Raw genomic sequence first — 70,422 nt, forward strand, 5'->3', positions numbered from 1 at the left:
TGTCACAGCTGACTCCTTGGTTCTCTGAGGCCCCACTGTCACCAAATCTCTGAAATATCAGAATAAGGCTCCTTAACACTCACTTGGTGTCTATGAGGGTATCATTTATTCAGGCCTGTGGTCCAACATGGGAAAACTCCCAATGTTATGTGGACATGTAATTCTACCAGTGTGTTGCTTATACACAGTCGCTAAATATGAATTACAATTTACCCATTTCCATAAAATCCACCCCAAGTTCCCAGATTCACTCCTTGTTTTCTCCATCCCTGCACCCTTGAGCCAGATGTCTTCTCTTCCAACCTTCCTTGCTGGGAAAGCAGCCCCTGCATGCCTTGTTCCTGTGCTGAAAGTTCACAGGCAGGGGAAAAATGGAATGAACCCTTTTGGTATCAGCTCCAGGCTTTGTGAGGGCAGACAGAGGCAGGCAGGAGGCAGAGCTGTCAGCAAAGGAAGGGCCCAGCCAAGTGGTGCAGCCGGGGGATGCCAACAGCCTGCAGGGACAGAGGTACAGGGCAGGGACACCATAGCACAGCCTGGGCTGCACAGGGCACAGGGATGGGCAGCAGCTGCAAGACAGCCCTGCCAGAGCCAACTTGGGCAGCACTTTGGCCATGGCTGCTGGGCCTGAGGCAGGAGCAGGAGACAAGTGACCCTTGCAGGCCTGGGGCCTCATTGCCTCCTTGTCCCTGCTCAGCAGCCTGGCAGGGGCCGCCCCATGCTCCTGCCCTTGCCATTGCACATCCCCACATGCCAGTGCCCATCCTGGGAAGAGCCCTGAGCAAGGAGGGAGGGACAGGATCTGCCTGGCCAGGGGCTGGGGCTCAGGCCTTGGCCCTTGGCATTCCTCAAACACATCCAGCTTTGCTCAGCACCAGAGACACCTTTGCCTTGTTTGTCCCCAGCTGTCCTCACTGCCTCCAGTGTTCTGCTCTAACTACCTGGGAACACATTCCCAGTCGTGTCCCTCAGTGGGACCCATTAAAACTTCAAGAAACTTCAGAGTTTCAAATTAATTTTGAGTTCTTGAGAAGCTTTCTGAAGTCAATCTCAGGGACTGAGTCTGATATAAACAACACCAAAGCCCTGAGAGGTTCATTAAAATTTTCCTAGTCCAGTTATGGAGAAATATTTCAAAGACTTGAAAGAAATATATATTCCTATTTTAAGAATGTATTTTATTTTATCTCTTTTTAGAGCAGAGTTGATTGCAGCATTCTGTGATTGATATTGACCCAGGGTCTCTCCTCAGCAGCTCTGGTCTGCTCACAGAAGCTGTGCCTTGAGCTCTGACCCAGTGTGGACAACCTTGCTCCACATTGCCCAGCCCCATCCTGTCTGTCCTCACTCCCCTGGGACCTGCTGTGCTTTCAGAGCTGGCTGCACTCAGCCTAAGAGGGGTTTTCCCTTTCTGGGGTTTTTTGAAGCAATCTGAAACTAGTGAGTTTCCCCACTGCAAACAGACACACTGCTTGTTATGAACAAAAAATTCTGCCTATTTTTTCTGAGAGAAAAAGGTTACCACTGTTGCTGCTGGGCTGCTGCTTGTGTTATGGTAATTACAGGTCATTGTTTTTAATAGTTGTTTTTGTATCCGTAAAAGCCCTGGCTTGGGCGAGTTAATGGCCCGTCTCTGAGACAGTGAAGGGTGGGGCACCTCCCGAACAGTGAGGAGAAGAGACTTTGGAGGGGAAGGATATGCAAATAACTCTAAAGACCAGCATACTGTGTGGGATGCCTGCTCCGAATGTACTGAGAAAACCCCAAAAACAATGAGCCACCTGAGAGCTGAGAGATTGGAGTGATGTTTGGACGTGAGGAGCCGAGTGCTGAGCCTGCAGAGATGAGGAATACCTTCAGAGTGCCTCTTGCCCTGACCAGTGGAGTCGTCCCTGGCATTGAGAGCGGACGGGAAGGAACAGGGGAAAAGTAACATTGGAGGGGATCACCACGCCCTAAAGGCTCCCATGAGGACTTGATCCCCAGCTCTGCCCCTAGAGGGCAAAGCTGCATATGTCCTCCTCCTCTGAGTCGCCCTGGGGGAGACGACAGGAAGCTGCAGCCCTGTCGAGCTGCCTAATCCTGAGCTGATCACTTATAACAAAGGCATTAAAAAGGAGAAGAAGTCTCATTGCCCTGTTTATTTCACTGCTCAAGTTGTCCTAGCCCCAGGTGCCACCAAAGCCACTGCAGAGCTGCCCTGGGCCAGCTGTGAGGGTGGATCATGAGCCCAAGCTGCACTGGGCCCCTGCAAGGGGCTGTGGCCATGGGTACTGCACTGACCCCACTGCTGGGTTTGGCTGCCACGGCCACCGTGAGAAATGAAACTGTCCTTGGAAACACTGTGGAGGACTGGGACATACTGGGGAACACTGGGAACGCTGTGGGAGACACTGGTACATACTGGGAGTGACACTGGGGTGCTACTGGTGCAAACTGGGGACATTGTGGAGAAGACTGGGGGACACTGGGGCATCCTGTAGACTACAATGGTAGGAATTGGAAGGGACTGGGAATGAAGCCAGGTGTATTGGGATGGACTGGGCTGTACTGGGAGGGATTGGAGGGGCACTGGGGTTGAACTGGGTTCTAATTGGGATGAACTGGGCTGTACTAGGGTTGTACTGGGAGGGACTTAAGGAGGGTGAATGGGCTGTTCCCACCTCCACGGCATTCCATTTGCTGACGCTCCCTCCCATCACCGCCAGCAGCCAATCAACACCAGGGAGCTGGGCCTGAGGGCAGTGCCTAGAGCAGCGCCATCTTTCCTTTTTGCCTACAACTCCCATCATGCCCCGCGGCCTGTTTGAGCCTCATTGGAGACAGGACTACAACATCTGTCATACCTTGCGCTCCACAGAACTCTGGGATCCACCCACATCTGTCCCATAAGTGTCCCCCATACCCTCCAGGATCTCTCAGTGCCTCCTCAGCGCCCATTCGGGACCCACCAAAAGCGTCCCCGGACCCCCTGAGTGCTCCCAACACCACACATGCCCAGTACAGCCACTTCTGGGAATTCATCTCCTCTCATCCCCCGCGGTACCAGACCCCCTCAGAACACAGTCCTGCGCCTAAAACTCCTGCCGTGCTCCCGCCCAAAAGAGCCCAGTTAGAGCTCCCCGAGCTCCCTCTAAGGGGTCTGGAAGTATTTAAGTTCCCTCGAGGATCTCAAGTCGTGGCTCAGACACAAAAGTGTCCTCCAAGAACCTTCCTGGACCCCCAAACATTGTGTTCAAACCACTTCCGGGACTACAGCTCCCATCATGCTCCGCGGACGCACGTCCAGCACTATTCCAGCCGGGACTTCATCTCCCGTCATGCCCCGCGCCCCACCGAGAGCCATTGCAGCTGCACCCAGAACTCCCGTGATGCTCTGCGGCCCCATTAAACTGTATGATACCCACGCCTACAACTCCCATCACCCTGAGCGCCCCAGAGAGCCCCATTCGAGCCCCCCAATGGCCCGCCCAGACCCCAAAGGGCCCCAAATTCCCCTCCCTAAACCTCCAAGGGCTCCCCTGGACCCCCAAGTGCTGCCCCAGACCCTGAACTGTTCCTCAGAATCTCTGAGTGCCCCTCCAAGTGCCCACCCGGCTCACCCAAGTGACCTCCAGACCCTCAAGTTCTCTCTGAATTCCCTCCCCAGACCCAAAACTGCCCCAAATGTGCCCCAGAAGTGTCTCCAGGGATCCCAAAGTGCCTCCCCTTGACCCTGTGTGAGAAATTAAGAAAAGAGATGACAAAAGTACTAAATTATTTGCATAAAGGAGAAATTAATACCTGATAGTTGTCAATTAAGTAAGGGAATTATGTTGTTTAGAACCAATGATGAAGAATGTTTTTCGTTGCTAAAATGTATTTATTTTTCATATCAATTTAGAAATTCAATAATACAAGTATTGAATAATATTATAAATTAGAATAATACAACTTTAATTTTAGGAATTATCTTTTAATTTTCAAGTAAAATGCATATATTTTTCTATGTTTTCGGATGTCAGTCCCAGGTGGGCGATGCCAGACATGGTGAGGCTGGGGGTGAGGAGCAGCTTGTCCTTGCAGGCTCAGCCTGCAAGGGGCACATCCTTCTCCCTGCCCAGACCTCCTAAGGAGACATTCAGCATCAAGATCACCTGTGGAATGCTTCCCCTTCTCTGAAATGAAAAGAGAAATATATTTCCTTGACTAAAACCAAAAATCATGAGGTGTGCTTTGAAACCTTCCTCCTGAAGCGAACTCCAAACTGACTCCAATGAGCCGCACATGCCCTGAAGACTGGCAGACAATGGTAGGAGGACAAAGAGGTCCTGAGGCCTTTCTGTATTTTATTTAGCCCCATGGTGGATTTGGGGCTGGGTCCAGGAGCCTCTGGCACGCAGAGAAGGATGAAGAAGCTGCTCAAGGAGTCAGCAGAAAAACTCCAAGTGCCTTGGAGCATGGCTGGGCCCCAGTGAGGGCAGGGAGTGTATCCTGGGTTGACTATATGATGCGTTTATCCCAAATCGCCCCATTCTGTTTATGTTCAATAATAACTTTTGCACCTTTAAGAGTGTTCCAGAGAGTGAAGGGGGGGAGAGAAGAAACGCGCAGTTTGTTTTCAGACACTGTACTCCACTTCCCCACATTCCTCCTCCTGGACTGCTGTTGTCTGCGGACAGACAGCGGGACAGAGCTCTTTTTTGCCTTTAAGTTAGTGTTAGATAGCTGAGGCAAAGAAGTTCCCTAGACTGTGTTTATTTCCTTTTCTTTGGACCTCTTGTAACCTGCTCTGGACTGAACACCAAGGGGAGCACCCGCAGCTGCAGCTGTGGCCCACCGGGCCAGGCCTGGCCTGCGACAATTGCAGGACCAGAGGGACTGATCAGAGACTGAGTGAGCTGCAACCCGGGGACAGGATTTTCTCAGTTTGTCATCTCTTTTAGAGTGGCAAGGGGTCTCACTGTTTGATATTGTTTTTGTTTTATTGTTTAATAAACAGTTTTTTTCCACCTATCTCCAAGGAGGTATTTTTTTCCTCACGGACCAGTTTGAGGGAGGGGCCGATTGGATCTGCTTTTCCCACTGGAGCTCCTTTGGGGGATTCTTCCCCAAATTTGCTCTAAACCTAGACACAGGGCCCAGAGGCCAAAGGCCTGTCCCAAAGCACTCAAGCAGCTGAACTGGGAGGAAGGAGAGCTGAGAGCAGCTGCCCCAGCAACAAAAGCCCTGCCAAGCCCAAGCGACTGCATTGCCCAGCTCAGCCTCAGCTGCTGCCCCCTTCTCACCATGGAGGGCTCCTCAATGAGCTCAAGAAGGGCTCTGAGCGCCAGACAACGCCTCTCCCTGCACTCGCTCTGCAGCTGCCTTGACAAGATTTGCAGGACTATGTTAGCACTGCGTTCACCAAAGTCCAGGAACTCGAGGACCTGAAAGGCACAGGTGTTATGAACAAAAATTTGGTTAATGTTTTTTTCTGGGAGAACAAGTTACCACTACTGCTGGGCTGCTGCCTTTGTTCTTGTAATCATGGGTCGTTGTCGTTAATGGTTGTTTTTGTATTAGTAAAAGCCCTGGCTGGGGCGAGGTAATAGCCCTTCTCCTGGGTGGGGACCTTGCCCAAAGCTAAGTTTTACCTTTCTCAGAATAGGGAAGACACCTGAGAAGGTGGGGGGGGTTATGCAAAGTGACTCGCAAGACCAGAATGCTTTGTGGGACCCCCATCTCCAAACTCATGGAGAAACCCCAAAAACAACGAGCCACCTAAGAGTTGAGAGACTGGAGTGATGTCTGGACGTGAGGAACCGAGTGCTGAGCCTGCAGAGACGCGGAACACCTTCGGACCCTCTCGCCCTGACCGTGGGAGTTGACCCCGGCGGTGAGACCAAGCTGACAGAGTGGGAGGGACCACCATCTGACAGGCATCAGGAGGCCCTAATGGCTCCCAAGAGGATCTGATCCCCAGCTCTGCCCCTGGTGGACAGAGCTGTGCATATCCTCCTCCTCTGAGTCGCCCTGGGAGAGACGACGGATGCTGCAGACCCATCGAGCCGCCCAATCCTGAGCTGATCACTTTAAATAAAGGCATTAAAAAGGAGAAGAAGTCACCTGGCCCTTGTTTATTTCAGCTGGGGACTCGTCCGGAATAGCCACGCCGCAAGAGGACTCAGGACTGGCCATCTTGGATCTTCAGAGGACAGCTGGCTACCAGGACCAAGAGGGACCGGCTCAGGACAGCAATGCAGAGGAGCACCGGAGCACCGGACTGGTGAGAAATCCGGTGGCGGGAGTGGGAGACGTGCGCATGTGTGTGTGAGTGAGACGAGGGCCGGCAGCCGGACCTTCGAAGCGAGAGTGGATCCCTCAGTACTGCGGTTCCGGCTTTTTTGCAAGAAAACCGGCCAGGAACAGGGGGACGCGAGTGGAATTAGCGTGAGTGAAGTCGTCTCCCAAGGGGGAATAAAGGGCCCCCCCACTCCGGGCGTGTGGAGTGAATTACTGTGTGTGAGTGGCACGCACCCCAAAGTCCTGACAAAGGGAGGTCAGGCACTTTTGTAAGTCTCGAGAAGGATTTGAGTAAGATTTGTCAGTCCCGAGAAGGATTCGGGTGTTTCACAAGCCCTGCAGGCCAAGTAAGTCCTGACAAAGGGAGTCAGGCACAAACCCCAGCGAAGGAGACTGTGGTTTGCTTTTAAGTCCTGATATGGTGAAGCCTAAAAATTGGCAGGTTAGGCAAACTAAAAAATCAGGCAGTTGTTTTTCCTGACTGAGGGTGTCAGGCATGACCCGGATTCTTGGCCGAGGCTTCGTGTGTTCAAGTCCCGATAGATGTAAGACCTGACGCTGGGAAGTTGGGCAATCAAGAGATTGGGCAGTTGTTTCAGTATAAAGTCCTGAGCATCAGGCAGAAATTTGAAGTTCAGTGGAGGAGGCTGGAGCTCCTCAAAGAAGGTTTTTTTTGAAATTCCCGGTCAGTAGAGGCACCTTTGGGACTTTTTTATTGAAACCTGAAAAATGGGATGTTGTAGTAGTAAAAAGACCGGCAAGAGACTGAGGTATATACATCCCAATAGTCCCTTAGGAGAACTGTTAGTAAAATGGGATTCTATAGAGGCCACAGAGGGATTAGATAAAGTGAAAATGATCCATTATTGTATGGAAGTCTGGCCAGAATTAGAGGTGCAAGGAGGATGGCCTTGGTGTGGGACAAAGGATAAGTGGATGTGCCAACAATTAAATAATTATCTGACAGCTCGAGGGGATACTGATCCTGAGCAATTATTGTATGTGGCTTGCTGGTTAAAGAGTGCTGTTGGGGATGAAGGGTGCGAATTTGTAAGGTACAGAGGATGAAAGAGGGGAATGAAGGAGGGGATGATAGAACTAGTAAAAGATGGGACCCCCTGGATTATTTGCCTCCTTCTGCCCCTCCACCTTATAATCCTCTTCTTCAAGAACCTCAAATGGCAGGTCCGGTTCCTCCCCCAGCTGCCATCTCATTACCACCTGCTCAAATTCCTCCTTCTACCTCTTCAGCTTCCGCTATGATAAACCCAGTATCTCCTCCAGTTCCTTCTGCACCACCACGAGTGCCTACTCCACCTGCTGCATTCTCCACCCCTTCTCCAGCTCCGCTTAATATCTACTCAGGTCCCTCTCCCCCTCCTATTGCTGTCCCTTTACCTCCTCCTAGTTGGGACACAAATGCCTCCCCGCCCAGTAAACAGCTATCAGCAAATACACCTGCTGATGGGCAGAACATTCAGGGTAACCCAGAGAACCCACAAAGTAGTTTGGCATCTCAAGATGGGCCGTACTGTAGCACCAGATCCAAGACCTCCAAGGCAGAGAGACTCTTTCCCCTCAGAGAGGTTCCTATGGGAGGAGTAGCAGGAGGTGTTTGCTTTGTGAATGCTCCCCTAACTGCTTCTGAGGTGAGAGGATTCAAGAAAGAGTTGGGGCATTTAGTTGAGGACCCAGTGGGCATAGCCAACCAAGTGGATCAATTTCTAGGTCCAAATATCTACACCTGGGGGGAGATGAATTCCATCCTGAGTATATTATTTTCCCCAGAAGAGGTCCAGATGATAAGGGCAGCTGGCATAAAAATTTGGGAGAAAGATAACAGTCCAGGACCCCAGGTGCCAACAGGTGAACAGAAATTGCCACTAACAGAGCCCAACTGGAACCCTAATCAGGAGGAGGGGAGGAAGGCCATGAGGGAATATAGGTCTTTGATAATACGGGGGATCAAAGAGTCAGTTCCCAAAGGAACTAATACCCAATTGGCATTTGAGGGTACACAGGAGAAAGATGAAGCTCCTGCTGCCTGGCTTAATCGCCTAAGGCGGAATTTCCAGTTGTACTCTAGAATAGACCCAGACACCGTAGAAGGTCAAATGCTACTAAAAGTCCAATTTGTTACCAAATCTTGGCCTGATATATGGAGAAAACTGGAAAAGATGGAAGATTGGCAAGAGAAGGAAATTAATGAGTTATTAAAAGAGGCATTGAAGGTGTATTTAAGGAGGGAGGAAGAAAAAGTAAAGGCCAAGGCTAAGATCATGGTTGCAGTAGCTAGAGAAAGTGCAGGGGGGGCAGGTCCACCATCAGGGGGAGGCAGAGGAAGGCCAGTACTGACCGGTGCACGAAGGGTGGAGAGACCTCAAGAAGTCCCTTTGAGAGGACGACAGTGTTATTACTGTGGGGAGACAGGACACATCAGGAGGTTTTGTAAGAAGCTAAGTCTCGATGAGGCAATAGCCAAGGAACAGGACAGTTTAGGAAGGATTTTTAAGGGGAAGGACTAGGGGTGTCAAGGGCTTTTTACTATAGGGGACCCGATGAAACATCTAGAAGAGCCCTTGGTAAATTTTGAAGTGGGACCCCTATATGAGGAATTTGAATTTTTGGTTGATACAGGGGCAGATAAGTCCTGTCTCAACAAAATACCACAAGGTATGGAAATTGGGAGACAATTTTGTGAAGTATTGGGTGCAGAGGGGAGACCATTTAGAGCATCGGTGATTGAAGAAGTGAAAATAATTGGAAACTCAAGGCAATGTAAAGCTAATTTTCTTTATCTGCCTAACTTAGAAAAAAGTTTGTTAGGAAGGGATCTGCAAGTCCATTTGGGGGTTGGGATTGTTCCAAGGGAAGTGAGGATGGTAGTACAAGTGATGAAGGTGTCTCAAGGAAATGTTGCAGAAATAAATCCTGAGGTATGGGCTCTGAGGGGGGAAAGAGAGGCTTATTAGACATTCCACCAATAACAATAAAAATGCAGGATGATACCTCACCCATACGGGTTAAACAGTATCCAATTTCCCTAGAAGGAAAGAAGGGGCTTGCTATCGTCATCAAGCAACTGTTGCAGGAGGGAATTTTAGAACCCTGCATGTCACCACATAATACCCCTATACTGGCAGTTAAAAAGGCTGAAGGGAAATATAGGCTGGTACAAGATTTGAGGGAAGTCAACAAGAGAACCATTGCCAGACATCCAGTTGTGCCCAACCCATATAGTCTCCTAAGCAGAATTCCAAGAGAACATGCTTGGTTCACTGTCATAGATTTGAAGGATGCTTTCTGGGCGTGTCCTCTGGCAACAGAATGTAGGGATTGGTTTGCCTTTGAATGGGAGGACCCAAGTACGAAAAGGAGACAACAGCTAAGGTGGACCCGATTACCACAGGGGTTCACTGAATCCCCCAATCTCTTTGGACAAGCTTTAGAGAGTTTGTTGGAACAATTTGTCCCTGAACAAGAAGTGCAGATCTTGCAGTATGTTGATGACCTGATGATATCAGGAAAGGAAAAAGATCAGGTCAGACAAACTAGTATTAAACTTTTGAATTTTCTGGGGGAGAAAGGACTAAAAGTTTCCCAAGGGAAACTACAATTTGTGCAATCAGAAGTAACATACTTGGGGCACATAATAGGGGGAGGGTATAAGAAACTAAGGTTTGCAGGGTCAGGCTGCACATTTTCACCCAAATCCATTTTTGTTTTTGCAAGACTGCTATAGCTGCCACTGGGTTTCAACCAGTGTTACCAGCAATACAGGTCTGTTGGTGTGAGTGAAACACCCACACAAGCTCTTTACAACTTCAGCACAAATTGCAATACAGAAAAGAGGCCTTCTCCTCACAGCCCCAACAGATAAGGCTGAGTAAGGATCTCAAGCCAGGACAAACTTCTCTCTGCCATCCCTAACCCATGCCACACATAGATTGAGGGATAGGAGTTTGCAACAACTGGAAACTGCCCTTGACCCACTGCTTTACCTGGAGAGGATGTAGCTGTTTCAGCTGAGGGTTCCCACACGGCCACAATGGCTGGTCATGGCTCAGAGACGTTTCTGCTGCTCAATGTCCCATAGCTGGAGAGGCAAAGCAAAATGTTCTTCGGAAGAAACCAAATCCTGTGTCTATGCCCTAGGAACCTCACTGCACAGGCTCTCTCAGCTTTCTCAGTAAGGGAACAGAGAAAATGTGTATCTCATGACTATAGCACAGAAGGTTACACTACTTATCAGAAAACCCCCAAACGAAACGCTGCCTTACACACTGGGCAGTTCCACCCCACAGCAGGGAAGACAAGTCAGGTGCATGGCATCCTTCCTCTGCCAGCCAAGGTTCTGTCCCCAGGCCTCTCAGTTCTGTCAATCCCTTGAAAACACCTCTAGTTTTACTCCTGCATTCACCTGAACCTCAGCACTACTTGTGCCAACAGCAAGGTAGTCTCCTTCTTTAATCCATGACGCAGAGGAAATGTAAATATCTGCATGCTCCGTCTGCAGCAGGGGGATAATCTCCCTAGTACCGTAATTCCACAGATAAACAGTGTTGTCCAGAGCCACTGCCAGGAATTTCTGGGAGCTCCAGTCTACAAGATTCAGATCTACAATTTGAAAGAGCAATGCAATGCAATTCAGATCTACAATTTGAAAGGTCACACCATGCTTGGCTAGAGAGCATGCCCTTCACCCGTGCTGCTGCAGCAGGTGCGGGTGCACATGTGCACACACACACGTACAGGTGAGGGGCAGCCTTCTGAGTGTCACTATGCCCAGCTGCTGGGGCCAGGTACCCTGCTCCAAGGCATCTACACAGTGCCTAGACCACTGTCCCTGTAAGGCCACACAGGGACACTCCAGAAGTGGTCTGTGCTAGCCTGGGTACACAAAATAATACAGACAGCCCAGTTACACTGTCCTAGGAACAGCAATCCAGTGCAGAATGTTCTGGATGCCCAGCACTCAGCCCTGTACCCTACTTACAGTAGTCGTTGAACATCTCTGATGCATCCAAGACCCGTTCTGGCTTTGAGGGAATATATCTGCTCTTCTTCCTGCTGAATCGAGATGCCATTTTCTGACTGTAGAGCACTTTCAGGTTATTCTGATAGCCTGTGTGCAGGGGAACAGGTTTGTTAACCTGAGTTAGTTTCCTCCCAGCTGAGTGCTGCTCACCCAACTAGGAATCCCTTGGAGTGAAAATGAAGTTGTAAGAGAAAAACTCACAAGCCTGCAGTGCACTAAAATCACTGGCAGTACGAACTGCTGAACAGGAGTGAGCTACAATTTCCTCAGTCATGGAAACAAATTTAACAAACACTTGGGTTTTTGAATCCCATTATATTTAGTTGCAGTTTAAGCTAGAAAGTGCACAGCAGAGAGTTTGGTGCTCTTACAGACTTCATGAAGGTTTGGAACCTGCAGTACAGGTGAAATGTCACCGACATCTTGTCATAAAAATCCTTTCTTTAGGATTTTTCCCCCTTCTGAGAAGCTGTGGCCTCAGCAACAAAATGTAAACAATGGTTATCTGCTGTAGATTTTCTGGTGTTTTTCTTAGCTGATTTAGGTTGATTTATATTTGATTTATGCTTGTTGGTTTTCTGTTTCTCCCGGCTGGCTGATTTATGTCCGGAGATAGCTCAGGGATGCCACTTGCTCGGTTTCTCGGCTGTTTAGGTGGCCTGGAAAGGCCCAGAGCGGCCTTGGGCAGCCCGGCGCTTCAAAGGACGAGGAGAGACTTCTGATCTTGTTTTGGTCTCGGTGTTTATTAATTGTTTATCTAAAAGATTTTCTTTCAGCCCAACAGAGGTCTGCACAGCAAGTCAGCCATGGGCACACTCCCCAGCCTCCGGGGCGGTCACTTATCTTTATATCCAAAGTTACGTGTACAATATTTATGATTTTTCTCCAATACCTTCTACTCTTATTAACCGGTGTACTTTTAGTAAAGACCAATCCCAAAGTGCCACCATCACCACAGAAGATGGAGGCCAAGAAGAAGAAGAAGAAGGACAGGACACGCCCCAATTCCTCCATCTTACTTCTTTAGACCCCCCTGTACAGAAATCCTAAACCCTGTGTTCTACACCTTAATTAACTTATCCCTTCACCATTCACCCAGTAAAATCCTCCCAGTCCTCATACAGGTGTCATCTCCTGTGTAGGATCAAAGTCCTGTCACCAGACACTTCTGGCAACATTCCAGGACTCCCGAGCCCCCCAAGGGTGGTCTCGGTCTCTGCACCTCAGTCCTGAGGTGCTGAGATCCCACAATCTGCTGCTGGGGAATGCAACAGGTGGATGTGTGATTGGTCTGGGTGAATGTTTGGATTTACTGACCACTCGCGGCAGAGCTGGGTCTCACTCTCTGCTGAGACACAGCCCTTTGTTATTCATTCCTTTTCTGTTCTTAGCTTAGCTAGCTTCTGAGAACTTTCCTTCTATTTCTTTTAGCATAGTAATAATGTAATATATAGCATAAAATAATAAATCCAGCCTTCTGAACATGAGGTCAAGATTCTCGTCTCTCTCTCCACCCTGAAGACCCTTGCAAGCCCTGTAACAGGTGACCAACTGGCAGTCATAGCACCTCTCCTAAATAAATTCACTGTAACTGTTATGCCCTCCCTCGACCTCAGGAACCGTACGAAATGAGACTCCAACCTGTACAGCTCTCAGAAACCAGTTGATTTCTCCTGTGACCACACACAGAGCCTCTGTGTTGCTGTTCCCCTGACCCGATCTCTCCTGCTGATTCAGCTCACACAGAGCCTGTATCACACCTTCTGGAGCATTCTGTTGTTTTCCTCTGAGGTGGAGGATCTTTGCCTCTTCTACTTCAAAACCATTCAGATTCACTGCCCAGGCTTTCTGTTGCTCCTGCAGAGACAAATCACCCTCAGTGCAATGCATTTAAAGCAATTCCCACACTGCAATTTAAACAGACACCTAAGTCCCCTTATCTTAGAATCTGAAGATGTTTGACTGTGCTGCAAGGGTCAGTCACACAGAGGCAGGTCAAAGCAGTTTTTCCTCAGACTTTCATACATTGTCCTGCTCACATTTTCACACAATGGCAAATTCAGTGTCATTGCCAGTGGGAAAAGCCACAGCCAGAAAGCGACCAAATGCTTCATAAACAGATTTCAGAAGACAGTGTAAAACATTCCAGAAGTGTTCCCTGTGGAGATATTGTCCTAGAACAGCTACCACCAGCAGTTTCACTTTGCATAGGCTTACAGCTTTGTGGTTTTGTTGCCTGCTACATTTTAAAGCCTCATTAGTCAAAAGCTAAATTTTGCTACCAGAAGCAGCATGGGCTTAGAGTGCATGGCAGTCTCTACAGCTTCAGTCTCATCCTAGGCTCCTGAAGCCCAGAGCTGCAAGTAGTGATGGCTGGGACTCATCAGTCCAGCATGCCAACTTGATAGAACCTATAGTTTACTGCTCTGTAAAGGGGCAGGAAGGAGTAGTGGTTGTTGAAGTAATTGTAACTTAGCAACATGCTCACCTTCTTGGTAGGGGAATCTTCAGCAGGGTCATTCTCTTTGGTTAGGAGGAAATTTGCCATCTCCATCTGCATAGTGTTGCGGTTGGGAATGTAGCGATCCCCCCCAGCCTTTGTGGGGGTGCTTTGAATTTTGGATCAAGATTTACCTGCATTCACATATGAAAATATTGTCTTACAGCTATTATACAGCCTGTATTAGAGCTTTCACGGGAGCAAACCCAACACTCATCCACATCACACCCACCAGACAAGTAGGACTCTGAGGTCTCATGCCACCCAGTCACAACTAACTTATATTTTCCTCCCTGCCACCAAGTTGGTTAGGGACAGTGTGGTGCAACTCCTTGAGTCTAGTGCAACAATTCCAGAGTCCAGAGATAAGGGGAAGATACAAAAATGCTCACAGGATGTAAAACTGTCAGCTGACAGTCCTGCCCACACTCATCCTAGCATACAGCTGTGCCAGCAAGGCTCAGCTGGGCGAACAGCAGCTTGCCAGCCCCAGTGCTCAGAGCTCTGCCCCTCATGCTGGCAAGGAGGTGGGTGGCTGTCAGGAGCACAGCCCACCTCCTCCTGCCCAAGCAGCAGTCGGTAGGGCAGCGTGGCAGGGAGCCCAGAGCCCCGTGGCTACAGACGTGCAGCCTGGGCGAGGCTCCCAGCCGCTCATGAGCGGGTAGGACTGGTTGGCGATGTCGGTGCTGGACAGGCAGCCCCCAGCGTGCTCTGGCGGCGGGCCCGCCTCACGCCGCGGGCCGGGCAGCACCTCCAGCAGTCAGGGCAGGACGGCCTCCTGCGGCTGCTCGTCGAAGGCGCTGACCTGGGGGGACACGGAGTGGACGGGGTAGGGGCTGCCCTTTCAGCTGCCCCCGGGAACAGCTGAGCCGCCCTGCCCACCCACTCACCTGCCCGTGCTTGCTGCTTTCCTGGAGGAAGCTGCCCAGAGCACGGTGCAGGTCAGGAACGGGCAGCCAGAGTTTATGCTTCACGTTGCTGGATACGGAGGAAGGGGCATCGAATTTACCCTCAGACTTGAGGTGCCCTAATGCCCCGTGCAAGGTGCCCAGGCTTGGTGCTGGACCCCCCCGCCTGCCCCCGGCACAGCCCTTTACCTGTAGAGGGAGGGGAAGGTGCAGCGCAGCCCCAGGAGCGCTGCTGAGAAGAGCAACGGCACCACCGTAACACTGGGGATGAGCCAGCCTGCATCGGAGGAGGAATGCCGGAACTGTAGCCTTTCCCAGAGCCACCATCTCTGAGCCCCTCGCAGCCCCCTGCCCCGTGCCCCCCTCCCCATTTCCAGCACTGTCCGCCTCTTGCCGTCAGCCGTGTGGCTCCTGAGGCCACAGCCTCCAGCCCTGCCCCTTACCCGCATCGGCCACGGCATCATCCACAACGGGTTTGGGCCCGGCGCTCCAGCTGCCCCGGTACCACGGCCCGCTGGGCTGGGCCCGCACCTGCGCGGGGTAGCGGGAGCCTGGCCGCAGCTCCAGGACCTCTTTCCTCGCTGCTCGCGGAACCTGCAGGACCTGCGGGGCAGAGCCGAGCTGGAGGCATGGCTGCTGTGGGCTGGCACCAAGGGGCGGGTCCCGCTTGGCCCGACCCCGCGCCTGCCGTGTGTCAGCAGCGGAGGGGGGCAGCGCTGCTCAGGGTCTCCTGGGCAGGCCTTGCCTTCCAGTCATGGCTGTTCTCCATGGCATAGCGTGTTGCCTTCTAGATCAAGGCAGGCGACCTGGTTCTGAGGTACAGCTCGACAGCCCACTCTCCAGGGCCGTTCGGGCCAATGACATACGCAGACACCAATGTGGTGGACGGTCAAAAGGCGTTTATTACTTCTTCTCATGGGGTCTTATAGTCTAAGGGGTCTCTACATCAAAAAGGGGTTTGTCCTTCTTATCTATGGTTAGTAGGGAATGGAAAAGTACTGGGTAAGGAGTGGAAAGTTGCTGACTTTACTGTTAGTGGGGCCACATTCCTATGTTAGTTTCTTATCTATGAGTAACAGAGGGTCTTATCTACGGGAAACAGAGGGTCCTGGCTTTCCGTAACATCGCGACAACTTCCGCAGCGCCTCTTCCCTAACTACCACAATAGCGGACCTGGTAGTCCAGCTGCTCTGCAGGCAGCTCCAGGGGTGGCAGCCACTGCAGGCTCAGCCGGCCCTGCGACACTGTTGCCTGCACAAGCTGTGGGGCATCTGTGAGCACTGCTGGTGTTGGGGATAGGCATTTGTCGCTCCTGTGAAACGGGACATGGGACACTGTGTCCCCTGTGAGCCAGGCAGGGGCTGTGGTGGCACTGGGACTCACCAGCCTGGTGCAGCCAAAAGGGCTCCCTAAAGTAGCTGAGTGTGGGCAGCATGTGGGTCCTGGTGACATTCACCAGGACAGAGATGGCACTGCCAGCCTTGGGCTGGAAGGTGCAGGCACAGGTGCCCTGTGCCCCCCTGCTCACCTCCTCGCACTGTTGCCATGCATCTTCCCTGTGAGAGGAGTGGGGAGCCAGTCAGTCTCACCAAAGCATACCCACAGCCAGCATTCCTCCTGCTCTTCCCCAGGAAAGCTACTGCTGCTTGTAGTTGGAGGTGCAATGTGGTGAGGGGGTATGAGGTAGGTGGTGGAAGGGCAGGACAGAGCAGGGCATGGGCAAGGGGCCCAGTGTGGGATATTGGGACACAGCAGGACCAGTGGTCCCTGAGATGTGCCTGCATGGGTGCCACCTGCCTGCCATGCCCCTTACCTTGTGCCAGCCCCGCTCGGAGGTGGTCGGTAGAGGAGCTGGTGGGAGCTGTGGGGCTCTGCAGGGTCCCAGCTCCACTCGCAGCGCACGTGCCGCAGGTAAGGGGTTCTGCAGCACAGCCCGATGTCTCCTGGGCAGGGAGAGCCAGGACAGGGAGGGGGCTGCTTCCCCTTGGCCCCCCAAAACTTGGGAGTCACACCTTGCCTACAAGAGGACCCCCACCCCCTGCAGCCCCAGGTGTGGGTGCCTCCCTGCTGTTGCTGCCAGCACCCCTGCAGAGGGGATGGCTGCTCACCGGAGGAGTGGGGGGTCTCTGCAGCCAGAGCCTGTGCCCAGGGCCCCCAGACGCCGTCCATGGAGGTACCATCAGGCTTGCTGCGCACCTGGATGTGGTGCCTCACCCCTGGCTCCAGGCCCCGGAGCACCACCCAAGTGTTGGCCTGGACCAGCCTCTGCAGGAGAGGGGCCAAGCTGAGGAGCAACTGCAGGCTCCAAACCCCCCTGCCCATCCCTGACACCCCTATGTACCTGTCCCAGTGCTGCTCATTTCAGAGGGTGCTGCCTTGGTGGAGAGAAAAATCAATCTTCTGCCTTTCAGGGAGCTTCACCATCCAACACCTGGCTGGGTCCCATTCAGAGGTCCTGTTTTGCAGACTTGGTGAGGTTTGCTTGGCAGTTACCAGCGGGGTGAGAACATTGTTCTGAATTGTCCCCCATACTTCATGCACGGTGTGTAGGGTAGGTATGTGCTTGTTCATCTCCATGTGTGCTCAGGGTCTGCCTTCATTTCTGGTTTAGACCTGAGATTTCCAATGTCTCAGCTGTCTGTAGGATCTATGGGTACATGCAGCTGTATTTACTGGCAGGTCGGGTATCTGAAAATCATCTTTGAGTGTGGAGCCTTTATAATGCAATGTGCAAATGCAGAAACTGAGACACTAATGATGTTATTTTCCAGTCCCAGTCTCTGCCCAAGCTGTAATTCAACACTGCAAATTATTCTGTAGACCTGAGCTTGTGTTTTCTGTTTCCTGGCTGAGTGCTTCAACTGCTGGTGTTGCTTTTTTGAACAGGAGCACCTGACTCTTTTATCTTTATCACTTGTGCCTTTATGATTTGAAAGCATTCTTTGCTTTAATTTTCTAGTCAAATGGCCTAAAATCAAAGCTGTGGGCATTTTAGAAGGGTTAAGTAGAACACTTAATGAAATTTTTATTTTAGGCCTGCAGTAAGCAGGTCTGAAGCCAGAAATTGGTGCCAGAGTAAGTGCCTTTCTATGCTTGTACTCTCCTGCTCTTCCTGTACTTCTATGTTCCTCTGGACACAGTGGGATGTGTTGTCATTTCCTGGGACTTCTGTTGAAGGCAACTGGTTTTCTTTTCAAGGTGATTCTTACGTTTCCCCTCATGGCTTCCTCAGGTGACCAACCTGCATTCCAAGGTGTCCTGCTCTGCCATTGTCACTCTGGGAGAGCTCTCTTTGACCTTGAAGGACATGGACTCTGAGGTGGATGAGGTTGCTCGGGCCCTTCTCCAGATGGTGTCCAGCTCCCCAGAATTTGTTCAGAAAGCAGCCAGTCAGACCCTGGGGATCATGGTGGAGAATGTGACTCCTGCACAAGCAATGACTGCTCTCATGGACATGGGAGTCAAGTAGGTTCTTCTTTTAGTGATGTTCTTCACCATCGTGTGTGTGGGAGGGAGAAGGGATGAGACAGAGAATGGGAATGGTGGGAGGGAAGGGTCCTGTATCCTGCATCTTCTGTGGACTCAGTGACTTGATTCTCCAACCAACCTCACTTCTGTCCTCTCGTCACCTATTTCTGCCCTCCTGCAGCCCATCAGTTCTCAGAATCACAGAACTGTAGAATATGGGGAGTTGGAAGGGGCCCATCAGGACCATCGAGTCCTGCTCCTGCCCTTGCCCAGAACAGCCCAAGGGTCACACCAAGTGCCTGAGATTTTTATCCAAATGCTCCTTCAACCCTGTCAGGCTTGGTGCTGTGATCACTGCCCTGGAGAGCCTGTTCCAGTGCCCAGCCACCCTCTGGGTGAAAAACCCTTTTTCCTGATATCCAAACTAAAGCTCCTCTGACTCAGCTTCCTGCTGCTTCCTGCAGTTCTCCCAGTCTGTCAGATTTTCCTAGATGTGGTGACTGATGGGGAAGGGAAAGTGCCTGCAAAGGCCAAGGATAGAGCCTTGTGCTTTTGTGGGCAGAGGGACAATTGCAATTGCAGCTGTGAGCAGTGTTTGGTATTTCACAGCTCTAACCACAGAGGCCCTGGGAAAACCATGTCTCCTTGTGATGCCATTAACTTGAGAAATGAGGAGGGTCCTTGCCCCCATGGAGCACATGGGGGACAATCTGCTGGGTGTGGCACAGCCTGCACAGCAGGTGCAGCTCCTGCCAAAGGAGTCTGGTATGACTGTCCTGGCCTTGGAGCTCTGCTTTCTATTAAAACTGATGTTTCATGTTAGCCTTGAGATGATGGATCACTTTACAGGCACCTCCACAGGCTGACAGCCATGGCACAGTTGAAGCAAATGCTGCCTTAAATGTTGGTGCTGGGCCTGATAGTTCCCAAGAGACACTCTCTAGAACAGGACAGCCTGGCTAAACTGCCTGCCACCCTTTCCTCAGATTTGCAATAGAGTAAAACATTCAGATGGATCCATTGCCAAGCCCCACAGAAGAAACAGGCTGCATTGCTGGATATTCTGCAACTTCACAGCCTACAATGTGTTTTCCCTGCATTTGTTGTTTTCCAAAGTTCTGCAGATTTAGGGATAAATGGGTGGAAAGAGCCTCAGTCCTGCTGCAGCTCTGTGTAGTGGGTGCCCTCTGATGGGTCAGCATCAATTGTCCTTAATTTTTAAATTATTCATATGTCATCTATTTCTTTAATCTTTCTCAGAGTAAATACTGTGAAAGAAACTGAGTATCAGACAGTGCAGGGAGACTGAATTCCTCCCTCTTCCGTGCAGGCAGGCCTAGTGTGCAATGCTACCTTTGTGTTTAGCTGAGGACAGAGCCTTGTGCAGGTGTCTGAAGGTGCAGGGAGAGCCCAGGCTCCTTCCCCCAGCAAGGGCAGGGAGCGGCTCTGGCCAAGGCCGGCGCTGCCGCTGCTCCTTGTCCCTGTGACCAGGGTTTGCTCTCTCCTCCCCAGCAGCCGCCCCGCCCCGGTGCGCGAGTGTGCGGCCCAACTCCTCCTGTGCCTGGTGGAGAGAATCGGAGTCACCCAGCTCGCAGGCACCCCCAGGGCTGAGAGGCTGCCACACGTGGCAGGGAAGCTTGCTCAGGACTGTCACAAGGACACAAGTAATGATCTTCATTTCACCTCCCAAAACAGGAAAACTGTTTTGTGTCTGGATATAAAGGTGAAACCATACAAGAGTGGAAACTAAAGGGAATATGAAGTTACCTCACGGTGTGAATAAGGGTCATAGAATCATGGAATATGCTGAGTTGGAAGGGCCCATCAGGGTCATCGAGTCCATCTCCTGGCCATGTGCAGTGACCCCAAGAGTCACTCCATGTGCTTGAGAGCATTGTCCAAACTCTTCTTGAGCTCTGTCAGCCTTGGCACTGTGACCACTGCTCTGGGCTGCCTGGGCAAATGGCTGTACTGGGAAACCTGAGGCTGGCCAGCAAAAAGGAGCATTGCCACCTTTTTCCTGTGGCTTGAAGGATTCTTTACTGAGATCCAAAGATCTCAGATCAGCCAGTCCAACAGTTTTGTTGGGTCTTAGGTGCACAACACAAAGCCAAAGTGTTGGCTAATGTTCATCGCTGAAGGATCCCAAACATCCATTTCTCATTAATTTCAGACTTTGCTAGAAATATTTCAGGGGTCTTTAGCCAACATATTCAGTCTTTCTAAACTTGTTCTGAAGATTTCTAGAACGCTGTTATCTGTGGCTCAGTGAGCTCCACATTTTTTTTTGAAGACAGCTGTGGTTTCCTAGTGGCAAAATCAACCCAAACCACCAAAATTCCTTTCCTTTGGTGATGAAATTCCCATGAATAGCTGCCAAGAACACCAGAGCCACTAGCTGTCCCTGTGCATACCCATAGTATAGAACAATCAATAGGATGCATGAGGTGTTTTGTCCTGGCTTCCCTGCCAGTTAAAGAAAGGTAAATTATTGTGCAATGGCAGCAAGACACTGCTAATAGGCTCTGACAACAAAGCAGATGTGTTTTCCTTGTTCCCTGGGATGCTTTGATGCCACAGAAGCACACCCCCAGTTTCAGAGTGAAATGGTATTTTTCTGTTGCCCCACATTCTCCTCTTGCCTCTTGTGTTCAGCTGACAGCACTGTGCAGTGTCAAGTGAGGTAAATCTCTCTCTTTGCTGAGTAGGTAATGCCTTCTCGTGCAAGATTGCACCTGATGAGTTTAAGGTATCAGCCTCTTCTGTTAACACACTTCCTTTGTTTGCTCACTTTTCTTTTGTTTCCTTCCTTCCTGCCTTCCTTCCTTCCTTAGGCATTATGGACAGGAGATGGTGAAGATGTTGCTGAATCATCAACAATTTAAAATGCTTTTGGAACAATCTCTTTCCCCCCATGACCTGGAAGATATTCTGACAAGAATTAAGATGAAACTAAGTGCTTGGCAGGAGAAATGTCTCCTTTGCGCAAGTATTGCCACTGCTAATATGAGATCAAACATACCCAATCTATCTTTAGCCCATTCCTCTTCTGCTGAATCATTTTGCTCCTGGGAATGAGCTGTTAATCCTCAGCCTGTTCATCAGCAGACCACAAAGGAACTGATATTATTAGGGGAAAAGTGGGGTTTTGAATATTTTCAATATCAATCACAAAGAGGAAAGGGAAAGAGGAGAAAATGGGTTTACATTTAAGCATAAGCCCCCACCATGCTCTCCCTACCCTGCCCCCTGTAAAGCAATTAAGTGAGAATTGTGCTTCTGAAGATAACAGAGTCTTTGCAAAGGACACTGGAAGTAGTAGTGCCAAGAAAATTCCCAAATTTACAAAAGATGTCCAGGTCAATCCTAGTTACTACAATTACTGTCTGTCTTTTGGGAATACTGCCCTGCTGTCCAGCCATGTGGGGCTGGAAGAAGCTTGGTGAATTCAGCAGCTTGGTGAATTCAGCAGCATCCAGTGGAAAATCCTTTGTTTGTTTGGGAGGGGATTTTATATTTTTACTTGACATTACAGAAGGGAGCCTGCCTTTGTGCAGGCACAGGGAGAGTGAGTGTTGAACCAAATCAACTTCCAACACAATGGGCCAAAGAGACCAGTTTGTTCTGCTGCTTCCTTCACAAACACTCATTGCCTGCCAGTTTGCATTATTTCCATTTATGCTCAAGACTAAGGAATTTGGGATTTTAGACTGCTGCTCAGTGTGGCAGCACCCATAACCTGCCTTGGGCTATTGAAAACAAAGAGTTGGCTTCACTGAAGCTCTGGTCTGTTTCCATCTGTAAGTTAGGAAATGTTTCCCTAAGCCTTGGTAGCAGTGATCCTGGTTCTAACTTGTGTTTTAAACAGGGAATTTCCTGGTTTATACTCTAAAGATTGATGGGGTTTCTCTGTGTCTTTGTAGGGGATGGAAAACCAGAAGGCTGAAGGCCCCTCTGTCAAGGAGCCGGTGAAGGAGAGGAACAATGGCTCAAAGGAGCCCCAGGCCACATTGTCTGCTAGCAAACGGTACTGAGCACTTTTCTTAGATGTGACAAAGCACATGACAAGCTTTACATGCCTCTTCCTCAGGAAAAACTTTCTGGCAGAGATGACCAATGCCACAGATTGTTTCCTTTCCCTACAAATGCTCTAGGATAAAAAAATGTCTACTTGTGCATTGTGCTGAACACAACTTCTCTGGAGGGGTTTCCACAGAAATGGAGAGACAGACACCCATTGGTTGCAGCTCAGACGATCCGGTGCATGGCAAGGGCAGTGTTGTGGAGGCTGGGAGAGGGGGCCAAGTTTCTGCTGCCTGACTTGGGACAAGTAAATTCAAACAGGGCTTTTTTTTCATCTGAGTGTAGACTTTTTTAGATGGGTGTTTTGATGAGGAATCTCAGTCTGGAAGCAAGATGCCATTCCACAAAGATGCAGTTCTCATCCGTGTGCTTTGGCCTGGCTGAATCATGGTTTTCTTACCCTCAAACAGTACCAAGTTTGAGTAGTAAGTAGCAAAGCAATTCCTGAACAACTTCAGTCAACAGGTGTCTCAATGTGTACTTTTTGTCTTGATATTCCTGTCCTTATGTAGTTTGCTTGGTGGACAGCATGTTTGGTTTATTTCCCCCTGTGCTGCAATCAGCATTTAAGACAGGAGTTGCTCCTTGCTGTCTCTTCATGGCAGTTGCAGAGCTGCTTGTACCTGTTCTCCTCTGATAGCAGAGGGGGTTTATTTAGCTCTGTCCTGCTCAGCAGTGGCAGGGAAGTGACCACATGCCTCAGTAGCACAGCTGGCATCTTCCTGTGCTCATGGAAGAGACAGGTTGATCAGGAGAATTGTTCCCAGTGGGGTTGTTAAGCTGTGCATCTGGTCTCTAGGGAAGCAAATGAAATGTGAGTGTAGTTCTGAGATGTCTGGCTTTTGTTTTTATCTCTGTTACTGATTTTCTGAATCCTTCAAATATGGCCCTGTTCATCTCTTCAGATGCATCTGAGCTACTTTTCTGGATTGTCATGCCTGGTTGCAGAGACACTTCTCCAGAGTGATGAGTTTCCTTATTCTATGACACACACATCCCATATGAGGAGGCATTTAAACTTGGCAGTAGTGTCTCTCTTTCTCCACAAAGCAATGTGACCTGTGTGCCCTGGCAGCCATCTGAAGATAGATCAGATGCATCTCATCCTTGGTTTTCCTGAGTGAGCAGTGGTGAGAATGTCACTGGCAGATTGTCTCCTGTGATGACTGTCATGAGGTCCATGTTGTTCTTCAGACCCTCATGACTTTCCAGCTTGAAATGACATAATTAGGAAAGCTGCTCAAGATGTTTTGCTCACATTTAAGTGAAGATATTGTCTGTGGCTGCAGCTCTCTCCACAGAGAGCAGTAGGCACAACTTTCCCAGGCATTGTCCTGGGGAAGGCTGTGAGAAGATCAGAGAGATCAGAGAAAAGAATGAGAAACAATTCTTATCTTCACTTGCTGCACCTGTTATTGTGAACACGTGGAATGTGTTATGGAGATTTGTTTACCAAAGGGTGATTTCTTAATTGGCCACTGGTGATGGTGTTTTGGATTCAGTTGACCAATCTGGTCTGTCTGTATCAGACTGTCTGTAAGGGCGATGAGTTTCAGTATAGTATAGTATAGTATAGTATAGTATAGTATAGTATAGTATAGTATAGTATAGTATAGTAAAGTGATGGATCAGCCTTCTGGAATCATGGAGTCAATGCTAATTATTTCCACCATGGGTATGCCATGCTATGATAATTATCACCACCAGGTCCTCATTTGGTTTTATTTTCCAGGGTGAAATCTCCCTCTGAGGGACACCTCCTACCCTGTGCACAAGCCCAGGTCACGTCACCTCCAGCTGTGGAAGAAACAGAGCTGCTCCAGAAGCTTTACCATCTCCTGGAAGCCAAGGGGTTTCAGACAAGGATGGAAAGAGTGGAACTCCTCCAAGACGTGTGCAAAACCAGCCCCCAGCTCATCTCCACTAACATTGCCCAAGTATGTAGGGTATCTTTACTGCTCCTTTCCTTTAGCTCCTTTCCTAAGCCTGTAGCAGCAAAGTTAAATCAGTGTGTCTTGGCAATCTGTCCTGGCTGTTTGGGACACGCTGGTCCTTCTTACCCAGACAAATGTAATTCAGGTCCAGGCTTCAGGACAAGTTATTTCAGTCCAGCTGTATTTGTCTGGCAGGTGCCTATTGATGCTGTTCATCAGACGATGGCAGAATTTTCTGCTGGTGTAACTGCTGCTCTCTCCTACTCCCAGCTGGGCGAAGTGAAGGGAATCCAGCCCCTGAAAACATGGCAATTGTTCTCTAGACCAAAAATGGGTTTGCATAGGGAAGAGAAGTATCAGACTGGGATGGTTTAGACCGCATTGGTTTTTTTAAAGATTACTTCTATATACTCCATCTTGTCTTACACAGGCACAGCTCTGGCTACTCATTTCCACCCTTGTTCCTATTCCTCTTGGCAAAGACAGTGCTCACACTTCTTGGTGGATCTTTTTTTCTCTTTGGAAAAGGAGGAAAACAGCTAAGGACCCATCTCTGCCTTCTCCTCCCAGTCACTGCTTTTTCCATTTTTCCAGGGAAAGGTGCCTGATAATGAGGCTGTCAAGGGACTGAACTTGCTCTAATGAGAGCTGTACAGCACATTACCTTTCAGAAGTCTACCTCTTACTTAGAGAAATGGTCTGGATCCTGGAAGAGTTGATCAGAGCTCTGCACTTCTCCAGACACTGGCCCTGAGATAAACAAAAGAAAACTTAGATCTCCTCCAGCCATGGCAAAATCATAATTGCCCTCAGTACTTGAGGCAACTGTATAGAAAACCGGGCATTGTAAACATCTGCTTCCATTCAAAGCAAAGGTAGTCTTTAGCATTAATAAATGGAATTGATTTAAAGATTTTTAGATGGAGAGAAATACCATAGGAACTATTCTGTCCCCAGCCAAACCTCCTAAAACAGAAGAAAATCTTTCAACCAGCATGAGGCTGCGCCACCATTCCAGTGAGTGGTCCACAGGAAAACAGTGAAATTGTGCAAGCGAGTGCTGACCTGACAGAAAGGATCACTTTCATCTGTGACATTGCTGACTGCTACAGCTACTCTTCAAACAAGGACATTTGAATCTAGCTTTCACGTTGCTTGTTCTCTTCACAGATTTTTGATTATTTTGTCCTGAGAATATCTGACAGCCACAAGGAAGTGAAGCAGAGGGTGCTGGACGTGCTGGCTGAAATCACAGGAGCCCTGAAAGATGCCTTGAACACGGTGATCATTGGTTTGGTGGAAGGAATAACAAAGAGCCTGAACTCAAAGGATCCCAGGGTTTGTGGGGCATCTGTGAAAGCACTGGAAGAATCCATTGCTCATTTGGGTAAGGCTGAGCCCTGGCAGGGACTCTCCTCACCTTCGTCTCTGTCTCTCCTGCACAAGAGAGCGCTGAGTGCCTCGACAGCTGCTCTTGTCTGTGGAACACTGCAGCTGACACCCACCAGAGGCTGTGCAGGTGCAGTCCTTATGCACCATCCCCAACAGGCTGGAATGGGATCAGCATTTCCCAACAGTCCCAGGAGCCCTTGGCTCTGTGCTGCTTGTCTGAAGAGCAAGTCCTGGACTACAGCTCTGCTACAGTTCAGGGGCAAAGGGGGTTTGGAGTTTGCTTGGGCCCCGTCTGACTTCCCAAGTGAACAGCTTTGATGTTGGCATGAAGGGACACTGACCCATCAGAGCTTCTGCCGAGCAGCCACCTGCAAGGCTCTACATTAGAGGCATTAGCTGCCTATTTTCCACTTTTCTTCTTTGTCTTCTATGTTCAAAGGGGAAATTGTAATTCACCAAAGTCCATTTCTTTATATCAAACAGGTATAAACCCAGCTGTCAATGATGCCTTGCTCCACATGTGCTTTTGCATGGGGCAAAATGGCCACAGCAATTAACTACATAGGCAAGGGCTGCTCTAAATTCCTTTGCCACACAAATTTCTGTCAGCTCTGAGAATGCTGCACTGGGGAAATATGCCTGAAAAAAGGAGTGTTGAAGAGGCAGGTCTTCAAGGGAAGTTTCCACTTTCTCCTCCCCAGCTGCTCTGTGATCTCAGGAACTGCCTGACTCAGTGCCTTTCTGTGACCCAAGTATGGGGCCCTTCTTTTTTGCTCTGGGTTGCAAAACCTTTTCACTGCTTCCACGTTACTGAACTCTTGAGGTCCCAGATGTGAAATGTTTCAACACAGCTCCTGATACAGCAGACAAGTTTGGATTTGCAAATGTGAAAGGAGAGCTTTTCTTTTGGAATTTAAAACCCTGCCAAGTAGGCTGGAGGCAAAGAAGAAAAGGATTAAAAAATCCACAGAAATGTACTTTATTTTATAAAATGGTGTTGGCCCTGCCCTTTCCCTCCCCACTGTCCTTTCTCCTATAACCTGAGCAAAGTGAGCAGAAACGTGTGTTTCCCTTGTAGATAAAGTGTCACTGCTGAAAGGGTTCAGCTACCAATGGAATCACCTGAGTGGCCAAGCCCTGCTGGATGTCACCGAGCGTATCACAGGTATGGCCTCCCCTTCTGAGCCCAGAGCTCTTCCCAGGGAGCATTTACAGGGAATGCCTGTGAGCAGACAGCAGAGCAGCTCCTCCAAACCAGGAGGTGCTGAGCTTGTCCCTGCTGCCCCATGGCCAAGGCAGGTGGGTTTGGCAGGTTTTCCCTGGCTGCTGCAGAGCTGGGCAGCACCTGAGATGGGGGCAGCGCTCGGCCTGGGGCTGAGCTCTCACTGGGGCCTCTCAGAACCACCTCCAGCAAAGGGAGGGCTAAAACTGCCCCAGCTGGCTCCTCTCTGGGGAGCTCAGGGACATCTGTGATCTTTGAGGGGAAATGGTGGCAAATGCTGTTTCAGGGCATCAGTTTGTTTTGTCCTCACAGAATTCTTGTTTTTCTCTTGGAAAGTTTTGAGGCTGAACCTTGCAGACCCTGGGGGTCACAGCTTAGGCCAGAACTCAACAGAGGTACCAGAGGCACAGGTTTAGTGCAAGGCAGCCTCTGGGGCACAGAGACAGAAGCAGAGTGCTGAGGCTCCCTGCCTGTGCTGTCACAGGGGCCTTGGACTGAGCCTTTCAGGGTGTGCAGACAGTGTCTGCCTGTGTCAGCGCTGCCCAAAATGCTACAAATGCAGCTGATAATTGATTCCTCAGAGGAGCTTGCTGTGTCAGCAATAGACAAGGAATGGAAAAATTATAATCTCAATATATAGCAGAGAAGATGATTGACAGCCTTGCTTTAACTTGGGCTAAATCCACTGCTAATTATGCCAACATCTTTGAATGCAAGGTTTAAAACACTTTGTGTCTTCATTAGGAATCTCAAAAGGGCATGTTCAGCAATTGGGAATGTCAAAGGCCTTTTAAAGAGCATTTGAATAAAGTAGATCTTCAGCAATAGGGAATTTAGTTTAGCAGTTCTTTTGATCTCTTTTTCAAATAAAGGAATTAACCATAAATTAGGACTACTTTAGAAAAAGCAGATGTTCTCTCTGAGATTTAGTAGGAACAAAGAGCTGTTCCTCATGTTCAGTAGTCACCAATGTCTTTAATTACATTTAAACTCAAATGAATTTCCATTTTAAAATGGGTACCATAACCCTTTCCTGCTTAGCAGAATTGGTTTTGGGTACTTGCAGGAGCTGTTTCAATATTGATGCCTGCTGATGGATTAACAGCATAGAGAAAATGAAGTCTCTTCCACCACAGAATATTAAATGGCTGCTAGATAACATTTTGTCTGATCAGAAAATGAGAATGGTCTCGAGAGCATTTCAGGTTTTTTTTTTCTCTCAGCCAAATATGCCACGCAAGAGGCCTGTTGGTAGTAAATATTTGTCTGTGTTTGATATAGTTCAGTTCAGAAACTGGGCAGAGAGATTTCAGAGACAATATGAGAAAACACTCGTGTTTTGGTTACATTTCAGTCCCCTGTGTGTCATTTTTCTTTCTCTATGCCCCTATTTCAGTGGACATTATAGGAAAAAATGCCATTAACATTGAGAGGGGAAATAGCAATAAAATGTGGAGATGCCCAAATGCCAAGGCAATGGCGTCTGGGTAATTCTCTCAGATACCCTGAGGTTTGAAACAGCTCTTTGTTGGAAGCCCCAAAAGCATTCTGCCAAAGACCCCAGCTGGTCACTGATGTTTCCCATCCAGCTGTCAGGCAGCAGCCATCTCTGGTGGGCTGGAGTTTTGAGGTGTGTTCTAATCCTGCCCTTTGCTGTGTGTCACTGAGCAAAGGGAAGAGCCAGATTAGACATTTGGCACTTGACATCAAAGTTACAGAAATGGAATCATCCCTTTTACTAGAAATCTCTCCATTTCCTTTCTATGGTGTATTTCCAAATCTTCAGTGTGGGTTTAGACGACTTCTTAATGGAAATCAAAGGCAATTGGACATTTCATTCATTGTTCATGCAGAGATTGTGAAATAATTTAGTAAAGGTAGGAAGTCTGCCACAGGGCCAAGGCTCTGGTTGGAGCAATTAGTGCTGAGGGGTTGGTGGTTCTGTTCCCAGGATGCTCAGCTGCTTTGCCTGTTTCTGGACCAAGGGGCTCTGGGTGGTATTTTGCTGCTCTTGGCCAGAGAGGCTGGCAAGAAGCAGAAGCAGAGGCAGATCCCTGTTTGCAGTGAGGCTGGTGGGTAAGGAGCTGTGTCTCTGTCCCGGCAGTGCTTGTGCAGGGGGTTCATGCCAGGAGCCCTGAAGTTGCCCAGCGCGACGCCCTGCCCGTGCTCTGGCCCTGCCTGGAGAACAAGGCGCTGCCTGTGCGGAGCGCCAACGTCCGCACCGTGGCCACCAAGCTGGCCTCTGCCCTCTGCAAGGTGATGGGCACCCAGCTGAAGGAATGTGCTGCCAGCAAGCCTCCACATGTGCAGGAAAACCTCTCCAAAATGCTGGGCTGGTGAAGGCGAGATGTTCTCCAGAAGGCTGAGGAAGCACTGAGTTGGACACCTCTGGATTTGCCTTTTGAGCTGTGCCAAAAATGACGAAATCCTAAGGAAGGGTGTGCATCTGCCCCTGCTCTCTCCATTGCCCTTCCTACTCATGGCATGGGGGGCCTGAAGCAGCTCCAGATGGAGGACAAGGTGAAGGCAATCATGGCTCAGCCTCACACAGAGGTGAGGGGGGAGCTGGGCCAATCTCTGCTGGGAGGAAGGGTCTTGTGGCAGCCCAGAGAGGCTGTGCACATTGCCAGGGAACAGCTGTGCCCTGCATGTGCCCCTGCAATGAGCTGTGCTGCTGCCAGTGCCCCTGGAGCCAGGGCTGCTGAGCTGTGGGGCAGGCAGAGGAGCAGGAGGGTGCGTGTGCAGCTGAGCCATTCCTGGGGAGCACAGGGCTCTGGGCTCCCTGCTGTCCCAGGGCAGCCCAGAGGCCAGGCTGGGCCTGTGCCAGCTCTGGGCAAGTGGCTCAGGGTTTTGCCCTGGCCTGCCTCAGTGTCTGCCAGCAGGAGCATGTTTCCCTGTGCAGCTGTTTGGACATTTCCAGGAAATGTGTCCCATGAAATATGGAGCTTCAGCTGCTTTAGGTTTGCATGGTGGCCTCTGTTAAAATTTGTGTCTCCATTTTGCAGATCTGACTGGTTACAGTCTTAAGGAGAAGTTTTCTCTGGACACTTCTGATGTTCCCTCACCCACAAAGTCCTCACCTCCCAACCAGAAGAGCTCTCTTTCCTCCAAGCTCAGGAGAAGCTGCTGCCTGTATGGAGAGTGTTTGAAGAACAGGATTGATGCATTAGGCTTCATAGTTACAGCTGTACATATGTTCTGATCTTTAGATGTAGTTTTGAATTAATGTGTTTTGATTCTCTCTTTTAGTTTTGATGACATATTTTTAATTCTATATATTTTATTTTGATGATAAAAAAGAATAAATCAACAAAATTGAAAAAACCAAGAGGAGAATGTGAGACCAGGACCTGCCAGCCTAGAGATTATGGGAGTGCAGCTCTCTCAATGTGCCAGTGTCCCACCACATCCTTTCCTCATTGGGCCTCTCCTCTTCCTCTTTGGCCATCTTTTCTTTGTGTCATTTGTGCTGCTCTTTTTTACTTGGCATTACAACAGGGTCACCTGTTGACCTTTTTGAGGGACAATGGATCCAAAAGATCCTGTATAGTCAAAGGTTTTCTACCTAGGTGTGTTCTGTGCTCACCAAAGGCCTGAGCAAAGAAACCAAGAGAAGTGTGTCCAAATCCCAAAGCTTTGCTCCTTTGCAATCTCCCACAGATCTGGCTCACAGGTGTCTTCAATCACAATTCCATAGGTAAGAAGAGGTCATGGATTTCACTGGGAAATGATGCACTGCTTTGGCAAAGTCACCTGTATGTATATTTACCCGGGACAGCAGTGCAGCTGTGTTGTTTGCCCCTTGTTTGCAGAAGGATGAGTACACTGGGAGGCCAATAACAAGTGACAAGGGTTCCTCCAATCTGCACTGCAGCCTGGGTGCCATTCAGCCCAGAGCTAGGGGATCATTTGTTCCCATGGACCAGTGCTTGCCAGTGGAATGAATTCCTGCACAGCTGGAAGAAGCAATTCTGGATTCAGCTCCAGCTGTTGGTGGTCTGCATGATCATTGACAATGCCGCCCTTCCAGAAATTATTCTGCCATTTCCTTTCATAGTCATTTGAAGCTTTAAACTTCACATTTCAATTTGCTTTGCCTTAGGGTAAAACAATTCTTGGCCCAGTGCAAGCTGAAACCTTTTGACAGCAAAGTCCTCATGGTTGACAGCTTCTGATGTTACACAATGTCACCTGGCTGCATGTGTTTGCTTAGCTCTGGATCTAGTCCCAGCCTAGTAAAGCCCAGGCAGGGTGGCACGTTGCAGGGAAAACTGGTCCATGAGCTTACGGGGTTGCCATCAGCAGCGGAGTGAATGTGCCCTTTGGGGACTTCTCTGGAGACAAAATTAGGAACCTACTCCATGCCACAATATTCTCTTAGATCTTTCTGAAACATCCTAGAAAAGGCTGTGAAACTTCACATCTCCTTGCACTCCCACTGTTTGAAGAGGGGCATTTTTGTCCCTCCTCAAAGTCATTGCTCTTGCACATCAGAAACATGAACATCCACCAACAGGAATGATGCATGGTCCTGCTGCTGCTGCTGCTGCAGAGCACTGGGCAGTGCAGGCCTGGGTATTACCAATATGAGCACTTAATCAGCATTTCATGCTCCTTCAAGCTGTCCAGATCTCAGGGCTTTTTGTTTCAAAGCAGCCACTGCACCATCTCTAGGGAAGAACAGGAAATGGGAAACAGCGACTGCCAGCCTTGCAGGGGTGTAGGGGAAAACCTGAAGCGTCTGCATCAAAAGATGATTTGGAAGAGTGTAATGGCCAAAGCAAACGCTTCGTTGGGACAGCAGGACCAGTTCTTTACTGCATGCTTGCATGAGGATCATTTGGGATCTCCCTTTTCTGTCTCATGTAGAAAAGGAGCTCTTAATAATACCATGCTACTTAAACCAGATTGGGATGTAGCTCTGTAGTGGTTCACAATGAATCAGACGGCCTGGTGTGCCACTGCCAGCCCTGGTGAGCCTGCGAGGGACTGTAGTGTATCCCATGCCTGTTTTACCTCCACGCAAAGCTGGGTTTTCCTTATTAGTGTGGAGTAAATACAAGAGTAAATAAAATGGACAATTAAACTGGCCACTTTGGAGGATATGCTATGTCAGTCCTGCACCTCATGCTCCCAAGGCTTGTTACTCATCATGAAATATTTTAACAAAAAACCTCTGCTCTCATGTTACATCTGAATAAAATTGCACAAGATCATCAAGAATTCTGCTGTCAGGAACAAGACAAGAGCCTTCCGACACTCACTTGCAGCTGTCCTGGATTGCTGCAGCCCTTTGTGAAAAGCTGCTGCAGACAGAGTGTTTGGAGTTGGTTTGGGCCTTTATGAAAGATCTGTGGAGCAGTGTGCAGGGCTCTCCTGGCAGGAAACTGTTTTTCCCAGCCCAGGGACACGGTGCCGGCAGGAGCGGAGCGGCCCCGCTCCCAGCCCGAGAGTCTGTGAGCTGAGCCACGCCGGGGAGACAAGGCAGCGAGGGGCTCCAGCCCAGCTGCTTCACTGCCCTGCCCGCTCCATGGAGCTCTGCCACGGGAGAAAGCCGACGCCGGACGAGCCCCCGAGCTTCCATCAGCTGCTGGAACTGCTCCGTGACAGCTCCCGTTCTTCCGAGAGAGACCCCGGCGCCTTCTTGTGACGCCTGTCATGGGGGGGTTCTGTCTGTTAATAAACTGTTGGGGGTTTTCCACTTTCATCTATCAGTAATAATTTCCTATTGCTGGAAATGGACTGTTGGAACACTTCAGAGGAAATGATTTATTGCACAATATCCTGTTTGAAGTTGTCTGAGACTGTGTGAGACAGATGGCTTCACACAGGAGCATCCCCAAGGCTGCTGAGGGGAAGGCACAGAGGAGGACAAACCCAATATTTCTGAGGGAACTCCTTGACACAAACCCAACCTGAGTTGTCAAACAGCAGACCTGATGTTTCGAGACATGGGCCACAGGGGAAACCTTGCAGTGTGTTTGGTCCAGGCTGGGTTATGCTCGAGGCAAATGTGTTTCAGTGTGTTGGATAATACTCTTTTTTTGACCTAGAGATGGGGACACTGAGAGGTGTTTTAAAAACTTTTATGCAATTTTCAGTCTTATGAGAAGGCTGAGACAATACAGATGTTATAATTCATGCCATCACAATCAGAAGCCAACTATTTCCTAATTATAATACATTATAATTAGTTTTTTTGGTCTATCAGCCTTTTGCCATGCCACGTTGTGAATGCCTTAAAGCCAATTATTAAAACTGCCCCTTGTGGGTCCCACTACAATGCATCTTTCATAGCTCTGTTTTTCCAAAATCTTATTTGCAAGGCCATCTTTTGGAACTTTTTTTCACCTCCATTTGTCTCTCAACAATATCTGTCCTATTCCATGGCATTTTTAAATTAGCATTTCTTGTCTCAAGGTTTATATACAGATTCATACTCTGTGGGCATTCTACTAGGCCCTAAAAGATTTCTAGATATCCATTTCCCACATCAGTGCACTTGGCTCCTTCTCTCCTCATTGTGCCTGGCAAGCACAGGAGCCCAGAGCTCCTGCAGAACCCATCAGAGCACTCAGTGGGAGCAAACTTGTGTCCAGTCCTCACCTGGAGCTGCGGTGCCCAGCATTCCACCACACTGGATGAGGAACTGTTCCTGCTCTTTCAGAAGGAGCTGAGGAGCTTTGGCCTTTAGATCAATTGTCTGCAGGCTCCTGCAATGCCTGGTGCTGCTCCCTTGCCAGAGGCACCCCAGCCCAGGGGGGCACATCTGGGCTGCTGTGTCTGGCTCTGGGGCTCCCTGTTCTGGGCAGTGAGGAGGAGCTGCAGAGGCTCTGCAGGACTGACAGGATGGGCTTTGGGGCTGGCAGGAGAAGCTGAGGGACCTGGGCTGCTGGAGCTTCTGAAGAGGAGGCCCAGGGCTCCTCCTGCAACTGCTCCAAGGGTGGCTTCAGAGAATCCCAGAATCAGCAAGGGTGGAAGAGGCCATGGAGATCATCAAGTCCACCCTGTGCCCTGACACTGCCTTGTCTCCCCTGAGACTCCTCCAGGGTAAACAACCCCAGCTCCCTCAGCCACTCCTCACAGGACTTGTGTTGTTCCAGACCCCTCACCAGCCTTGTTGCCCTTCTCTGGACACGCTCCAGCCCTTCCATGACCTTCTTAAATTGGGGGCCCAGAACTGCAAACAGCACTCGAGGTGCTGCTCAAGCAGTGCTGAGCACAGGTGAACAATCACTGCCCTGCTGCTGCTGGCCACACCATTCCTGATCCAGGCCAGGAACCATTGGCCTTCTTGCCCACCTGGGCACACTGCTGGCTCATGTCCAGCCTGCTGTCCATCAGTCCCTGCAGGTCCCTTTCTGCCTGGCCGCTGTCCAGCCCCTCTGGCACCTTGTTGAGGGAGGAATGCAGGGAGGGAACGGGTCCAGATCCAATCCTTCCTGAAATGTGGGGTTCTCTGGCACTGCCAATTCCCAGATCTTGATATTTCCGTATTTTGGCACAGCCCAAGTGCTGCAATTTGCTGGCACAGAAATCCAAAACCTGTGGCAGCTTCCTGCTACTGGTTCTGGCACCACCCACATCTTGTATTTCCTGCACCAGAACCCAGATTTGGAAGTTTCTCAGTGCCAGCAGAATCTGGCAGATTTCTGTCTCTGCCAATGACACCACCCAGATCTGGTGTTTGCTGGCAGTGCCAGCACCCAGATCTGTAAACTTCCTGGTGCTGGCACAGCCCAGGTCTAGCAATTTGGTTTTAGCTAGCTTAGGAAAAGATGTTCCTTGGACTGTGACTTTCCTTTTTCTTGGAACTGTTTAAACCTGCTCTGGACTGAAAACCCAGAAAAACACCAGCAGCAGCTTACACCTGTGGCCCACCGAGCTCTGGGACGCTGCATTCCAGAACCAGAGGGACTTAGGAGAGACCGAGTGAGCCAACTACAACCCACAAAAAGGACTTTCTGAATTTGCCATCTCTTCAGCACTGTCAGAGGTTTTATTTAATATTATTCATTTTTCATGCTTGTGAATATTTTACTTTTTAAATAAACTGGGGTTTTTTCACTTTTCTCAAGGGAAGTTTTTCCTGAACTGGTAGGGGGAGGGGCTGCTTGACCTTGCTTTCTAGACAGACCCCTTTTGGAGGTTTCCTCCCAAAATTTGCCCTAAACCAGCACAAACAGTCACAATGAAAACTGCACCAGTGGCATAATTTCCTGGTAGCAAATCTTGTGACAGAAGCTTGACCTTGTTCTCCATGAGAGATTTTTGGGAAGAGCAGACAAGAGAAGATTCCTGGAAAACTCAAACAGCTTTCCAGAAGTGAAATGAAAATGAAAGAAACAATCCATTATGTTTTCCTCTATTAATTTCTGTGCTCCCCTTTTCCATGTTGCACTACTTCTCCATCCCAGTAATTCCAGATGCATAGCACCTGTAAGATCTGTGACTTAGTGATTTTTAGACACTGTAAAATATCATGAGCCACACGGAGTTTTCCTTCCTCTGTTTTTACAGGAAACTAACGCTGGAGGTGTACATGCAGTGCTGGGGTCAGGTAGGAATCCTACCCCAAGGGAAGGTGGCCCGACAGTGTTTGCCCCTCAGCAAGGACAATGCACAGCAGCGAGCGAGGGGATCGCTGTGCCAGTGTGCAGGAGTCAGGGCTCTGCATCTGGGCTCAGCACTGCAAAGTTCCCGTGTTTGGGCAGACGGAGGGGCTGTCCCCGGGGCGCGCGGGGCTCGAACGTGGGGCTCGTGGGGCGAGCGGGGAACGGACACGGGGACGAACGGCCCCGGTGCTTCAGTTGCAGCGGCGGCAGCAGCGGCGGCAGCAGTGGCAGCAGCAGCAAACAGATACTTTCGAACACTCTTTCTCTCTTTCTTTCTCTTTTTCTTTATTTTTCACTCCCTTTCCCGCTGTCGGGCACCCTTCTCTCGGGGTCCCTTGCCCGGCGTCCCTCCCCTCTCCCCGCCTCCCTCTCCCCTGCCGGGCTGGGCCATGCCCCCGGCCCGCCCCCGGCCCCGGGCGGGGCTGCCCCGTGCCCGGCCCCGGCCGTCCCGCCGCGGTCTCGCCTCCGCCCGGCTCTGGCCGTGCTGGCGGTGGCGCTGCTGGGCGGGCATCAGTGCCTGGGGCCGGGGCGGCATCGCCGCCCTTCGGCTCCGCCTGGCCCGAGCCCGGCCCCGGACCCGGACCCGACGCAGGCTCCAGTCCCGACCCCGGCCCCGGCTCCTCCCGGGGCCCGCGGAGCACACACGCGGCGCGGCCGCTCCCGCCGCTTCCGCTGCGTCTTCCCCGGCCCGAGCTCCGCCGCTCGGAATCGCGGCCTCCGGCCCCAAGCCGCCGGGGCCCGGGGCGGGTGGGGATGCCGGGCCCAGGGCGGGTGAGGGGCGCTCGGGGGCCGTTGCTGGCCCCGGGCCGAGCGCTGACAGCCGCGTCCCGCCCGCAGGGACGGCGCAGGAGGCCCTGCAGGAGCGGTACCGGCTGGGATCGCTGCTGGGACGCGGCGGCTTCGGGAGCGTCTTCGCAGCCACGCGGGTCTCGGACGGCGCCCCGGTGAGCGGCGGGGCCGGCGGCGGGCGCAGGCGGAGGGGGCGGAGGAGGAGGGAGGAGGAGGAGAAGGTCGGGGCGCGGCGGGACGGGCGGCGAGCTCAGCCCGCTGCTCTCCCTCGCTCGCAGGTGGCCATCAAACGCGTGCCGAGGGATCGCATCCGGCACTGGGGCGAGCTGGTGAGTGAGCGGGGCCAGCGGCAGCAGCCGGGCCGTGCCGGGCGGCGAGGAGCCGGGGCCCGGCAGGGTGGGAGCCGCCGTGAGCCCTGCGGGGAGAGCAGGCGTGGGCTGAGCGGGGCATGCAGAGCATCCCGGGCTGGCTGAGGGCTCCCAGAGCCCCGGCACGGCCTCGGCCCCACTGTCGGCGTCGTGCTCCTCCCGCAGCCCGATGGCACCAGCGCACCCCTGGAGATCGTGCTGCTGGCCAAGGTGTCCTGTGGCTGTGGCGGTGTCATTCATCTCCTGGAGTGGCTTGAGCTCTCCGACAGCTTCCTGCTGGTGCTGGAGCGTCCGGAGCGGTGCCAGGAGCTCTCGGGTTTCCTGGCGGAGCGGGGGTTCCTGCCGGAGGAGGAGGCGCGGGGGCTGTTCCGCCAGGTGCTGGAGGCCGTGCGGCACTGCACCAGCTGCGGGGTCCTGCACCGGGACATTAAGCCCGAGAATGTCCTGCTCGACCTGGCCAGCGGGCAGCTGAAACTGATCGACTTTGGCTGTGGCGCCTTCCTCCAAGACACAGCCTACACCCAATTTGCAGGTGAGCCCTCGCAGGGGGTGCTCCTGGGCATCTCGTGGCCCAGCCTGGGTGCAGTACCAGGGCTTCCCCCTATTGCAGCCGGGATGGGATTGATGCTGGAGCCGAGTTGATTTGGGTGGGGTGTGAGGGCGGCCAGCTCCCAGCCCTGCTGACAGCCTTCAGCACCCACTGTGCCCTGCGCTGGGGCTGGAGCTGGGGCAGCCAGCCCAACACAAACCCCCATGGGGGCAGCAGAGAGGGGGGTCTGACCGCGTGCCCCGGATGGTTTGGTGTGCAGGCGAGGAAGGACTGGACTGCTCCGCTCTCCTTGTCCGCCTTGGCTTATTAACATTTTTGGGGGCCGTGCAGGTGGGGAGGAGAGTGGGTTTTCTCCACTACTGGGTGGGTTTTTCCTTTGTGTGTCATGGTTGGGCTTTCCCAGGGTTTCTGCTGCCCTCTTCCAGCACCAGTGGCTTCTTTTCCAGCCGCGAGTTTGTGCACAAGTCCCAGGTGCTGGCGAGAGGGCAGCACTCACCCCGTGTGCCTCTGGGGCAGCCCCCACATGCCCAGGGATGCTGGAGCCAGGCTCTGGGAGCAGCAGCAGCCCCCTGCTGAGCTGTGTCTGTGTTCCACAGGAACCCTGTCCTACAGCCCACCAGAGTGGATCCAGCACCAACGCTACCACGGCGAGGCAGCCACAATCTGGTCCCTCGGCCTCCTGCTGTGCCACCTGGTCATGGGGAAGCACCCGTTCAGGAGGGGCCAGGAGATCATCCGGGGGCGGATCTTGTTCCCACGATGGCTCTCTCAAGGTGGATCCTCATCTCTGGGCACGGGGGAAATACCAGTGCTGGGAGACAGCAGCGGGCTCATGGGCATCCCGCTCTGGCAGCTGCTGAGCAGGCACATGTCCTGCCCTCCTGCTCTCCTCCAAACAGAGCATCCATGGGGAAGTTTAGGCCCAGCTCTGGTCACACCCAGCATGACCTGAGCATGGGAACAGGAGGGCAACTTCTCCAACTGACTGGTGATTTCTGGTTCCTCTCCCCAGAGTGCCAGGATATCATTAAGAGGTGTTTGTCCATGCAACCCTCGGACAGGCCATCCTTAGAAGAGCTTTTCTGTCATCCTTGGGTGAAGGGTGTTTCCCTGCCCTAGAAGACTGAAGAAATCCACATGCACAGTTGGATCCAGGGGCCTGGCAGGTACCAGCTCCACGCATCTCTTGGCAATCAGTGGCAAAGCAAACCAGGCTGGTTTTGTCCTGCCTGTAGCTCTGAGCAGGGGTCAGCAGAAGGGAGCATGCAGCTCTTGGGCTGGAGCTGAGCTGGAGACCCGGTGTGACAAGCACTGGTGGCCACCATCTCCCTGGTTTTGTTGGTATGGTTCATGGATGGCTGGGGCCCTAGGCAGAGCCCTGACAGCCTGGTCTGACCCCAGGGATGGAGAAGGAGCCCCTGGAGAAGCTGTTCCAGGTGGGGCTGCTGCTGGAGACACCAAGGACAACCTCAAGGATGATAATCTCTTCCTTGGCCTGGCCAGCTGAAGATGATGGACTTGGATTCTGGCACCTTCTTCAAAGCCAGGCTCCAGGTCCAATTTGCAGGTGAGTCCACAGGCAGGGGGTTGCTCCCAGATCTGGGCATGGCACAGCTGGGCACCAAAGGTTCCCCCTTTGCTGGGGCAGACGCAATGAATTCTTCAGTCAGCTGCCCAGCTGCTTTTTGGCTCTGGGCAGCTGCTGAGGGCTGGGTGTGCCCTGGCTGGCTGCAGGCTGGGCACGTGTCCTGCCCTCCTGCTCTGCTGCCAAAGGCAGCAGGATGAGCAGCTCTGGGCACCGCTCTGGGCACAGCCAGCATGGCCTGGGCACCGCAGGCCTTGGCACAAGGGCACAGGAGCCCTCAGCTGACGGGCGGTTTCTGCTTTCTCTCCTTGCAGCCGGGCTCTGCGGGTGCTGAGGCTGCTCTGGGCTCTGCCAGGGCTCTGCTGGGCTCAGCCCTGGGCCCAGCTGGGCTGGCTCTGCCCTCACATTGCTCTGACAGCTCTGCATCAGACGAGCCCCTTGCGAGCACAGCACCTGAGCTTTCTGCTTTGGCAGGTGAGTGAGACTCTGCTGCAGGCCCAGAGATTGCAGCTGGGGACACACATCCAATTGGCAAGGACCCAAACTCTCCACAGCCCTGGCTGAATGCCTGGATCTGTACAGGGTGTTTTCTGTGTCCCATTCTTCCTTCTTGACTGGCTGGGATTGTGCAATTGCACTTTCTTCCTCCTCTAGCAGTGCCACGAGTGGGCCAAAGCTGGCAAGTTGGCCGTGTTCCTGAGGCAGTGCAGTCTGGAGCTGGTGGATGGAGAATTGCCCATCTGCACTTCCACACCAGAGCAAAAAGTCGTCAGTGGAACTTTGTGACTAAGAAATCCCTGAAAGTTTCGATGGGAATGTTCCGCTCATTCCCAGGCTGAGAAGGAAGGTCGTCTTGTAAAGGATTTGGGGTTTGACAGAGTTTCCATTCCCAGTCCTGCTTGGAGCTGGAAGGGCACAAAGCAATTTCCTCTTGCCTCGACCACAATTTAAAATAACAATATTGGAAACAATCCCCAAAAACTTTTTAAAAAGACTGCTGAGGTCAGTAAGATGGATCCATGCCATCAGCACATTTACAAAGCAAATAACTGAGTTATCTTTCAAAAGATCAGTTGCCTCTTAATTCAAAGTTAGAGATGATTTTTCACTGCACACTTGGGGTTTTTTTTATCTTTCACATTTTATATAGTTTTTGTTTACTTTTTCCTTTATTTTCCTTTCAATAGAAAACATGTCCTACAAAAAGAATGTCCTTTGCTCCTGGTTCCTGTGTGGAGCAGCTCCCTTCCTGCTGGCTGAGCTGCTCAGGCAGAGCCCGGCAGCTCCTGGCCCTGCAGGGCTGAGGCTTTTCCCCGTTGCTGGGCACAGACTGATGGAGCAGCACTGCTGAACACGGGCACACAGAGGGACCAGCAGCAGCTGCCTTTGGCCACCTGAGGCTCCAAGGCCCAAACTCTGAGCAGCCAGGGCTGAAAGAGACTGGCAGGATCTGATCCCTGACTCTGGGCCAGGGCTGCACAAATGACCCCACAGCAGCAGCAGCAGCAGCAGCAGCAGCAGATGGTGCTGACTTTGAGCACAGCCCCTGCCCCTCTTCCCTCCCGTGTGCAGCGGTGTCACAGCAGCCTGAGGCACCTGGGAGCCCCCAGTGCCAGCAGGGACTGGAGATGGCAGCCCTGGGCTCCTGGAGGCTGTGCAAGGAACGGAGCTGGGCACTCCCTGTGCATGGGGAGCTTCCAGATGGAAAAGGCTGCTGTGCCCAGGCAGCTGCAAGGGCACAGAAAGGAGGCTCTGGAGCACTGGATCTGTGCCAGTGCCACAGTCCTGGGCAGCAGCCAGCGAGCCCTGGGGGAACAAAGGGCACAGCACAAGGGACAGAACCAGGCAAGGGCAAAGACTGGAGAGAGCCAGGCCTGGGAGCAGGAGCAGCTGCTCCATTGCACTCTTGGAGAAAACTCTTGGCTGGTTCAAAGCGCTCAACGGCGTGAAGGGCAGAGAGGAGGCCAAAGCAAACAATGCTCCTGTTTGCACAGCCTCCCCTCTCCGTGTCCCAGAAGGAATTGCATGGACTGTGTTCTTCTCTCCGAGCCGTCTCGTTCAGCATGAGCAGCTCAGCACCAGGAGCTGAAGGAGCTGAAGCCTCAGGCCACAGGAGCTGGGCAAGAGGGAACTTTTGGAGCAATGGAATGCTGCTAAAATATCCCCAGCTGAATGCAGTGGATAGAATCATGGAATCACAGAATCCTTTCTGTTGGAAAAGCCCTCTGAGCTCACCCAGTGCAGCCGCTCACCCAGCAGTGCCAAGCCCAGCACTAAACCACGTCCCTGAAGTGCCAAGGCCTGGACACCAGCCCTGAGTGAGGCCTGGACAGCAGGCCCTGAGCCAAAGGTGGCCTCTGGATGAACCTTCCAAGCAAAGGTTCTCTTTGTATCTGCTCCCTGATGAAATATGCATGGTCATTAGCACTGTAATAGATGTAGCCACTCCTTATGAAAACATGTATTGACCTTTGTGTATTTAGAAGCCAGACAAGGCCATGAAATCTGACATCTGGCCTTGTTTGGGGCTGAAGGATCAAAGTCAGCTCCCTTGGTTCCTCCTTGAGCCCTGGCCAGGCTTTGGGAGGGACCCAAGAGGAGGATGAAAGCAGATGCTGCCACACTAGCAGTGCTGTCAGTTTGTTCATTCAGCACTGTCAGAGCTGGGCCCTCTCCCAGCGGGGTTGGAGCCTCTCCTGGGGCTGGAGGCACCTGCAGGAATTCCCAGTGCCCTGGAGTGGCTCTGCAGCCCTTGGCTGTGACAGCTTCCCCAGCTGCTGTGTGGGTCTGGGGGATGGTAAAGGCTGAGGGTAAATGCTGCTGGATCTTTGTTAATCTCTGCAGGCAATCTTTGGTGGGGATGGTTGGGTGCATTGCTGAGCTGCTCCTTTTGTGATTCTTTGCTGCTCTGAACTGCAGTGAATGACACTGATTCCTTCAGCTGGTGTCTGTGTCTTTGGTGCTGACCCTGGCACAGTCTGGCCAGATGCCAACAAAATGTCACTTGTTCAGTGTAAATGTGAGGAATCAGTCCCATCAGAAATTCCCAGCTGGGAAGCCCTTCCCTGGAGTTCCCTGGCTCTGGAGTGGGCTGAGGTCGGAACCCCATGGGAGCAGTGGGGCAGTTGGGTAAAAGAAGCTGCACCCCTGGATGGCTTCAAATGCATCCAAAAATTGCATATGCAATAGGAAAAGACCTTGTGGGTTTGGGCAGACAAAGCTGAATTTGCTGAGAGCACATAGGAAACAGCACCTTCAGGAAGAGCAATTATTGTTGGAATGCTCCCACATGGAGCAACAGAAGAAGGTTTTAATCTTGAGCTCAGATGCACTTGTGCAAGTGAAATATCCATATAATAAATAAGTATATACGTATTTATAGGATAATAAGACCTTCATGTTTATATTTATAGATTTTTATAGATATATTTCTATATCTGCGTATCTGTATCTATATTTCTATATCAATATGTACATGTAAAATAAGAATAATGTAAAATATTGACAATAATAATGTGAAATGCTGACAATACTAATTTGGTATCTTTGGCTGCTCAGGGATGTAACACTAAATACCCTACAGAACAGGATTGGCCGGGACCCTAATGTCAATGGTCAACTTTGTGAGATTGTATACAACGGAAAAAGGAGAAAGAGATGAAATTGGCTATTTTTACAGGGTGTGCTGATAGTGTGATGCAGAGTGCTTTGTCTCTTCCTGTGAAAAATACAGTGATTTTGCCTGCAGGGTTTTTCATGTACCAGATTATGCACAAGCTGCAGGATTGGTTGAAAGGGTGAAGGGGTTGTTAAAAGAGCAGTTGGAAAAATGAGGAGATGGGAACTTTTGCCCATGGAGAACCCATGTCCATGATTTGCTCCATGCCCTTCACAATGGCCCACTGGGGAAATGGAACCCCCTGGCTGTGCACAGCTGCCCCCAATTTGCAAATCCAACCATGGGCAGTGAGACTTGGGCTGCCTGGGAAATTGTTCTGGCTGTGATGGCCCCTGGCAGAGCCAGCCCAGGGGCTGCAGGGCTGGGCCTTCATGCATTGGAATTCATTAGGAAAAATTCAAAGCAAATGTGAGCTATCAGTACTGAAACAGGAATTCAGATTCCTCCAGGACACTTTGCTTTGGTAACTGCTCCCTTGGAGCTTGGCCTTGCAAAGTGTTCCTGTCATGGCAGGAGGAATTGATGCAGAATATCAAGGAGAAATTACAGTAATTCTGTAAACAATAATGAACAAGATTGGATTATTCAACCCCATGACAGGGTAGCACAGTTATTGATCTTGCAATTTTAAGAACGATTGTGAAAACAGGAGATCCAGCTCCAGTCACCACCGTTTGGGGAGATAAAGGGTTTGGATGCAGCAGCCCTAATGGAGCCAGAGTGTGGGTCCGGAGGCCAAATGGCCCTCCCGAGGCAGCTGAAGGAGCAGCTCCTGGGAAAGACAACTCTGAGTCCTGAACCCTGGGCAGGAACAATGGGAATGTGTCCCTGCAGCCAAGGATTCAGTGTGAGAACAAGTAGATCTGCCAGGATATTGTTTTACACATCCTGCCAGACCAGATCTCCCTGTTTGCCCCAAGGGCCCCTTTGGAAAATGCTCTGATCCACGGGGCTCCATGTGAAGGCTGCTGTGACCCTGAGGGACTTGCACAGGAATTCCATCCAGGAGCCTGGGTGCCCCTCAGGAACTGGGACCCGGCCCCTTCCAGCCAGAGGGGAAAAGGCCCCCCAAGCCTTGTCAGCCACAGACAGCATGGAAAAGCTGAACAGCAAAGGGCCTGGGGGCATTATTCTGGAATTAAAAAGGTGCCAGCTTCATGGACAACAGAATTCTTGTTCCTAACTCGAATGAGATTGAGAAAAAAGAATGAGGAATGGTGTCACTAAAGTACTACTGATGTCTGTAAGGTGTACCTTGATAGTCAGCCAGAATCTTTGTCTGCTACAAACACCTCCAGTTTTTCACCAAGGGATTGGTCATCAAAATGTAATGATGGCTTATGATGGATTGCTGAGCTTCTTTTGTAATTCTTTGCTAATGATGATGTGCTTTTCTGAGCTTATCCTTTTGTAAATCTTTGCAGCTGTGCATGATATAAATGACACAATTCCTTCAGTTGGTGTCTGTGTCTTTGGTAGTGACCCTGCCCACTGGTGAAACAGGGCCCCCTCTTGCCTAGGTATTCCCTGGGAAGGAAAAAGCCCTCACTCCAAAATTCCCCCCTTCACACCCTGAGCATGATGTGCTCTGGTCTGGGGTATGCCCGGGGTCAGTTGGGGTCCCCTGTCCTGGCTGTGTCCCCTGCCCAGCTCCCCCGCAGCCCCAGCCCCTCCCCAGCGTGGCTGGACGAGGGGCAGGACAGGCCTTGGCTGTGCTGCAGCTCAGCAAGAACAAAACCATCTCTGCGTGCCCAGCCCTGTGCTCAGCACCCGGCCCAGCAGTGTCTCAGTGCCAGGGGCTGTGCCCTCAGTCCCTGCCAGGGGTTTCCATGGCAACTGCCAGGCCAGGTGACCCAGGTGTCCCCCCAGTGCCGGTTGCCATGGAAACAGTGCCCAGCCCCGCCCCTTTCTGTCTGGCTGACCTGGCCTTTGGCCCTGGCAGTGCCGGTGGCTGCTGGTTCCTGGTGCCTGAGCGGCCAGCGCGACACAGGGCAGGTGGCCATGGCACAGCCCCCAGCAAGGGATCCCCTCTGGCTCTGGGCACTGACACCAGCCCTGAGCAAGGGCCCAGGGCAGCTTTCCATGGCCACCAACCATGGCCACCAATCACAACGGCTCAGGGCATTAGTTGCCACGTCACCAAACCAAGGAACGGGTCCCCGTGACGGTTGGCATGGCACCTGGTGGCACCAACGAGTGTCCCTGCAATTGTACCTTGAACAGCCCTGGCACCGCTTTGTCCTGAGGGTTGCCATGGAGCTGAGGGCAGCAACAGCTGGTGCTCTGCAAGGGCACTGGGGCACAAGGGAAGGAGCAGCAGAGGAAGGGCTGATCCATCCCCAGTGCACTGAGCAGCCCAGGGCAGCGTCCCAGAGCGTCCTCATGGAGCTGCCAACAACATCCCCCCTCTGCAGCCCTGGCCTCTCCCCAGCTCACACAGGTGCCCCATCCTTGCAGGCACAGACACGGCAGCACTGGCTCAGCAGCCCCTGTTTGCATTGCACACAGCAGCAGGGGGAGCACCCCCATGCTGTTGGTGTGGGGACATGAACCTGAGGGACCCCAAATGCCATCAGCCCCTGGGGCCAGCAAGGGCTGGGGAACACCAGGGAAACCGCTCAGCTTTGTCCTGGCCTCTGCAGTCAGCCAGAAAGTTTGTTCCCATCAGCTGGGATTTTCCTGTCCCACTGCAGACGCTGTTGGTCAGAGCCAGGGCTGCCTGGCAGCCACCCCCAAACTGTCCTGAGCATTTCCTTTGCTTTCACCTTTACTTTCTTTCCTCTTCCTGATACAATAGTCTTCCCATTGCCCACCCCTGTTCCCTCCCCTGCAAACAGCCCATCCCTGTTTGCCCTTTCCTCTCTGGCTCCACTCCCCATTGCAGTTCCTGACTTGGCACCATGGGAACGTCCCTTGGGCAGCAGGATCATCCTACAAGTGCTGCAGGAATTGTCTGCAGGCTCCTGCAGTGCCTGGTGCTGCTCCCTTGCCAGAGGCACCCCAGGCCAGGGGGGCACATCTGGGCTGCTGTGTCTGGCTCTGGGGCTCCCTGTTCTGGGCAGTGAGGAGGAGCTGCAGAGGCTCTGCAGGACTGACAGGATGGGCTTTGGGGCTGGCAGGAGAAGCTGAGGGACCTGGGCTGCTGGAGCTTCTGAAGAGGAGGCCCAGGGCTCATCCTGCAACTGCTCCAAGGGTGGTTTCAGAGAATCTCAGAATCAGCAAGGTTGGAACAGGCCATGGAGATCATCAAGTCCAGCCTGTGCCCTGACACCGCCTTGTCTCCCCTGAGCCTCCTCTTCTCCAGGATAAACAACCCCAGCTCCCTCTGCCACTCCTCACAGCTCTTGTGTTCCAGACCCCTCCCCAGCCTTGTTGCCCTTCTCTGGACATGCTCCAGCCCCTCCATGGCCTTCCTAAATTAGGGGGCCAAGAACTGGACACAGCACTTGAGGTGTGGCCTCACCAGTGCCAAGTGCAGGGGAAAAATCCCTGCCCTGCTCCTGCTGGCCACACCATTCCTGATCCAGGGCAGGAGCCATTGGCCTTCTTGCCCACCTGGGCACACTGCTGGCTCATGCCCAGCCTGCTGTCCATCAGTCCCTGCAGGTCCCTTTCTGCCTGGCCGCTGTCCAGCCACTGTGTCCCCAGCCTGTAGAGCTGCAGGGGTTATTGTGGGCAAAGTGCAGGACCCGGCACTTGGTGTTGTTCAACCTCACCTTGTTGGATTTGGGCCCTGGATCCAGCCTGTCCAGGGCCCTGTACAGAGCCCTCCTACCCTCCAGCAGATCCACACTCACACCCAGTTTGGTGTCACTGCAAATTTGCTGATACTGGACTCAGTCCCCTCATGCAGATCATCAATGCAGATATTGAAATCCACGCTGGCTGGCTCTGATCCCTCGGCCATCCTGTGGGCGCCCTGTGATGGCACTCAAGGTGATCTGTTCCATAACCTTTGCGGGCACCCAGATCAGGCTGACAGGCCTGGAGTTCCCCAGCTCCTCCTTCCAGCCCTTCTTGGCGATGGGCTCACATTTGCACCTCCAGTGCTCTGGGACCTCCCTGCTGAGCCAGCACTGATGGTAAATGATGGAGAGCAGCTTGGGGAGCTCATCCACCAGCTCCCTCATCCCCCTGGGATGGATCCCATCCAATCCCAGAGACACCTGTGAGCATCTGAGTGGCTCAGCAGGTCACCAACTGCTTCCTCCTGGATTACAGGGGCTGTTCTGGTCCCTGTGCCCATCCACCAGCTCAGGAGAACACTTGTCCTGAGGAATACTTCACTTATTGTTGAAAACTGAGATACACAAGGTCTTAAGCATCTCAGCCTTTTCCTTCTCTTTAGTTACTGTATTCCCCTCTGCATACAGTATTGAGTAAGGGTTCTCCTTATTCCTCCTTTTGCTATTAGTTTATTTATAAAAGCTTTCCTTTACTACTTTTTGCAGAAGTGGCCAGGTGAAGCTCTAATTGAGCTTTCATCTTTCTACTTTTCTTTCTGCATGACCCAACAACCTCCTTAAACACTTCCTGAGTTGCCTGACCTGTTTTTTCCCTCAGTTCCCACAAAATGCTCATGATCAGCCAGGACAGTCATTTTCCTCTCTGGTTCAACTTTGGCACAGAGGGACAGGTTGCTACTTCCCCCTTAAGATTACTTTCTTGAGGTGTGTCCACCCTTCCAGGACACCTTTGTTTTTAAGGACTGTTTCCCTTTAAAAATCAGTACCTAATTCAATACTGTCCAAATCTGCATCCCAAACAGGCCAAGGTCTGCCCTGAATAATTCCAGTGATGAAGTTTTGTTGCTGCCCCTCCTTCTTTCACAGAATATTGGAAACTCCAGTATTTTATGGTCACTGTGCCCCAGGCAGCCTCTGACCACCACATCTGCCCCATGCCCTTCTCTGTTTGTGACCAGCAGCAGACAGAGCTTTCCTTGGCAGTGGGATTGTTACCAAAAATTTGGCAAAATAATAAAACTCCATAAACCAAATGTAGCATTAAGAAGCAGTATTCTTTTTTTGGCTGGATGCACGGGGGACAGCTCCTCCCAGACCTGTGCATGCTGAGTGCTGGAAGGTTTCTTTTTATATTCTGTATTTTGCACACGTATTCATTGATTGTCCTGGACTAAACACATATATGATAATCATTTCCCTTGAATCATTACCATATTTCCCCTCCCCTTTACCCATGCATTCTCCTGTCCTTGAGGTCTCTCTGGTGGTCCCTGGTGCTCATGGACGCCAATGTTCCAGTGGGCCTGGCTGAGCTGGCGGGACACTGACTGAGGCTGGTGAATTTCAGTTCCCCTTCTCACACAATGGGCATTGTGTGGTTTCTATAGGCCTGGAGTTTTGGAGAACCGGCATCGTGTGTGCTCACCTGGTGTAGACAATTTATCATCTGGTAACATGAGGTCAAAGAATGGGCTGTGACATCACAGAGTGGGTTATGTGAGGTCACTGAGCAACTCTGGCATCATAGACTGTCTCTGTGACATCACAGAACCAGCTGTGATGTCACAGGGCAGAGGACTGACATCACAGAGCAGACTATGACATCACAGAGTTCACTGTGACATCAGAGACCAGCTGTGTGACAGTAGAGAACAGGCTGTGACATCACAGAGAAGGCTGTGACATCCCAACAGGGCTGTTTCAGGTCACTGGGTTGGTCACTCTGCCCCAGCTCCCCCTCAAGTTTCTCCCAACAAGTCCAATGCTGTCCATGCCCATCAGGGTCCCTGTCCCCCAGGATCCCCCCGGCCCACCTGGAGCCACAGCCTCCACCAAAGGATGTTCCACAGGATCCACCCCAGAGCCTGACAGGGGACAAGGGGCCAGGGCTGTGTGACCAGGACATCAAGGACAGGGATTATTCAGGTCACTGTGGCCTGGGTTGGGTTCCCCAGGGCAGGAAAGATGTCTGGCAGCTGGAGTAGGGTCTGGGAAGGGCCTCCAAGGTGGGGCTGGAGCCCTTGGGCTGTGAGCAGAGGCTGAGGGAGCTGGGCTGGTCCAGCCCGGAGCAGGGAAGGCTGAGGGGCTCCTCATCCCAGCCTGGCAGTGCCAACCAGGAGGGGATGGAGAACACAGAGCCAGGCTCTTCATAGGGGGCATGGGGGAGGCAAAATCCAATGGGTGGAAGGGGAAAGAGGGGAGATCAGCCAGGACAGGAGGAGATGAAATGAGTCAGGCTGCTTTCAGCATTTCCTCAACACCAAGAGCAGCCTGACCCCATTCTCCATCCACCACTGAAAGCTTTGCAAATCAGGAATTGTTCAGGCTGTTTGGCCCCCAATCCAGGATGGGCATCCTGAGACAAGAACTTCACTGTGTTTATATCTATCACGGAACCATATTTTTCTAAAATTAATTTTATTATGGAAATCATTGTGGATGGTCAACATGTCAGACACTGGTGGGACATTGCACATAGCTCAGGGAAGAGCGTGATTGTTATTGAATTGTATCCTGTTCAACCATGGACTGTTGGCCATGAAGAGAAACTTTCTGTGCCTCTGAGTGTCACCAGTTCCTGACCCCCAAAGGACACAAACCTGATGAGTTGTGGTTCCCACTCCTCATGTGGCACCTGCACCCCCCTCCATACCCAGAGCAGAGGTCCCTTGTCCCAGAGAGTCCCTGGCAATGCAGAGATGAAGGAACCAGAACAGGCTGTGGGGATCAGGGGCAGGGCACAGTCAGGGATTTGGGGTGGTTGTGAGCCCAGGGCAGGACCCGGCCCTTGGCCTTGGTGAACCTCATCCAATTGTCCTGGGCCCCTGGCTCCAGCCTGACCAGATCCCTCTGCAGAGCTGAGGCTTTTCATCTCCTAAATGTATCTCATGGCTGTCCTTTTTAGTGTCAGCTGTCTTCATGGGCTCCTCTCTTAGCTTTCTACCATTGTGAGCTTTCCTTTGCCCCTCATCCTCACATCACAGGAGGCACAGTGTCCCTACCACTTGTGCCTAATACCAAGTCCTTGGCAGAAGTGCCAGGGCTGAAGGTCCAGGTGCTGCTCCTGCCTGGCATGTGGGGCAGTGCCAGGCAGATGGGGCTCACCAAGCACACCCTCCATGCCCTGGTCCTGCTCTGGGTAAGAGGGACTGTGGTGTTTCCCTCCAGCTGTTGGTGAGAGGACAGGATTGGGGCTGAGGAGATGCTGGGACAGTGAGCAGACAGGGGTTCCCAGCCCCCTGCTCCAGCAGGAGGATGTGTTTGAAGGATGCCAGCTCTGGGCAGGGAGACAGCACGAGTGTGTCCTGTCCTGCAGCTTGGTTTCAGCATTTCTGTACAGAATTGGGACCCCCAATTCCATGAATTGGGAGCCATCTTTTGCCCCTCAAATGCAGGTAAAACTTCTCTTCTGTCATTTCCAGAAGTGGCAGTGTCCTGGCAGCACTGATGTGGTGAGAAGGAGCCCCACAATGCTCGCTCAGGTTTAGGAGCAGAGTGGGCTTGGGGTGGGTTTTTGGTGTGTCAGGTCAGTCCTGTCCCTTACTGGCCATGATGTTACTGGTTTCAAACTGGCTACAAAAGACTTTTGCAGTGATGCTCCTTCTGCCAAAAGCTAACTGTGCTTCTGAGCAGCCAGAATAAAATCTGAACTTCTCCAACATGCAGCCATGGACTAGGCTGTGGGCACTGCCAGAACAAGGGTGCAGTGCTGTGTTTCCATGAGCCAAGCCATGACTCCTGCTAGCGGTTTGTGGACTTCTGAGCCCTGCAGGGTATTCCAGGTGGCCATAAACCAGGGGATGAGGTGCTGAGAGTCAAGCAGTGGTTTTAGTGCAACAGGAGGAGGTTAAGCTGCAGCTTTCAGAATAATTTCAAACTTCACTTTAATGATGCTCAGGCTGCTGGTAGTGTAATAGCAGCAGACATCAGCAGTGGAACCATTCCCGTGGTTTAATGTACATTGTTTGGTGGGAGAAAAGTGCTTTGAAGGAAGAGAGACTGTTTCCCAGGGAAGACATCTCTCATTCCTTGCTTTTATCTCCTCCCTGCCAAGCTGGGGATACTGTGAGCCTGTGAGCTGCTGAGAGGTGCTCAAATGTGTGCTGGGTTATGAGGAATATCTTGCTCTGGATTTTATGTGCAAGTAGCCTGGATTTTCTACAATAGCTCCAATAACCTTCGCGTGGCTGTTTAGAAGGATGAACGTCATTAAAGAAGAGGTATTTAATAACAGGCCTATTTTTATCTCTGTATTTATCTAACAGTCTGCACATTTATTTCAAGCTTGTAACAGTGCTTTGGAAGAAAAATGTTTTCCCTCCTTTGAAATGTTTTGGCAGTGCCTCCAGCCTTGGTTATCTTGAATTTCCAGTTTGACTAGCATCGCTCCTCCTTCCAAAGCCAGCAAGCCACAGCAGGCCCACAGCTCCAACATTTTCCTTGGGAAATGGGAAATTTCTGGGGGAATATACTTTCAAAACATGGGACTTGGGTCCCAGGGTCACTGAAACAGTTCTGAAGGTTTGATCAAACATAATCACAGCAACTGCCTCAGGCTTCAAATGTGTGATCTAGTGTGGGACATGCACTGCAGGCACTGCAGTGTTTGGTGTTTGCTGCAGGATGTGACTGACCACACACTCCGGGAGAGGCTGACAGCTCTGGGGGTCAGGCATTTCTGAAGAGATTTTTTTTTTCCTAAATTTGTCAATTTTATTCTGTAATGTCATAAATTAAACCCTGACCTATAGATATCTTGCAGACGTGTTTTCAGCCCATTCTCCTGTGTTTGCTGTCATTTGCTGGTGGTGAAGGAGGCAGCCCCAGCCCTGAGGGGGTGCACCATCTTTCCAACTCCTTCCACATCTGTCCCTTTGGCATTGCTGTCTCTGTACCCAGGCCCTTCCCTGACTGAAGGTTTGCTGGAGCACAAGTGCCTGAGCCTGTGGCCAGGATGACCATTTCTGAGCCCTTTCCCCAGTGTTATGTTTTCCTGATTATCCCATCATAAAAAAAAAGCCAAACAATATTAAAAGTAGTAACAATTTTAATTGAATAGTTAAAATGAAAAATATATAATTGGATACAATATAATTTGATTAAAATAAGGGATAATTTGGTTCCAATAAGAGTGCATAAGCAAAAGATACCGTGGGGTACAGAGGGCAGGGTTCAATGACCCTTGCCACTTCACGTACAAGCTTGCCAAGTGAAAATCACCCCTTATATGCCATGTGTCAATTCCATCTCGTCCTGTGTTTGGTTCGTCACTTTTCTGTCTCCGCCCTCCTCACCACCTTTACTGAGCATGCGCCATCACTCGGTTTGGTGGTCGCACAAGTCTTTGGGGGTCGTCACTGATGAAGGCCCTGTAGTCTTCTTCGTTGTCCTTTAATTCACCTTTGGGTTACACATGTGCACTAAGCCAGTACAATGTAAGCCAAGACTAACGTATCACTGCATCTACATATGAAGGCAATAAATCCCTTATAATTAGCATTTTCTGGGACAGAACCAGGTTCTTTGGTCATTTTTGGCAACTGTATCTTCAGCTTCTTTCCTGTGGTCCTTGAAAACATATGCTGAGAAGGGGGGGTGGGTGGAGCCCCTCCTCTCCCTCTCTTCTTTGGCATTACAACTTTTAACTATTAACTATTTTATTATTCTCAAATATTAATTACTGTATCAATATTGATTACTGTTTCAATTTTTATCAGCACAAATCATACCTATTTATCACACCAGGATACTTGTGGCCATATGCTCCAGGAGATGCTGGATTTGGGCCCTGGGATATGTGTGGCAGTTATTACAAAAGAACTTGGCTCTAGGGGCTAATCCCTGGTTTGTCCTTGTCATTCAGTCTGGATCATGTACATCCCTTAACTATAGTTTTGCAGCATTATCTTTTTCCATAATTAGGGAGAGTTTTCCATGGTCTTGCTCAGGCCCTTCCTCCCTGCAGTTTCCCCTGTGGGTTAAGGCCTGACTTACTGAAACTTCCACAAAACTGATTCTGGGCGGGCAGGGACAAGGCCAGAGGGTTTTCAGCAGTCAGCACAGTCAGATGGCTCCTGTGAGGAATATTTCACTTGCTCCTTCACAGCTCTTGCCTGCAAGTTGTCCTCTTGCTCAGATGGGGCTCCAGTTTCTTTTTTTTTTCTCCATTTTCTTTCCTAAGTTATTCAGTTTTCCACACATTTATTTATAGGGTCACACAAGCAACAGGTCTGCTTTTTCCACAGATCCTTCCAGAGCCACGTGCTGTGCCTGCTCCATTCTGGTGCAAATCACCTTCTCCTCTGAGGAAAACTCAGAATATCCATCCAGCTGTCTTGACTGAGCGAGGCATTTTCTCTGAACCCTGCCCTCTGTTCATTTCAGAATCTGCAGGGAATTTGGGACATAAATTAAAAAGCTATTTGATGCTCCTTGAGGTCTAGAAGCTGGTTTTGCATTTGTTTTTACTTGAACGCACACTGAGATAAATGGCTCTGCTTTACTGAAGCTGCTTCCTTTGGCATCCTGAGGAAGCTTCCTAGCTAAAAAATAAATATGGCTCTGTTTTTCCAGCCCTGCTTTACCAGCAAAAGCTGGGGAAGGAAATGTAATGTCCTTGGGTCTGTCCTGATTTTTTGTACAGCTAATTCCCATTTATTGAAAGAACTCTTCCATGCCAGATTAACGTTTAATTTTTTATTATGTGTTTACATTTTGGAAGGAGTAAGGGTGGTGGTGTTGGAAATTCTAATGAGGGACAGCATTTCTGATTCAAAAGACTCAGGCTCCTCTCTCCTGATTTTTCTGCCTGATCCTTCAGACTGCAGGAAGTTTTGCTTGGGTCATTCACTTGCAACAGGATGTTATGTGAATACAGAATTAATGTGTGCAGCTTGTCACTTGGAATTGCTGCTGTTCTGCTGCTGGGGAGCTCCCGGGGTTGCAGAGTCCTTGCAAGCAGCAATAACAGGAATGTGCCAGTGATCCTGCAAAGCCAGAGGAGGAGCAGGAAGCTGCAAGTCTCCCCCATCACTGCGGGGTGTGAATAAATAGATCTAATCAACAATTTACATGTTAGCCCCGAAACAGGGTTTATTTTCAGGATGTGTCATTCAGCCCAAGCAAAACCTCTGCATCTCAGGCTGGTGGTGTTTCTAAAAGCACCTCTAAGTGATCACTGAGGCTGGATTTTGAGCTGCATTTACATTTTGATAGAATCTGCTGCTTTCCTTATCTGAAACAAAGCCTACCTGATCTTCATTAATTACACTATCATTTCACCTAACCAGGGTGCTACTAATTACAGTTATCTGTCTGTTCTTCACCAGATAATACCCAAAAAATTGTTATCCCTGGCTGTATCTGGATTAGCTGGAGCTGTAAGGGGGGTGCACATGGTGATGGGTTTTATAGGTGGAGTGCAGGTATTTATAGACTGTCTGAGGAAATGCTGGAGGAGTGGCTGCTGCCCCACTGGCTGTGCTGCCATCCCAGCAGCAAAACATACAGAAAACACTGCTTAAACACAGAAAAATGGTTACTGCAGGGTGGCTGGAGCAGGCCAGCTCCACAAGAGAGGTGATGGAGTCCTGGGACATCCCAGACCCTCCTGAGCACAGCCCTGGGGCTGGAGGGGACACTGCTGGAGCAGGGGTTGATCCCAGAGGTGTTTCCAGGCTCAGCTATCAGGGACTGTCTGGCAGTGCCTTTTTTGAGACAGAAAATCTCACGGGGGCTTCACAGAGGGCTGCAAGCCCTGGTGGTGGTGCTGACTGCTGCCCCACTAACATCAGCTGCAGTCTGAGCGGGGCAAGCACAGAAAGGGCTCCTCTGAAAAGAGGCAGCCGGAAATGTCTGAGCTGCTGGGGAGCTGCGGGTCCAGAGGGCTGGAGCCAGGAGCCAGAGGCTGCAGGGAAGGGGGTCCATGAGGGCAGAGCCTTTGCTGGAAGAGAAGCCAAGGGGCTTTCACTTGACTCCTGTTTCATCATCCTTCCACACAGTGATCTCTTCAGATGCTCTCCAAACATTTGGTTTGCTTTCTGAAGGGGAAAGGACTTGTCCTGGAGGAGGAGCAGAGCCAGGCTGCTGAGGAGAGCTGGTGGCTGTCAGCTGGCAAGAGGGGAGGGACACGGAGGCCAGAGGGGGGACACTGGGTGAGGAGATGTTCACACTCAGCTCCATCCACTCTGAGTGCCAAACACACCTGCACTCCCGTTTGTACGGCTCGCTGTACTTGATAAACTGATAGATGTGAGTTTGGGCATTTTTGTTACCTTTTTGTATTCTGAAGAGAACTAAAGATGGTTCACATGATTTTTTTTGTGCCTTCTGCAGTGCAGGTGATACAGGCAGGGATGGAACAGCAGCATCTTTATACTTGTCAAGTCTCCATCCACACCTAACGCACTGCCTGAAGCTCAAAGTGATTTTCTTGCAGGCTTAGAACACTACACCAGCAGGGAGAACAAGACACTCAGTGGAGATTATGCTCCAGAAAAATTGTATGCGTGGCCCAAAAGCTAAATATGGAACCATGGAAGTGCACACTGCAGTGGTAGGGGAGGTGGGAATGCTGAATGGGGAGGTTTCCTGCTCTTCTGGCACCAGGAACCAGGGGTCCTCTGGTTCTCCATGGTTCTCCTTGAGGATCTCTGGTTCTCCATGGTTCTCCTTGAGGATCTCTGGTTCTCCATGGTCCTCCTTGAGGATCTCTGGTTCTCCATGGTCTTCCATGAGGATCTCTGGTTCTCCATAAGGATCCCTGGTTCCCCATGGTTCCCCCCAGGGCTGTGCTGGTGCCTTTTCAGAGCTTGCTGTGACAGCAGGCAGCAGTTTCAGGTGGGGCTGCTCTGCTGGCAGGGCCTTGGTGTTCCCAGCAGGGCAGGGCAGGGATGCTCCTGTCCCAGCAGGACACTGGGCATGCAGGTACCACCCCACAGCAGCTGCTCCTCCTCTGCATCACTTCCAGGGACAGAACTCCTGTCCTGCTGCGTGGCAGGGAGCCCTGCAGAGCCAGCACGGAGGGGACAGGCTGGGCAGCAGCTGGGCAGCACTGGTTTAATCCTTTTTGCCTGTTCCTGCCATGGAAGCTGTGTACTGGGTGAGGTGTGTGTGTTTGGGGAGGGCTGGCCCGACCATTAGCCTGTCAGGGTTTGCAGCACTGGCAGCTGGGGAGAAAACTGTTATTAAGTGACACCTTGGAGACAGAAGCATAGGGAGACAATAAATACAGCCTTCCAAAATGCCATTTTATGGTGTCACTCTTCAGAATTTATTAAGACTTAGTTGCAGCCATGCCTGCAGCCTCCTGTGCTGGAATCCATAAATTGTGTTCATTATCTCCAGCACTTGCTCTGACCCGCTGTGTTTTACAAGGGGGAGACACTGGAGGCGTGGGGACACCCCAGCTGCTTTCTGCAGCCATTCCCCCGGTGCCAATTCAGCTTTTCTGGGATTGCTGGGACACCCCAGGCAGTGCTTGGCTGCGTGGATGGACCCCAGGTGTGATGTGGTGGTTGAAGAGAACACTGAGGGACTGAGAAGCTGCCAAAATCACCACAGCTCCACAGGGAGCAGGGAAGCAGCTGGGCGAGGAGGGAGCCATGGGCACCTTGGAGCACACTGGCACATTGTCACTCCACTGTGGGACCACTCCAGCAGTCTTGGATGTGCTGAGGATGCTGGAGGTGGAAAAGGGTGCACAGGAGCTCCCTGAACTGCAGACAGGGAGATGCTACACCCCTGCTTGGTGTCCTCTTGCACCAGTGTTCTCAAATGAAAGCACAAATGAAATTGTGCTCCTTTCGCCCACTTTTTGTCATGACATATCCCTGCAGCAGCATGTTGTGTACCTTCATCCTTATCCTCAGCATTTAGGTCCAGGATGGAGGAAAACAAGTTCAAGCCCAACCTCCTGTTAATTTATTATGTTCCTTGTGCTTAAGGGCAAAATTTAAGTTGCCAAAAGCAGAAGTTTGCATGCTCTTTTTTTAGCTCTCAAAGTACTTTCTGTGTGCTTGATTGATGGATGTCCCTATTACATTAATAGCTGGGCTTTGCAGAAAGCTGTTATTACCAGGAGAATCTGGTGTGGGTTTCAGTTTTCCTTCTTGCATTGAAAATCCATTATTAATGTCTTTCTGAGGGAAAAGAAAGAAAAGGTTTCAATTCAGGCATTTTGCTTTGCTTTCTCAGGCTTCTTCTCAACTGTCTTTACAGTGGTGCTTTTAAAATCAATATAACAATTGTTCTTTATATTTTACTGAGTGGTTGAGGATTTCTGCATCTTGCTATTGATTTCTGATTGTATTGCAGGACATGTAGGTGCACACAGGTTGCTCTGTGATGTGTCTTCCTAATCATCACTGAGTTGCCTTCTGCATGTTCCCTGTTGCTGGATGCTGCTGCTGAGCGTGGAAGGCACCAGGAGAGCTCTGAGTGCAATCCTGAGACACCAAACTTGTGACTTCTCATTTAATTCAGTTTGGTTTTCAATCAGACACAGGGGTCACATGAGGCTTGTGGGGTCTCCTCTTTTGTGTAGTCTTTGCAGAGTTCTTCTGCCCTGGCTTTTCAGGCAGCTTCATGTTCTGTGTTGTAGGAGCAAAACAAGTCATTGTCCTGGCTTTGTGTGGGGTGGTCATAATGCACCTTTAGCTTCCAGCACTGACCTTGGCCCTTGGGGCAGCTCTGCAGGCAGATCTCAGCATTTCAGAGGTGCAGAGTCATTGGGTCCCAGAATGGTTTGGGTTGGAAGGGAGCCTTGAAGCTCATCCAATTCCAATCCCCTGCCATGGCAGGGACACCTCCCACTGTCCCAGGCTGCTCCAGCCCCAGTGTCCAGCCTGGCCCTGGGCACTGCCAGGGATCCAGGGGCAGCCCCAGCTGCTCTGGGCACCCTGTGCCAGGGCCTGCCCACCCTCCCAGGGAACAGTTCCTGATTCCCAATATCCCATCCATCCCTGCCCTCTGGCAGTGGAAGCCATTCCCTGTGTCCTGGCACTCCAGGCCCCTGTACAGGTTCAAGTCTCAATGAAGCAATGCAGAAGCCCAGTGTGCATTGGTAACTGCCGTAAAGCTGGATTTGCAGACTGAGGCTCTTGGAGCACATCAGCACTGATGGCACAATCTGTGGGAGAGCTTGTTGGCACCAGAGGAACCTGTGAGGAGTGACAGGACTGTGGCCAGCACGGGTGCTCCAAAATGCGTCCATGGCTCCAGGTGAGTGTACAGGGGAAGAGCTCTGTGTGTGTGTGGGCACAGTCCTTCCCAGCTCTGCATGCCCTGGCACAGGCTCCATATCTGCCAGGGGCTGTGGCTGTGCCAACAGGCACTGTGGAGAGGGCTGGGTGTGCACAAACCTCTGCTGGCTGGACCGGGCTGTTTGCTCCTCAGGCTCCTCCTGGACAGGCTCCTGCACCTTCAGACATGGAGGCTACACCTGGCTTCTGAGGAATTGGTTGTTGCAGTTTGTCTGTCTGTGCTGGGGACCAGGACAGGCACTGGCACAGGAGCTGGTCCTGTGTCCCCGGGGTGGCAGGGCTCGGTGGTGGCAGCGCTGGCAGGGACACGGCAGCCCAGCCCTGCCTGGCTCTGCAGAGCTGGGGAGGAGACGGGGCTGGCACCCATAACAATGGGCAGGCTCTGACACTGCCACTGGAACTCACTTAGCAATTCTGTTGATGTTCTGGAAACAAAAATATAATTCAGGCCACCTTCTCCTCCAAGCTGACCCTGAGAATCTGGGAGAAGAGCTACTGAATAATTAGGGGCTTTTTTTTTCCTCCCCCCTTTTTGCTGGAGTTACTGCTCAGTGTTGAACTGTCCTCTACAGTGTCATCCCTTCCCTTGAACTTACTGCTCTGAGTGTACTTAGCATTAATATAATTACATAAATTGCAGTCTCATTAATCACTGGGGGCTGCGGCACATCCTTGTTGTGCTGTTTCGTGGGTGGCTTGGCTGGTGGGAACCCCTGGCCAGGGGTGAAGGCTGTGGCTGGAGCACTCCCCCTCTGCTCCTGAGCCTGGTTTAGCTGAGCTTTGTGTGTCTCACCCTGCAGGATCTGGAGTGTTTGCCAGCACTGCCATGATTGCAGCCTTGCTGCTGCAGAGCAGAAAAGGGAAAGGTGGGTTTGTCCCAAGGGAGTTTGGCTGGACCACGTCCCTGCTGCTGTCCCTGTGATTTGGGTCTGTGGGGTCCCAAAATGCAGAGCCCAGCCTCGTGGCTTGGCAGTGAACACCCAGAGCCCGAGCTCTGTGCAGGGTCTGCTGCAGGGCTGTTTGATGATGCTGTGCCTCTGTCTCTGTGGCAGAGCTCTCAGCCTTCCTGGCAATGTAAATTCTCCTGGCTGCATGCTAAAATTACACTGAGTTATTGATTTATCTTTGAGAGGATTTCCTTCCCGAGGGACATTTCTGGCTGCTGTAGTGATTTAGTTCTCCTGCAAGGGCAGAATCCGTGGCAGAGCAGAGCCACCCTCCTGCCCTCGAGCCTGCAGCTCAGGGTCACGCTCCCTCAGGCTTCCTCTGCAAGCTGATTTCTGTTCCAAGGCTGGGACAAGGTTACATGGCTGTTATTTCTGTGTAACAGCTGCAAATAAAAGGGCATTTTCAACTTTCCACTGCAGAAGCTGCAAGTCTGGGACAAGCCTTTGTGCCGTGGCACCAGCATTATCTTGGGCATGTCTCAAACCCAGCTCCAAGGCTGGCACGTGGGACTTGTGGAGCCATGCCAGCCTTAATACACTTGGACTCCTGGGAATGTTTTAGTTCCTCAGAGTGGGGTATGATGGGAGCAGGAGCTTGCAACACTTTTCTCCTGAAGCTTCAGGGTACAGCCTCTCTTTTCTTTGCTTTCTATTGACTCACAATGGAGCATCTCTAAAAACCAGGCCAGGTGAGTTCCTGCTGCTGGTCCCGAGGAAGCCAAGACAGTTCTTTTCTTCTATCCCCAGTTTTCTCCCCTTGGCCCTGAAAGCCCCCCCACCAACTATGGCTCAGCTGGTGAGCACCATCAGTAGAAGGACCTGACCCTTCAGGACATGTCCCAATGTTTCAGATACTCTGTGGCTGGAAAATGCCCAGCTCTGTGTCCTTGGGTGCCCATTTGAAGCATGTCCCTGTGGGTTCCTGTATCTAACCCCACTTTCTAGTGGATTTGGCACCAATCTCAGCTGCACACTGATAAAATGGGAGGCTGCTCGTGCATGTGGTGTTATAAAACAGCATCCACCAATTAGGCCCAGGGAGAACGTCAATTTATTTTCCTGTGAACCAAGTGTGGCACAGCTCCTTCCTTTCCCAGTGATCTATCTGTGAGATAAACCACATCTTTAGTGTCTATCTTAAATACTGCAGTGTTGGCAAGTTCTCTTGACAGAAATTAGGCTAATGTCCCTTACGGCTGCGTTAGCTGTAGAAACAAGGCTTTAAATTGAAGCTTTGCAAAGCGCTATTCCAGCACCCTCTCCAAGGCATCTCTTTATTCCAGCTTTTATTATCCAAATTTGTTCTCACTCTGCCTTGGCAGCAGGGCTGGCGGGCAGCTCTGCCCATCCATCCTGCTGGTCTGGCAGCCAGGGGGTGGGAGCAGCACCTCCAGGCTGGCCCGGGCAGTGCTGGCCAAGCCCCGCGGAGCCCTCGGCCCCGGGATGCTCCGGCTTGGGGGGCACCACTGCTGGGACGGGGCTGGGGCCTGGGTGAGGGGAGGCAGCTGACACCCATCGAGCACAGAGGGGATCCAAGGCAGTCAGCCGCACACCCTGACAGCGGCACAGCGTGTCCTGAAACGCTCCCACTGCGAGCTGGAGCTGGGAGAAGGGAGTTTGTGTCGTGCGTGTCTCGTCCTTGCAATTTCAGCGCTGAGTTACAGACTCAGACCCTGAGGACAGGAACAGACAGTGCTGAGGCCTGGTCATGAATCCCCTTCTTGAGCTTCCCAGCCCTCCCCTGGAAAATAGTTTCCTTTTTAGCTCCTTTACCCTCCTCAAGTTGAGCCCTTTTAGCCTTTAACTCCTTGTTTCCAACAACAGATTAACCAGGGCTGTTTTAAACCTCCTGGTTCTCACACTGGTGTTGGTCCTGATGGATTATCCCTCCCTATTGTGTCCTTTCTGTGCCTCCACATTGCCAGGTTCTTTGGTGGCCCTCTCCTGAGTCGCTGAGAGAGGAGGAGAGGCTGAGAGTGACACATGTGGGAGACACGATGGTTGATGATGTTCTGGAGGTGCTAACCTCCATCATAGTAAAGAAGCCTCTCTCAAAAGGTATTAAATGCCTAAAATCCCACAAAATTAATATCATCCTCAGTTCCTTTTGTCAGGTTCTCAATTCTCCTGGTCAGCTGCCTTGTTCTTCTCTGCCTACATCCTGTATTGATCTTCTCTGAACGTAGCCAAGCCTTCAGCATCCCAGATGGGCTTTCTGGAGTAACAAATAGACCTGAGGAATGACAATTTTTGAATGGATTGTAGCATTGGCTTGGGGATAAATATTGTAGGGAGTTGGAAAGGGATTAAAACTGGCATTTGTAAGTAAGCTTCTCATGGATGTTGACTTGGGGACATGGTGAGACAAAGGTCACTGCAGTGTCTCTGCAGCCTGGTGTGCCATTTGAGAGATGAGATATCAGTGTGGCTGGATTCGTTTGGTCTATCTGTTTCTTCTGCTCGGACCTTTGTGGGATTAAACTCTCTAAACTGCTGCAGTTCACAGACTTCAAGCCCAGTATCAGAAGAAAAAATAAATTAAGTGCCTTGTATTAAATCCTGAGCACATGGCTCCTGCTGCACCCAGGGCTGTGGTAACTCACTGCAGTGCCTGCCTTGAAACTGGGGAGAAGGCTTTGCTGGCAAAGTGAAAACAGGTTGTGCCCACTCTACAAAAGGACACCCCTTCTTCTTCCTGCCCTGTGGTTATTTTTTCCTGGTGTGTTTGCTGCTGTTGCACTGAAGGCAGAGCAGCCCTCCCAGCAGGGAGGTGGAGAATGGAGCACTTGTTGGATGAGCTCTTTGCCACAGGAAGCATTTCCCTCCTGCAGCAGCAGCAGCAGCAGCAGCAGCAGCAGGTACATCAGCAGATGCTGCAGCAGTGCCCCCATCAGAGGCCCTGTATTTCTCCCTGGAGCCCTCCTGTCACCCCTCCTTCCCTGAGATCCCTCCTCCCCAGGCTCCTCGCTGGCTTCCACCTTCAATTCCATCACTTCCAGACTTCTCAGGGGGCCCAGGCACCTCATGGGAGGGCCACGCTGTGCCCTGTGTGTGACAGACCGGAGGGATGAGGTTTGGTGTGTGTTCAGCAGGCTCAGCTCTGGGCATGAGGCTGGGCCCCCTGGTGTGCCACCACCATCATCATCGTCACCTTGGCTGCCATGGAGGGTGGGTGGCAGTCACAGGGACCTGCTCTGGCACTGCCAGCCAGGCCCTGCCTGTCCCCACGGCCCTGCCTGTCCCAGGGGCGCGCCTGCCCCTCCTTCCCCCTTGCTGCAGGAGCTGCAGGAGAAGCCAAGTGGATTGGGCAGGCGGTGTGAGGAGAGAGCCCAGCCCAGCCTCCCCCACAGGGTGCCTCTGTTTGAATAGCAGCGTTCAGAGCACTCAGCACCCACTGATCAGCTGGGAGAACATAAATCCCAGTGCCACAGGAGAGCCCTGGCTCAGGGAAAAGGGCCAGTTGTGAGCGCCGTCCAGCCCAGTGTCCAAATGGAATGGTGCTTTCACATCTCTTATCAAGGGTTACTTAGTGGAGAGCCCCTTCCTTGTGAGGCTTTGTTCTCTGCTAGCTGTGGATTGAATCACAGGAGGAGGGATTGGATTCTGGCATCATTTTAAAAACGTTTTCATTCTATTTGCTGAGGGGAACAAATTACAGAGAAGACCTCTCAGCACTATGACAAAAGAGTGGCTCTAAAACCCTTTTCAGCCAAACAAGTGTTTGAGCTGAAGGCCTGATGGATGGTGCTTAAAGATGTGGTTACTGCAGCAAGGTTGGCATTAAAAATCACTGGGTGCAAGAAAGTTCTCCCAAGGTTACTGTGGGGGTTGTCTCCCTGTAATCCTGGTGTGAGGAGCCCTTAACACCCTGAGTCCACCAGTGAGCTCTGTGGCATCAGCCATGGGAGAGCAGCAGCACAGCAAGCACCAGTGGGGCACTTGTCTCTTGCTAAATGAGAAACTGCAATGGGATCAGCCCTTTTGGGGTGGCATCACTGTGGCAGGAGGGCTGGAACTGGATGATCTTTAAGGTCCCTTCCAACCAAACCGTTCCACAGTTCTTTCCCTGTCCCTGTCCAAGTGGGGTTCAAGCAGAAAGCAGAGCTGCTGCTTTGGGACCTGTGAGGAGCCTGGGCAGGAGCACACCTGCTGTTGGGATGTACCAGAACAGGGTGGCTTTGGGGCTTTCCCAGGAATGCCTTTGCTGCCAGCGGATGTGCTGGGTGTTGGACAGGGGACAGATTCACCCTTGGCAAGCTTGAAAGCATTTCAGATGGCTTCTGTCTCTGCTCCAGTGCAGCACAGAACAAAATCAGATGCTGGAGAAGATGTCATACTTAGACATCACCATTCTGACAGGTTGATTTCCAGGATGTTTATTAACATAGCTTGGAATGTCACAGAAAGGTTTGTCAGATAAACTAGCCAACTGAAGTTCTTACATGAGACTTCCTTGGTTTTGTTGAGGTGCTTTGAGCTCTTCATTCAATCTCTCAACAATTCATTCCCTTCAGGCCTTTCTGGAAGAGCCTCTGCAAGGTCTGTGGCTGGGGGATCAGGCCCTGCCTGCTCCCTGTGTGTCTGGGTGTGGAATCCTCTGAATCCCTCAGGGCAATCCCCAGGGCTGTGCCCTGGAAGAATATGCTATAGAGTCTCCACCTAGGCTGAAAGGGAAAATTTCCCCATGGAGCCTTGCACAACACTATGAACCACCCCATTTCCTTTCCCATATGTCCCAAACTCTGGTAGTTTCTCCTTTCCCTGTTCCCTCATTGGTTGTGGTATCCTTGGTGCTGGCTCTGTTTCTTCCCTGTAGGGCAGTGCCCTTTGCCCTGCCCTTTGTGCCACCCCAGTGCCTTTGGACCATTGGCCACTGACCCCTAATTAACCCTGTGCACACCACATGGCCAGCTCTTTTGTCTCTGATTCCCCTTTGTCCTGCTGGAATAAACCTTTGCTGGAATTTGTCATACAAAAGGCCCTTCTGCCTCTCGTGGCTGAACTGGCCATGGTGAGTGTGGTGTGTGGACTTGGCTGCTCTCCCTGAATGTTCACCCAAGCAGCTTTTCCAAGGAGATGCTTATTGGGAAATAGGCAGCAGCATCCACCATCCAAACCCCTGTGTTGCTCCATCTGGGTGCCCTGGGAGGCAGAAGGAAGCAGCAGTGCCAATTGTTTGCTCATGCTATAAGGACAGAACTCCTCTCTGAGGGTTTCCTCTGCAACCCCAGGAAGAGAAGGACATCTCTGTCCTTGTCAGCCCTCTGGGCAATGATCAGACAGAACAGCGATGAAACCAGGCTGGCAGCACCAGGGCTGGTCGCTCGCAGGCAGAGGCAGCCCAGCTCCTCCAGCCCGAGCTGGGCAGCGCCTGGGAGAGGTGGCACCGTGGCACTGGGCATGGTGCATCACCCCAGGGGTTCCTGCTGCATCCCATCCCCTGCAGAGCCCCTGCTGTCCCTGGTTACCTGAGCAGTGGAGAGGCAGTGCCCAGGCTGGTGCTGCTCTGAGGAGATGCTGCACTCAGCAGGCAGCTCTGGCTCCCCGGCAGTACCGTGGGAGGAGGAGCTGCCCAGGGAGTGCATTTGTAACGCATTTCTTCCCCAGGAAGAGGAGTTTGTCACAGGAGTTTGTACTTGGGATGTGCACACAGGTGTCTGAGCTTCCTCCCTGCCTGAGGTGGGGAATGCTGGCGGTGCTGGGGCAGCTGCTGGGGGAGCTTCCAGGCCTGGTGCTGTGAAACCTCCCCACCAGCTATCAGGAGGAGGTGACATAGAGCATATTAATGACATTTTCCAGTGGCACTTAATTGGGAGGAGCAGTGAGTGTCAGACAGTGAACTAATGCAAAAGGCTGAGTGAAGAAGGGACAGAAAGAAATAAAATGAGATTCAGGCTCTGAGCCTCTTCTTCCCATCAGTAATCCATCTCATCCTTACCTGTGTCTGTTACATGTCTTCCTTTTGCATGTGCAAAAATGTTCTGTTTTGAAGTAACAAACAATCTGGAGAGTGGTAGACTTGCCTTCGTAGGAAAGAAAGGAAAGAAAAATGGAGGCAGGCTTTGCTGCTTCGTTGCTCAGCAGCTCTAACCAGAGTCTGGGGTCAGGGTGTGAGCTGAGCCCCCAGACTGGGTCTGGTTCCTCTGTTTTCCTCTGAGCATGCTAGTGTGGGACATCCCATCCACCCAGGCACAGCTGGAGTCAGGCACAGTGTCCCTGTGTGCCACCAGCATGGGATGCCCCAGCCTCAGCCGGGTCCCCAGCCCTGGCACTGGTGGCTCCTGGAGCTGGGGACGCAGCTGTGGGGAGCTCTGCTGCTCACTGGGATTTGTCTCCTGGTGGTTTTTAATCATTATTTTATTAAGGGAGAAGGTGTGGCGCCGTCAGATAACTTATTATGGATGCTCTGGCAGTGTGATTATTTCAGTACTCCAGCACTGCTGGTGTGGTTTGCTGGAACATTCACATATTGATTCCAATTTGTTGCCTGTACTAGAAAGAAAGTCGCTTTTCCCTCACTCCCTGTGTGGTGAGAAACAAAGAGTAAAGGAAGGCAGATGTTATCTGAGGCTTGCTCACACACCGAGGTAATTTTTGAGAGCTGCAGAGCCACTTACTGACTCGTAACTGGGGCTTGTTTTCAAACCCTTGATAGATTTTTGAATTCTCTTACAATGGCAAACACGGATGCTCACTTGGGGACAAGCCAGGAATCTGCCTCAGTGAGCTGGATCACCTTTGTTCTGCTTGCTCCAGCCTTCCCAGGGGACATTCCTGTGCCAAGGGGACAGGGTGGTGCTGCAGGGGGAGAGTCTCCTGTCCCTCTTGGGCTCCTCTTGATGGGCAGTCAGTGGCTGTCAGCTTTGTCCAAGGGGTGGGGATGGGATGGGGTGGGATGGGGTGGGATGGGATGGGGTGGGATGGGATGGGATGGGATGGGATGGGATGGGATGGGATGGGATGGGGAAACCACTGCCAGGAGTGCAGTGAGTTACTGCACAACCTTGGTGGGAGGTTTGCAGGTCAGTGTGTGATGTACAACTTGCCAGCCTGTAGCTGTGCAGTGAGTTGGGGCTCAGCCCTGTCCCCATGCTGGAACACAAACCCACCTGTGGAATGTGGAATGATGTGCTGGAAAGGAGCCCAGGATGAGACCTTTCTCCTTTAGTGAGGAAACACAGCTGATCATTTGGTTGCTCTAGAAGAAGAGAGATGGGGTTCTTTGGTTATCACTGCGTGCTGCATATTCCACCAGCAGCCCTCTGCTTTTACTAATGTGGTGCACAACGTGCCTGATCCTCCCTCAGTTTTGAGCCTGGTGGAAGCATGTCCTGTTTTCCATTTGTTTATTAATTTATAATCTTATTTTTAGCCTCTGCAAAGCTTGATATTGGTATAGAGCCTGGGAAACGTGCACAGAGCAGAGTAACAGATAGTTGTGATTTGGTTACAAGGCAGTAATTTAAGTGGACAGGTTTAGCTGATAACATAAAGCACACGAGAGAAATCGCCTTGGTTTATAAATGTCAGCAGAGCCCCTGTGAGGGAGCTGCTGCCTGGTGCTGCTGCTCCAGCCAATATATTATAAGGAGATATAAAGAGATGTCTGAAAAAATCTGGCTGACCAAGATTAAAAGAATGGGGCTATAAATTTAAGTCTTCCTCGGCGTCTCTTTAGGCATCTTTATGGACAGAGTGCATCCAAATGGAGGATTGCCAGTGCTCAGAGGGACCTCCAGGTGCTTTGGGCTGCAGAGGCAGCACCCAGGGGTGGGGACAGCTCGTGGGGACAGCAGTGTGCGTCAGAGCTGGCATGGGAGACTAAAGCCTGTCCTGGTGCTTCTGCAGCTGATAAAGGGATTAAATCAGGAGCAGGAATAACACCATCCCTGCAGCGTCGCCACAGGATCAGTGTCTCCTGTTTGGAAAATAAACGCTGTCACTCTGCTTTGACATTTATTCCCAATAAAGGCCTTGTCATTTGTGCAGTGACAAGGGTTTCATCCTCTGGGAGTACTTTTCCTGTTGGACACTGTCTTTTTGGCTGTGAGGCAGCTGAGTGACTGAGGGGCAGGTGGGAGGCACGTCCCCAGCAGCGGCACTGGGAGCTCTGCTCACACCCTGGGGCTTTCTCCTGATCCATCATGCCAAGGCAATGCAATAACACCTATTCCAACTGAGAGCAGGTTCAGATTGGATATTAGGGAGGAATTCTTCCCTGTGAGGGTGGGCAGGCCCTGGCACAGGGTGCCCAGAGCAGCTGTGGCTGCCCCTGGATCCCTGGCAGTGCCCAAGGCCAGGCTGGACATTGGAACAGTAGGAGGTGTCCCTGCCATGGCAGGGGGTGGCACTGGATGAGCTTTAAGGTTCTTTTCCACCCAAGTAATTCTGTGAGTCTGTGATCTTATTTTTAATTGATTTTAATTTATTTTTGTTGTGGTTAAAAAAATCCCAAGAGTGGGATATTTTTTAATTGGTAAGGGTTCCAAACCAATTGTGGAAGCAGGAATTTGCTGCTTCCCCCTCCACAGCTGGAACCCTTCTGGCAGGTTTGTGGAGGGGATTTCACAGCTATTTCTACTCACTGGGTAGTTGATTTAAAGCTGGAAAATTAACTAGAATGGAAACTCTTCTTTCCCTTTATGAGGAGCAAGGGATGAGGTCTGGCAGCTGTAGGATTTGCAGCTCTCAGGGAAGAGGGACAATTCAGTAACACATCTATGCAGTGCCTACCTGTGGATACACATATTTTATTTGTCTGAGGTGTCAAGGAGAAAAAATGTTACGAAATGGCTTAAATGAAAACGTGGTTTTGTATTTTTTCAATTGAGTTTCATTTCTCAAATGCAACTTAATGCAAACAATAAGTAAGAAATTAATTTCTCTTGGGAAAAAGCTATTAACCGAATGGTTCTGTTTTAGCAGCATGTGAAGCTGTGTAATTGCTTACACATGTATTGCTCCAGTGTGTGCTCCCGGTTGTTGAATAGTATCAAATTATAGGAATCAAAGAGAATCAACTATTTTTAAGGGAAATGTCTAGAAGCTACATACTGAAACATGATTAAAATTCAAGATTTCCAACTTACTCATCTAAATCAGCAATTTTAATCACATTATTCAAGCCAACCTACCCTCAAACACACTTTTGACTTCAAAATACCCCAAACTAAATAAGACAGAAGACCTTCCTTGAACAGCTGTAACATTTTTAATGTCAATGTCAATCTTTTTGTTGAAAACAGAGATGTTTTTCGTGGTTTATTTATTAAAGCAGCACATTTGTCCTGTTGTGCCATGAGCCTGGGTCGCTGTGCTGGGTGGGGAGGGGAAATCTCTGGAGCACCAAGAGCTGTGAGTTTTGCTCTGGGGTTCAGATGCTCCTGGTTAAATCCCATTTAGTGTGCAAAGGAGGAGCAGGAAGGGTTTGTGCCTGGGCTGATGCAGCCTCGGGGATTTGGCTGTGCTGGGGGTGCAGCTCATGAGCACCAGGCCTGGGTTTGGTTTTGTTTTCTGCTTGCTGATTAGACAGATGAGTAATGCCATGGTTGACTCTCACATTTAAAAGGGAAATGTTAACAGAAGTTTAATAGTTGTGTTTTACCCCCTTGTGTTGCTATCAGGGATGCCCTGGGTGTGGGACATTCGGGAGGGTCACTCATTCCTGTGGCAGCACCTGAGCCCCACTCAAGGTGTCAGGAAGGGATTTCCACCCCTGGGCAGGGAAGGAGGAGTCGATGGACAGAACTTTGGGGGGGCTAAAGGGTTAAAAGGTGAAACCTCCCTGGTGTGGGTGAGCACATGGTGGGGAAAATCCTCTGCTCCCAGCGCTGTAATATTGTCTCTATTCAGTCTTCTGTTTTATTTTTGATAGGATTTTAATAAACCTTTTAAATTTTTTGGAAGTGAGTAGCATTTCTCACACTGAGAATAGAGGGCTGGACCCCCCAGTCCCCCACCCTTCTGGAGCCTGCTCCTGTGCTTTCCCTTTGGGTGATTCCCTCGATGGGATTCCATCCACCTCCTTCCCCTCCCTGGCAGGCTGCTGTGGCTGGATGCAGCTGGAGCTGTGCTGTGCTCCCTGTCAGGGGCCATTCCCGGCTGTGTGACAGCCCAGAGCTGCCACAGCCACTGCTGGGGCTGTGACCTGGCCTGCCCAGCGCTGGTGGCACGGTCAGGAACGCTTTGGGCTTTGGGGGGAGGCAGCCAGCCGGGCCCTGGCTGTGTCTGCGGAGGAGGGGATCGTCCTCCCGCCTCCCGTTCAGCCCGCGATGGCATTTCATCCTTCAGAGCCTGGCCTGGAAGGGACCTCACAGCTCACCTTGTTCCACCTCCCTGCCGTGGGCAGGGATGTCTCCCACTAGAGCAGGTTAGCATTGGCTGTGTTTTCCTTGCTGGCAGAGCCCTGTCCTGGTGTTGCCCGAGCCAGGGACAGGAGATGTGATGTTGGCCTTTTCATGGAGATCCTACAAACTCCTTTCTGACCAGCACTCCACCGCCAGCAAGGGGCAAACATTGGTGAGGGCACCAAATTCCTGCAGAGCCCGATTTCTCAGCGTGGGAGGATGCTCCCATAGATAGACAGAGATTAAAGGTCCTGTGTATCACAAATTTAAGGAGCAGGAGAAGGTTGGTATCTGTCCATGGAAAGCATTCCAAGTGTGGAGGAGGAACATGTAGCCTATCCTCCCTTAAAACGGGGAGATAATCACACCTGTCCTCTCACATATGCAACCAATGCAGCTTCCAGTGGACAGGACTGATGGAGAGAAAGAGAGTCTACCAGAAGTACAAACCATGTTTTAATAGGAAATCCTCCAAGATGGATTTTCCTGCATTTTCTAAAAGCATTTATACCTATTGGATGACTACAGGCTTTGAAATGTTTCTGTCTGAATTGTGACAAACATCCCAGTCTTACACAGGAGGGACCAGGTCCTTTGATCAGGGAAATGTCTCTTTGGTCTTGAACAGGGAGGGATCAATGCAGTTGTTCCCAAGACCAGAGCTTTTTGTCTGTGAGTACATGCATTTATTCTACAAAATAATTACCTTGCCTTCACTTCCCTTTGGTAGGAGATGCTCCCTGTCTCCTGCAAGCTGTTACTCTATCCCAGGTATCTTTTTAGGTAAAAGGAAGAGAGAAAGGAAAGGCTGAATAAGAAATCCTTCTCAGAAGGGGGAAGATGAGCAGCTTTGGTCTGTCTGTCCATCTGTGAGCAGCTCTGTGGCTGTTCACCTGCGTCCTTGCTGTCCTGGGCAGGCAGAATTCCTGCATTAGGAGAAGAAGAAATGCCATCAAGAGGTAGCAACAAAATATTGCCTCCCTTTGACCCCAGTGCTGGGCTGGCCATTGAGATGTGTTTGTGGTGAAAACCACTCTGAATTTCGTATCTTTTCTGCATTTAAAACTGAAGCTTAATGTATTCTGTGTATTTTTGTTGGCAGATAGTAGTGATCATAAATTCCTTTTAATACAGTATTTCTACACCAGCACAGCCTTGATGTGCAGCTAACATGGCTGTACTCTGCGGGATGCTTTGATATCCCTTTGGCAGCTGCATTTTATTCTGTCTGCCCCAATCAGACACAATTCCTCTTTCTCCATGTAGCCTCCAAATCCACTCCTAGTGTGGAGTTTTAGTGCTCTGCTAGGACCTGGGCTAGAAGGGAAGGAATCAGTGTCTGCTGGGCTCAGGGTTCCACCTCCACTGTGGATCAGAGCCAGCCTGGCAGTGGAGGGACACCTTGGGTGGCTCAGGGTGGCAATTCTGGGAGGGAAAAGCAGCACTTCAGGGCTGCTGCTGCATGGGAGGAGGTCAGTGGTAGATATCCCACTCCTCACTGTATGGGA

At 51.1% G+C, this 70,422-nt stretch overlaps 1 protein-coding gene across 1 annotated transcript; it reads left to right on the plus strand.

The window, feature by feature from the left end:
• The first annotated feature begins 14,479 nt into the window (after window positions 1–14,479).
• LOC134420883 (serine/threonine-protein kinase pim-1-like) lies at window positions 14,480–38,250 on the plus strand. Its single transcript, XM_063161293.1, has 7 exons — window positions 14,480–14,631; window positions 35,330–35,369; window positions 35,805–36,368; window positions 36,492–36,542; window positions 36,747–37,113; window positions 37,728–37,904; window positions 38,144–38,250. The coding sequence occupies exons 1-7, from the start codon at window positions 14,480–14,482 to the stop codon at window positions 38,248–38,250; spliced, it is 1,458 nt and encodes a 485-aa protein (XP_063017363.1).
• The last annotated feature ends 32,172 nt before the right edge of the window (window positions 38,251–70,422 follow it).

Source organism: Melospiza melodia, chromosome 7 (assembly GCF_035770615.1).
Source record: "Melospiza melodia melodia isolate bMelMel2 chromosome 7, bMelMel2.pri, whole genome shotgun sequence".
Taxonomy (NCBI): Eukaryota; Metazoa; Chordata; class Aves; order Passeriformes; family Passerellidae; genus Melospiza; species Melospiza melodia.

Bases quoted from the DNA above. Each gene is read 5' to 3' on its own strand.
- LOC134420883 (XM_063161293.1), top strand. From the start codon at position 14,480: ATGTCGGTGCTGGACAGGCAGCCCCCAGCGTGCTCTGGCGGCGGGCCC. The intron at 36,369-36,491 runs GTGAGCGGCGGG...CCTCGCTCGCAG, and splicing joins GGGTCTCGGACGGCGCCCCG to GTGGCCATCAAACGCGTGCC. The intron at 36,543-36,746 runs GTGAGTGAGCGG...CTCCTCCCGCAG, and splicing joins TCCGGCACTGGGGCGAGCTG to CCCGATGGCACCAGCGCACC.